Below are 71,535 nucleotides of genomic sequence, written 5' to 3'. Positions count from 1 at the left end.
CAAGGTCCAGTAAAGTCTACCAAGGTCCAGTTAGGTCTACCAAGGTAAAGTAAAGTCTACCAAGGTCCAGTTAGGTCTACCAAGGTCCAGTAAAGTCTTCCAAGGTCCTGTTAGGTCTACCATGGTCCAGTAAAGTCTACCAAGGTCCTGTTAGGTCTACCAAGGTCCAGTGAAGTCTTCCAAGGTCCAATAAAGTCTATCAAGGTCCAGTTAGGTCTATCAAGGTCCAGTAATGTCTACCAAGGTACAGTAAAGTCTAGCAAGGTCCAGTAAAGTCTACCAAGGTCCAGTAAAGTCTACCAAGGTACAGTAAAGTCTACCAAGGTACAGTAAAGTCTACCAAAGTCCAGTTAGGTCTACCAAGGTACAGTTAAGTCTACCAAGGTCCAGTAAAGTCTACCAAGGTAAAGTAAAGTCTACCAAGGTACAGTAAAGTCTTCCAAGGTACAGTAAAGTCTACCAAAGTCCAGTTAGGTCTACTAAGGTACAGTAAAGTCTACGAAGGTCCAGTTAGGTCTATCAAGGTACAGTAAAGTCTACCAAGGTCCACTAAAGTCTACCAAAGTCCAGTTAGGTCTACCAAGGTCCAGTAAAGTCTACCAAGGTACAGTAAAGTCTACCAAAGTCCAGTTAGGTCTACCAAGGTACAGTAAAGTCTACGAAGGTCCAGTTAGGTCTATCAAGGTACAGTAAAGTCTACCAAGGTACAGTAAAGTCTACCAAAGTCCAGTAAAGTCTACCAAGGTCCAGTAAAGTCTATCAAAGTCCAGTTAGGTCTACCAAGGTACAGTAAAGTCTACCAAGGTCTATTTTGGTCTACCAAGGTCCAGTAAAGTCTACCAAGGTCCAGTTAGGTCTACCAAGGTACAGTAAAATCTACCAAGGTCCAGTAAAGTCTACCAAGGTACAGTAAAGTCTACCAAGGTACAGTAAAATCAACCAAGGTCCATTTAGGTCTACCAATGTCCAGAAAGGTCTACCAAGGTACAGTAAAGTCTACCAAGGTCCAGTTAGGTCTACCAAGGTCCAGTTAGGTCTACCAAGGTCCAGTTAGGTCTACCAAGGTACATTAAAGTCCACCAAGGTCCAGTAAAGGCTACCAAGGTCCAGTAAAGTCTTCCAAGGTCCAATAAAGTCTATCAAGGTCCAGTTAGGTCTATCAAGGTCCAGTAAAGTCTACCAAGGTACAGTAAAGTCTAGCAAGGTCCAGTAAAGTCTACCAAGGTCCAGTAAAGTCTACCAAGGTACAGTAAAGTCTACCAAGATACAGTAAAGTCTACCAAAAACCAGTTAGGTCTACCAAGGTACAGTTAAGTCTACCAAGGTCCAGTAAAGTCTACCAAGGTAAAGTAAAGTCTACCAAGGTACAGTAAAGTCTACCAAGGTACAGTAAAGTCTACCAAAGTCCAGTTAGGTCTACCAAGGTACAGTAAAGTCTACGAAGGTCCAGTTAGGTCTATCAAGGTCCAGTAAAGTCTACCAAGGTCCACTAAAGTCTACCAAAGTCCAGTTAGGTCTACCAAGGTACAGTAAAGTCTACGAAGGTCCATTTAGGTCTATCAAGGTACAGTAAAGTCTACCAAGGTCCACTAAAGTCTACCAAAGTCCAGTTAGGTCTACCAAGGTCCAGTAAAGTCTACCAAGGTACAGTAAAGTCTACCAAGGTACAGTAAAGTCTACCAAAGTCCAGTTAGGTCTACCAAGGTACAGTAAAGTCTACGAAGGTCCAGTTAGGTCTATCAAGGTACAGTAAAGTCTACCAAGGTACAGTAAATTCTACCAAAGTCCAGTAAAGTCTACCAAGGTCCAGTAAAGTCTACCAAAGTCCAGTTAGGTCTACCAAGGTAAAGTAAAGTCTACCAAGGTCCAATAAAGTCTACCAAGGTACAGTAAAGTCTACCAAGGTCCAGTAAAGTCTACCAAGGTACAGTAAAGTCTACCAAGGTCCAGTTAGGTCTTCCAAGGTCCAGTAAAGTCTACCAAGGTCCAGTAAAGTCTACCAAGGTCCAATAAAGTCTTCCAAGGTCCAGTAAAGTCTACCAAGGTACAGTAAAGTCTTCCAAGGTCCAGTAAAGTCTACCAAGGTACATTAAAGTCCACCAAGGTCCAGTAAAGGCTACCAAGGTACAGTAAAGTCTTCCAAGGTCCAGTAAAGTCTACCAAGGTCCAGTAAAGTCTACCAAGGTCCAGTTAGGTCTACGGAGGTCCAGTAAAGTCTACCAAGGTACAGTAAAGTCTACCAAGGTACAGTAAAGTCTGCCAAGGTACAGTAAAGTCTACCAAGGTACAATAAAGTCTACCAAGGTCCACTTAGGTCTACCAAGGTCCAGTAAAGTCTACCAAGGTCCAGTTAGGTCTACCAAGGTACAGTTAGGTCTACCAAGGTACAGTAAAGTCTACCAACGTACAGTAAAGTCTGCCAAGGTACAATAAAGTCTACCAAGGTCCAGTTAGGTCTACCAAGGTCCAGTTAGGTCTACCAAGGTACAGTAAAGTCTACCAAGGTAGAGTTAGGTCTACCAAGGTTCAGTAAAGTCTACCAAGTTACAGTAAAGTCTACCAAGGTCCAGTAAAGTCTACCAAGGCACAGTAAAGTCTACCAAGGTCCAGTTAGGTCTACCAAGGTCCAGAAAAGTCTACCAAGGTCCAGTTAGGTCTACCAAGGTCCAGTAAAGTCTACCAAGGTCCAGTTAGGTCTACCAAGGTCCAGTAAAGTCTACCAAGGTACAGTAAAGTCTACCAAGGTCCAGTTAGGTCTACCAAGGTCCAGTAAAGTCTACCAAGGTACAGTAAAATATACCAAGGTCCAGTTAGGTCTACCAAGGTCCAGAAAAGTCTACCAAGGTACAGTAAAGTCTACCAAGGTACAGTAAAGTCTACCAAGGTCCAGTTAGGTCTACCAAGGTCCAGTAAAGTCTACCAAGGTCCAGTAAAGTCTACCAAGGTCCAGTTAGGTCTACCAAGGTCCAGTTAGGTCTACCAAGGTCCAGTAAAGTCTACCAAGGTACAGTAAAGTCTACCAAGGTACAGTAAAATCTACCAAGGTCCAGTTAGGTCTACCAAGGTACAGTAAAGTCTACCAAGGTCCTGTTAGGTGTACCAAGGTACAGTAAAGTCTACCAAGGTCCAGTTAGGTGTACCAAGGTACAGTAAAGTCTACCAAGGTCCAGTTAGGTGTACCAAGGTACAGTTAAAACTTCGAGCTAGGAAAACGGGGACAGTGCCATACAGTGCGTCTCGTAGAGGAGAGGCTCCTGTGCGGTCCTGGCGAGCTTCTGGCCTTTTGTTCGCGCTGTAACCCTAAAAAACCACTTATGTTCTCCGGGTCACTTTAAAAATCTTGACGCCTAACAGTAATCTTTTTTTTTACTTCGAGCTAGGAGGACGGGGACAGTGCCATACGGTGCGTCTCGTAGAGGAGAGGCTCCTGTATGGTCCTGGCGAGCTTCTGGCCTTTTGTTCGCGCTGTAACCCTAAAAAAACACTTATGTTCTTCGGGACACTTTGAAAATCTTGACCCCTAACAGTTACTTCTTAAAACTTCGAGCTAGGAGGACGGGGACAGTGCCATACAGTGCGTCTGGTAGAGGAGAGGGTCCTGTGCGGTCCTGGCGAGCTTCTGGCCTTTTGTTCGCGCTGTAACCCTAAAAAAACACTTATGTTCTTCGGGACACTTTGAAAATCTTGACCCCTAACAGTAATCTTTTTTTTTACTTCGAGCTAGGAGGACGGGGACAGTGCCGAGAGAAGAGGCTCCTAGAGGAGAGTGCCAGTCTCGTAGAGGAGAGGCTCCTGTATGGTCCTGGCGAGCTTCTGGCCTTTTGTTCGCGCTGTAACCCTAAAAAACCACTTATGTTCTTCGGGACACTTTTAAAATCTTTACCCCTAACAGTTACTTCTTAAAACTTTGAGCTAGGAGGACGGGGACAGTGCCATACAGTGCGTCTCGTAGAGGAGAGGCTCCTGTGCGGTCCTGGCGAGCTTCTGGCCTTTTGTTCGCGCTGTAACCCTAAAAAACCACTTATGTTCTCCGGGTCACTTTAACAATCTTGACGCCTAACAGTAATCTTTTTTTTTACTTCGAGCTAGGAGGACGGGGACAGTGCAATACGGTGCGTCTCGTAGAGGAGAGGCTCCTGTATGGTCCTGGCGAGCTTCTGGCCTTTTGTTCGCGCTGTAACCCTAAAAAAACACTTATGTTCTTCGGGACACTTTTAAAATCTTGACCCCTAACAGTTACTTCTTAAAACTTCGAGCTAGGAGGACGGGGACAGTGCCATACACTGCGTCTCGTAGAGAAGAGGCTCCTGTGCGGTCCTGGCGAGCTTCTGGCCTTTTGTTCGCGCTGTAACCCTAAAAAACCACTTATGTTTTCCAGGTCACTTTGAAAATTTTGACTCCTAACAGTTGCTTCTTAAAACTTTGAGCTAGGAGGACAGGGACAGTGCCATACGGTGCGTCTCGTAGAGGAGAGCCCCCTGTTTTGTCCGATCGAGCTTCTGGCCTTTTGTTCGCGCTGTAACCAGAAAAAACCACTTATGTTATTCGGGACACTTTGAAAATCTTGACCCCTAACAGTAATCTTTTTTTTTACTTCGAGCTAGGAGGACGGGGACAGTGCCGAGAGGAGAGGCTCCTAGAGGAGAGTGCCAGTCTTGTAGAGGAGAGGCTCCTGTATGGTCCGGGCGAGCTTCTTGGCCTTTTGTTCGCGCTGTAACCCTAAAAAACCACTTATGTTCTTCGGGACACTTTGAAAATCTTGACGCCTAACAGTTACTTCTTAAAACTTCGAGCTAGGAGGACGGGGGCAGTGCCATACAGTGCGTCTCGTAGAGGAGAGGCTCCTTTGCGGTCCTGGCGAGCTTCTGGCCTTTTGTTCGCGCTGTAACCCTAAAAAACCACTTATGTTTTCCGGGTCACTTTGAAAATCTTGACGCCTAACAGTTACTTCTTAAAACTTCGAGCTAGGAGGACAGGGACAGTGCCATACAGTGCGTCTGGTAGAGGAGAGGGTCCTGTGCGGTCCTGGCGAGCTTCTGGCCTTTTGTTCGCGCTGTAACCCTAAAAAACCACTTATGTTCTTCGGGACACTTTGAAAATCTTGACCCCTAACAGTAATCTTTGTTTACTTCGAGCTAGGAGGACGGGGACAAAGCCATACGGTGCGTCTCGTAGAGAAGGGCCCCCTGTATGGTCCTGGCGAGCTTCTGGCCTTTTGTTCGTGCTGTAACCCTAAAAAAACACTTATGTTCTTCGGGACACTTTGAAAATCTTGACCCCTAACAGTTACTTCTTAAAACTTCGAGCTAGGAGGACGGGGACAGTGCCATACAGTGCGTCTGGTAGAGGAGAGGGTCCTGTGCGGTCCTGGCGAGCTTCTGGCCTTTTGTTCGCGCTGTAACCCTAAAAAACCACTTATGTTCTTCGGGACACTTTGAAAATCTTGACCCCTAACAGTAATCTTTTTTTTTACTTCGAGCTAGGAGGACGGGGACAGTGCCGAGTGAAGAGGCTCCTAGAGGAGAGTGCCAGTCTCGTAGAGGAGAGGCTCCTGTATGGTCCTGGCGAGCTTCTGGCCTTTTGTTCGCGCTGTAACCCTAAAAAACCACTTATGTTCTTCTGGACACTTTTAAAATTTTGACCCCTAACAGTTACTTCTTAAAACTTCGAGCTAGGAGGACGGGGACAGTGCCATACAGTGCGTCTCGTAGAGGAGAGGCTCCTGTGCGGTCCGATCGAGCTTCTGGCCTTTTGTTCGCGCTGTAACCCTAAAAAACCACTCATGTTTTCCGGGTCACTTTAAAAATCTTGACCCCTAACAGTAATCTTTTTTTTTACTTCGAGCTAGGAGGATGGGGACAGTGCCATACGGTGCGTCTCGTAGAGGAAAGGCTCCTGTATGGTCCTGGCGAGTTTCTGGCCTTCTGTTCGCGCTGTAACCCTAAAAAACCACTTATGTTCTTCGGGACACTTTGAAAATCTTGAACCCTAACAGTAATCTTTTTTTTTACTTCGAGCTAGGAGGACGGGGACAGTGCCATACAGTGCGTCTCGTAGAGGAGAGGCTCCTGTGCGGTCTTGGCGAGCTACTGGCCTTTTGTTCGCGCTGTAACCCTAAAAAACCACTTATGTTTTCCGGGTCACTTTGAAAATCTTGACTCCTAACAGTAATCTTTTTTTTTACTTCGAGCTAGGAGGACGGGGACAGTGCCGAGAGGAGAGGCTCCTAGAGGAGAGTGCCAGTCTCGTAGAGAAGAGGCTCCTGTATGGTCCTGGCGAGCTTCTTGGCCTTTTGTTCGCGCTGTAACCCTAAAAAACCACTTATGTTCTTCGGGACACTTTTAAAATCTTGACCCCTAACAGTTACTTCTTAAAACTTCGAGCTAGGAGGACGGGGGCAGTGCCATACAGTGCGTCTCGTAGAGGAGAGGCTCCTGTGCGGTCCTGGCGAGCTTCTGGCCTTTTGTTTGCGCTGTAACCCAAAAAACCACTTATGTTCTCCAGGTCACTTTGAAAAACTTGACACCTAACAGTTTTTTTTTTTTTTACTTTGAGCTAGGAGGACGGGGACAGTGCCATACGGTGCGTCTCGTAGAGGAGAGCCCCCTGTGCGGTCCTGGCGAGCTTCTGGCCCTCTGTTCTCCCTTTAAGCCTAAAAAACCACTTATGTTCTCCGGGTCACTTTGAAAATCTTGACTCCTAACAGTTACTTCTTAAAACTTTGAGCTAGGAGGACGGGGACAGTGCCATACAGTGCGTCTCGTAGAGGAGAGGCTCCTGTGCGGTCCTGGCGAGCTTCTGGCCTTTTGTTTGCGCTGTAACCCTAAAAAACCACTTATGTTCTCCGAGTCACTTTGAAAATCTTGACGCCTAACAGTTACTTCTTAAAACTTCGAGCTAGGAGGACGGGGACAGTGCCATACAGTGCGTCTCAAAGAGCAGAGGCTCCTGTGCGGTCCTGGCGAGCTTCTGGCCTTTTGTTCTCCCTGTAAGCCTAAAAACCACTTATGTTCTCCGGGTCACTTTGAAAATCTCGACCCCTAACAGTAATCTTTTTTTTTACTTCGAGCTAGGAGGACGGGGACAGTACCATACGGTGCGTCTCAAAGAGCAGAGGCTCCTGTGCGGTCCTGGCGAGCTTCTGGCCTTTTGTTCTCCCTGTAAGCCTAAAAACCACTTATGTTCTCCGGGTCACTTTGAAAATCTCGACCCCTAACAGTAATCTTTTTTTTTACTTCGAGCTAGGAGGACGGGGACAGTACCATACGGTGCGTCTTGTAGAGCAGAGGCTCCTTTGCGGTCCTGGCGAGCTTCTGGCCTTTTGTTCGCACTGTACCCCTAAAAAACCTTTTATGTTCTCCGGGTCACTTTGAAAATCTTGACCCCTAACAGTAATCTTTTTTTTTACTTCGAGCTAGGAGGACAGGGACAGTGCCATATGGTGCGTCTCGTAGAGGAGAGGCTCTTGTACGGTCCGGGCGAGCTTCTGGCCTTTTGTTTGCGCTGTAACCCAAAAAACCACTTATGTTCTCCAGGTCACTTTGAAAAACTTGACACCTAACAGTTTTTTTTTTTTTTACTTTGAGCTAGGAGGACGGGGACAGTGCCATACGGTGCGTCTCGTAGAGGAGAGCCCCCTGTGCGGTCCTGGCGAGCTTCTGGCCCTCTGTTCTCCCTTTAAGCCTAAAAAACCACTTATGTTCTCCGGGTCACTTTGAAAATCTTGACTCCTAACAGTTGCTTCTTAAAACTTCGAGCTAGAAGGACGGGGACAGTTCCATACAATGCGTCTCGTAGAGGAGAGGCTCCTGTGCGGTCCTGGCGAGCTTCTGGCCCTCTGTTCTCCCTGTAAGCCTAAAAAACCACTTATGTTCTCCGGGTCACTTTGAAAATCTTGACCCCTAAGAGTAATCTTTTTTTTTAATTCGAGCTAGGAGGACGGGGACAGTGCCATACGATGCGTCTCGTAGAGGAGAGCCCTTTGTGCGGTCCGGACGAGCTTCTGGCCCTCTGTTCTCCCTGTAAGCCTAAAAAACCACTTATGTTCTTCTGGACACTTTTAAAATTTTGACCCCTAACAGTTACTTCTTAAAACTTCGAGCTAGGAGGACGGGGACAGTGCCATACAGTGCGTCTCGTAGAGGAGAGGCTCCTGTGCGGTCCGATCGAGCTTCTGGCCTTTTGTTCGCGCTGTAACCCTAAAAAACCACTCATGTTTTCCGGGTCACTTTAAAAATCTTGACCCCTAACAGTAATCTTTTTTTTTACTTCGAGCTAGGAGGATGGGGACAGTGCCATACGGTGCGTCTCGTAGAGGAAAGGCTCCTGTATGGTCCTGGCGAGTTTCTGGCCTTCTGTTCGCGCTGTAACCCTAAAAAACCACTTATGTTCTTCGGGACACTTTGAAAATCTTGAACCCTAACAGTAATCTTTTTTTTTACTTCGAGCTAGGAGGACGGGGACAGTGCCATACAGTGCGTCTCGTAGAGGAGAGGCTCCTGTGCGGTCTTGGCGAGCTACTGGCCTTTTGTTCGCGCTGTAACCCTAAAAAACCACTTATGTTTTCCGGGTCACTTTGAAAATCTTGACTCCTAACAGTAATCTTTTTTTTTACTTCGAGCTAGGAGGACGGGGACAGTGCCGAGAGGAGAGGCTCCTAGAGGAGAGTGCCAGTCTCGTAGAGAAGAGGCTCCTGTATGGTCCTGGCGAGCTTCTTGGCCTTTTGTTCGCGCTGTAACCCTAAAAAACCACTTATGTTCTTCGGGACACTTTTAAAATCTTGACCCCTAACAGTTACTTCTTAAAACTTCGAGCTAGGAGGACGGGGGCAGTGCCATACAGTGCGTCTCGTAGAGGAGAGGCTCCTGTGCGGTCCTGGCGAGCTTCTGGCCTTTTGTTTGCGCTGTAACCCAAAAAACCACTTATGTTCTCCAAGGTCACTTTGAAAAACTTGACACCTAACAGTTTTTTTTTTTTTTACTTTGAGCTAGGAGGACGGGGACAGTGCCATACGGTGCGTCTCGTAGAGGAGAGCCCCCTGTGCGGTCCTGGCGAGCTTCTGGCCCTCTGTTCTCCCTTTAAGCCTAAAAAACCACTTATGTTCTCCGGGTCACTTTGAAAATCTTGACTCCTAACAGTTACTTCTTAAAACTTTGAGCTAGGAGGACGGGGACAGTGCCATACAGTGCGTCTCGTAGAGGAGAGGCTCCTGTGCGGTCCTGGCGAGCTTCTGGCCTTTTGTTTGCGCTGTAACCCTAAAAAACCACTTATGTTCTCCGAGTCACTTTGAAAATCTTGACGCCTAACAGTTACTTCTTAAAACTTCGAGCTAGGAGGACGGGGACAGTGCCATACAGTGCGTCTCAAAGAGCAGAGGCTCCTGTGCGGTCCTGGCGAGCTTCTGGCCTTTTGTTCTCCCTGTAAGCCTAAAAACCACTTATGTTCTCCGGGTCACTTTGAAAATCTCGACCCCTAACAGTAATCTTTTTTTTTACTTCGAGCTAGGAGGACGGGGACAGTACCATACGGTGCGTCTCAAAGAGCAGAGGCTCCTGTGCGGTCCTGGCGAGCTTCTGGCCTTTTGTTCTCCCTGTAAGCCTAAAAACCACTTATGTTCTCCGGGTCACTTTGAAAATCTCGACCCCTAACAGTAATCTTTTTTTTTACTTCGAGCTAGGAGGACGGGGACAGTACCATACGGTGCGTCTTGTAGAGCAGAGGCTCCTTTGCGGTCCTGGCGAGCTTCTGGCCTTTTGTTCGCACTGTACCCCTAAAAAACCTTTTATGTTCTCCGGGTCACTTTGAAAATCTTGACCCCTAACAGTAATCTTTTTTTTTACTTCGAGCTAGGAGGACAGGGACAGTGCCATATGGTGCGTCTCGTAGAGGAGAGGCTCTTGTACGGTCCGGGCGAGCTTCTGGCCTTTTGTTTGCGCTGTAACCCAAAAAACCACTTATGTTCTCCAGGTCACTTTGAAAAACTTGACACCTAACAGTTTTTTTTTTTTTTACTTTGAGCTAGGAGGACGGGGACAGTGCCATACGGTGCGTCTCGTAGAGGAGAGCCCCCTGTGCGGTCCTGGCGAGCTTCTGGCCCTCTGTTCTCCCTTTAAGCCTAAAAAACCACTTATGTTCTCCGGGTCACTTTGAAAATCTTGACTCCTAACAGTTGCTTCTTAAAACTTCGAGCTAGAAGGACGGGGACAGTTCCATACAATGCGTCTCGTAGAGGAGAGGCTCCTGTGCGGTCCTGGCGAGCTTCTGGCCCTCTGTTCTCCCTGTAAGCCTAAAAAACCACTTATGTTCTCCGGGTCACTTTGAAAATCTTGACCCCTAAGAGTAATCTTTTTTTTTAATTCGAGCTAGGAGGACGGGGACAGTGCCATACGATGCGTCTCGTAGAGGAGAGCCCTTTGTGCGGTCCGGACGAGCTTCTGGCCCTCTGTTCTCCCTGTAAGCCTAAAAAACCACTTATGTTCTTCGGGACACTTTGAAAATCTTGACCCCTAACAGTAATCTTTTTTTTTACTTCGAGCTAGGAGGACGGGGACAGTGCCATACGGTGCGTCTCGTAGAGGAGATGCTCCTGTATGGTCCTGGCGAGCTTCTGGCCTTTTGTTCGCGCTGTAACCCTAAAAAAACACTTATGTTCTTCGGGACACTTTGAAAATCTTGACCCCTAACAGTTACTTCTTAAAACTTCGAGCTAGGAGGACGGGGACAGTGCCATACAGTGCGTCTGGTAGAGGAGAGGGTCCTGTGCGGTCCTGGCGAGCTTCTGGCCTTTTGTTCGCGCTGTAACCCTAAAAAACCACTTATGTTCTTCGGGACACTTTGAAAATCTTGACCCCTAACAGTAATCTTTTTTTTTACTTCGAGCTAGGAGGACGGGGACAGTGCCGAGTGAAGAGGCTCCTAGAGGAGAGTGCCAGTCTCGTAGAGAAGAGGCTCCTGTATGGTCCTGGCGAGCTTCTGACCTTTTGTTCGCGCTGTAACCATAAAAAACCACTTATGTTCTTCGAGACACTTTTAAAATTTTGACCCCTAACAGTTACTTCTTAAAACTTCGAGCTAGGAGGACGGGGACAGTGCCATACAGTGCGTCTCGTAGAGGAGAGGCTCCTGTGCGGTCCTGGCGAGCTTCTGGCCTTTTGTTCGCGCTGTAACCCTAAAAAACCACTTATGTTTTCCGGGTCACTTTAAAAATCTTGACCCCTAACAGTAATCTTTTTTTTCACTTCGAGCTAGGAGGATGGGGACAGTGCCATACGGTGCGTCTCGTAGAGGAGAGGCTCCTGTATGGTCCTGGCGAGCTTCTGGCCTTTTGTTCGCGCTGTAACCCTAAAAAACCACTTATGTTTTCCGGGTCACTTTGAAAATCTTGACTCCTAACAGTTACTTCTTAAAACTTCGAGCTAGGAGGACGGGGACAGTGCCATACGGTGCGTCTCGTAGAGGAGAGCCCCCTGTGTTGTCCGATCGAGCTTCTGACCTTTTGTTCGCGCTGTAACCCTAAAAACCACTTATGTTCTTCGGGACACTTTGAAAATCTTGACCCCTAACAGTAATCTTTTTTTTTACTTCGAGCTAGGAGGACGGGGACAGTGCCGAGAGGAGAGGCTCGTAGAGGAGAGTGCCAGTCTCGTAGAGAAGAGGCTCCTGTATGGTCCTGGCGAGCTTCTTGGCCTTTTGTTCGCGCTGTAACCCTAAAAAACCACTTATGTTCTCCGGGTCACTTTGAGAATCTTGACCCCTAACAGTAACCTTTTTTTTTACTTCGAGCTAGGAGGACAGGGACAGTGCCATACGGTGCGTCTCGTAGAGGAGAGCCCCCTGGGCGAGCTTCTGGCCTTTTGTTCGCTCTGTAACCCTAAAAAAACACTTATGTTCTCCGGGTCACTTTGAAAATCTTGACCCCTATTAGTTACTTCTTAAAACTTCAAACTAGGAGGACGGGGACAGTGCCATACGGTGCGTCTCGTAGAGGAGAGGCTCCTGTGTTGTCCGGGCGAGCTTCTGGCCCTCTGTTCTCCCTGTAAGCCTAAAAAACCACTTATGTTCTCTGGGTCACTTTGAAAATCTTGACCCTAACAGTATTTTTTTTTTTTACTTCGAGCAAGGAGCACGGGGACAGTGCCATACGATGCGTCTCCTAGAGGAGAGCCTCCTGTGCGGTCCGGGCGAGCTTCTGTTTTTTTGTTCGCGCTGTAACCCTAAAAAACCACTTATGTTCTCTGGGTCACTTTGAAAATCTTGATCCCTAACAATTACTTCTCATCACTTCGAGCTAGGAGGACAGGGACAGTGCCATACGGTGCGTCTCGTAGAGTAGAGCCCCCTGTGCGGTCTGGGCGAGCTTCTGGCATTTTGTTCGCGCTGTAACCCTAAAAAACCACTTATGTTCTTCGGGACACTTAGAAAATCTTGACCCCTAACAGTAATCTTTGTTTACTTCGAGCTAGGAGGACGGGGACAAAGCCATACGGTGCGTCTCGTAGAGGAGAGCCCCCTGTATGGTCCTGGCGAGCTTCTGGCCTTTTGTTCGCGCTGTAACCCTAAAAAAACACTTATGTTCTTCGGGACACTTTGAAAATCTTGACCCCTAACAGTTACTTCTTAAAACTTCGAGCTAGGAGGACGGGGACAGTGCCATACAGTGCGTCTCGTTGAGGAGAGGCTCCTGTGCGGTCCTGGCGAGCTACTGGCCTTGTGTTCGCGCTGTAACCCTAAAAAACCACTTATGTTTTCCGAGTCACTTTGAAAATCTTGACTCCTAACAGTTACTTCTTAAAACTTCGAGCTAGGAGGACGGGGACAGTGCCATACCGTGCGTCTCGTAGAGGAGAGCCCCCTGTGTTGTCCGATCGAGCTTCTGGCCTTTGTTCGCGCTGTAACCCTAAAAAACCACTTATGTTCTTCGGGACACTTTTAAAATCTTGACCCCTAACAGTTACTTCTTAAAACTTCGAGCTAGGAGGACGGGGGCAGTGCCATACAGTGCGTCTCGTAGAGGAGAGGCTCCTGTGCGGTCCTGGCGAGCTTCTGGCCTTTTGTTCGCGCTGTAACCCTAAAAAACCACTTATGTTCTCCGGGTCACTTTGAAAATCTTGACCCCTAACAGTTACTTCTTAAAACTTCGAGCTAGGAGGACGGGGACAGTGCCATACGGTGCGTCTCGTAGAGGAGAGCCCCCTGTGTTGTCCGATCGAGCTTCTGGCCTTTTGTTCGCGCTGTACCCCTAAAAAACCACTTATGTTCTTCGGGACACTTTGAAAATCTTGACCCCTAACAGTAATCTTTTTTTTTACTTCGAGCTAGGAGGACGGGGACAGTGCCGAGAGGAGAGGCTCCTAGAGGAGAGTGCCAGTCTCGTAGAGAAGAGGCTCCTGTATGGTCCTGGCAAGCTTCTTGGCCTTTTGTTCGCGCTGTAACCCTAAAAAACCACTTATGTTCTTCGGGACACTTTTAAAATCTTGACCCCTAACAGTTACTTCTTAAAACTTCGAGCTAGGAGGACGGGGGCAGTGCCATACAGTGCGTCTCGTAGAGGAGAGGCTCCTGTACGGTCCTGGCGAACTTCTGGCCTTTTGTTCGCGCTGTAACCCTAAAAAACCACTTATGTTCTCCGGGTCACTTTGAAAATCTTGACTGCTAACAGTTACTTCTTAAAACTTCGAGCTAGGAGGACGGGGACAGTGCCATACAGTGCGTCTCGTAGAGCAGAGGCTCCTGTGCGGTCCTGGCGAGCTTCTGGACTTTTGTTCTCCCTGTAAGCCTAAAAAACCTCTTATGTTCTCCGGGTCACTTTGAAAATCTCGACCCCTAACAGTAATCTTTTTTTTTACTTCGAGCTAGGAGGACGGGGACAGTACCTTACGGTGCGTCTTGTAGAGCAGAGGCTCCTGTGCGGTCCTGGCGAGCTTCTGGCCTTTTGTTCGCACTGTAACCCTAAAAAACCACTTATGTTCTCCGGGTCTCGTTTGAAAATCTTGACCCCTAACAGTAATCTTTTTTTTTACTTCGAGATAGGAGGATGGGGACAGTGCCGAGAGAAGAGGCTCCTAGAGGAGAGTGCCAGTCTCGTAGAGGAGAGGCTCCTGTATGGTCCTGGCGAGCTTCTGGCCTTTTGTTCGCGCTGTAACCCTAAAAAACCACTTATGTTCTTCGAGACACTTTAAAAATCTTGACCCCTAACAGTTACTTCTTAAAACTTCGAGCTAGGAGGACGGGGACAGTGCCATACAGTGCGTCTCGTAGAGGAGAGGCTCCTGTGCGGTCCTGGCGAGCTACTGGCCTTTTGTTCGCGCTGTAACCCTAAAAAACCACTTATGTTTTCCGGGTCACTTTGAAAATCTTGACTCCTAACAGTTACTTCTTAAAACTTCGAGCTAGGAGGACGGGGACAGTGCCATACGGTGCGTCTCGTAGAGGAGAGCCCCCTGTGTTGTCCGATCGAGCTTCTGGCCTTTTGTTCGCGCTGTAACCCTAAAAAACCACTTATGTGTTTCGGGACACTTTGAAAATCTTGACCCCTAACAGTAATCTTTTTTTTTACTTCGAGCTAGGAGGACGGGGACAGTGCCGAGAGGAGAGGCTCCTAGAGGAGAGTGCCAGTCTCGTAGAGAAGAGGCTCCTGTATGGTCCTGGCGAGCTTCTTGGCCTTTTGTTCGCGCTGTAACCCTAAAAAACACTTATGTTCTTCGGGACACTTTTAAAATCTTGACCCCTAACAGTTACTTCTTAAAACTTCGAGCTAGGAGGACGAGGGCAGTGCCATACAGTGCGTCTCGTAGAGGAGAGGCTCCTGTGCGGTCCTGGCGAGCTTCTGGCCTTTTGTTCGCGCTGTAACCCTAAAAAACCACTTATGTTCTCCGGGTCACTTTGAAAATCTCGACCCCTAACAGTAATCTTTTTTTTTACTTCAAGCTAGGAGGACGGGGACAGTACCATACGGTGCGTCTTGTAGAGCAGAGGCTCCTGTGCGGTCCTGGCGAGCTTCTGGCCTTTTGTTCGCACTGTAACCCTAAAAAAACACTTATGTTCTCCGGGTCACTTTGAAAATCTCGACCCCTAACAGTAATCTTTTTTTTTACTTCGAGCTAGGAGGACGGGGACAGTGTTATACGGTGCGTCTTGTAGAGCAGAGGCTCCTGTGCAGTCCTGGCGAGCTTCTGGCCTTTTGTTCGCACTGTAACCCTAAAAAACCACTTATGTTCTCCGGGTCACTTTGAAAATCTTGACCCCTACCAGTAATCTTTTTTTTTACTTCGAGCTTGGAGGATGGGGACAGTGCCATACGGTGCGTCTCGTAGAGGAGAGGCTCCTGTATGGTCCTGGCGAGCTTCTGGCCTTTTGTTCGCGCTGTAACCCTACAAAAACACTTATGTTCTTCGGGACACTTTGAAAATCTTGACCCCTAACAGTTTTTCTTAAAACTTCGAGCTAGGAGGACGGGGACAGTGCCATACAGTGCGTCTCGTAGAGGAGAGGCTCCTGTGCGGTCCTGGCGAGCTACTGGCCTTTTGTTCGCGCTGTAACCCTAAAAAACCACTTATGTTTTCCGGGTCACTTTGAAAATCTTGACTCCTAACAGTTACTTCTTAAAACTTCGAGCTAGGAGGACGGGGACAGTGCCATACGGTGCGTCTCGTAGAGGAGAGCCCCCTGTGTTGTCCGATCGAGCTTCTGGCCTTTTGTTCGCGCTGTAACCCTAAAAAACCACTTATGTTCTTCGGGACACTTTGAAAATCTTGACCCCTAACAGTAATCTTTTTTTTTACTTCGAGCTAGGAGGACGGGGACAGTGCCGAGAGGAGAGGCTCCTAGAGGAGAGTGCCAGTCTCGTAGAGAAGAGGCTCCTGTATGGTCCTGGCGAGCTTCTTGGCCTTTTGTTCGCGCTGTAACCCTAAAAAACCACTTATGTTCTTCGGGACACTTTTAAAATCTTGACCCCTAACAGTTACTTCTTAAAACTTCGAGCTAGGAGGACGGGGGCAGTGCCATACAGTGCGTCTCGTAGAGGAGAGGCTCCTGTGCGGTCCTGGCGAGCTTCTGGCCTTTTGTTCGCGCTGTAACCCTAAAAAACCACTTATGTTCTCCGGGTCACTTTGAAAATCTTGACGCCTAACAGTTACTTCTTAAAACTTCGAGCTAGGAGGACGGGGACAGTGCCATACGGTGCGTCTCGTAGAGCAGAGGCTCCTGTGCGGTCCTGGCGAGCTTCTGGCCTTTTGTTCTCCCTGTAAGCCTAAAAAACCACTTATGTTCTCCGGGTCACTTTGAAAATCTCGACCCCTAACAGTAATCTTTTTTTTTACTTCGAGCTAGGAGGACGGGGACAGTGCCATACAGTGCGTCTCGTAGAGCAGAGGCTCCTGTGCGGTCCTGGCGAGCTTCTGGCCTTTTGTTCTCCCTGTAAGCCTAAAAAACCACTTATGTTCTCCGGGTCACTTTGAAAATCTCGACCCCTAACAGTAATCTTTTTTTTTACTTCGAGCTAGGAGGACGGGGACAGTACCATACGGTGCGTCTTGTAGAGCAGAGGCTCCTGTGCGGTCCTGGCGAGCTTCTGGCCTTTTGTTCGCACTGTAACCCTAAAAAACCACTTTTGTTCTCCGGGTCACTTTGAAAATATTGACCCCTACCAGTAATCTTTTTTTTTACTTCGAGCTAGGAGGACGGGGACAGTGCCATACGGTGCGTCTTGTAGAGGAGAGGCTCTTGTACGGTCCGGGCGAGCTTCTGGCCTTTTGTTTGCACAGTAACCCAAAAAACCACTTATGTTCTCCCGGTCACTTTGAAAAACTTGACACCTAACAGTTTTTTTTTTTTTTACTTTGAGCTAGGAGGACGGGGACAGTGCCATACGGTGCGTCTCGTAGAGGAGAGCCCCCTGTGCGGTCCTGGCGAGCTTCTGGCCCTCTGTTCTCCCTTTAAGCCTAAAAAACCACTTATGTTCTCCGGGTCACTTTGAAAATCTTGACTCCTAACAGTTGCTTCTTAAAACTTCGAGCTAGAAGGACGGGGACAGTTCCATACGATGCGTCTCGTAGAGGAGAGGCTCCTGTGCGGTCCTGGCGAGCTTCTGGCCCTCTGTTCTCCCTGTAAGCCTAAAAAACCACTTATGTTCTCCGGGTCACTTTGAAAATCTTGACCCCTAAGAGTAATCTTTTTTTTTACTTCGAGCTAGGAGGACGGGGACAGTGCCATACGATGCGTCTCGTAGAGGAGAGCCCTTTGTGCGGTCCGGACGAGCTTCTGGCCCTCTGTTCTCCCTGTAACCCTAAAAAACCACTTATGGTCTCTGGGTCACTTTGAAAATCTTGACCCCTAACAGTAATCTTTTTTTTTACTTCGAGCTAGGAGGACGGGGACAGTGCCATACGGTGCGTCTCGTAGAGGAGAGCCCCCTGGGCGAGCTTCTGGCCTTTTGTTCGCGCTGTAACACTAAAAACCACTTATGTTCTCCGGGTCACTTTGAAAATCTTGACCCCTATTAGTTACTTCTTAAAACTTCGAGCTAGGAGGACGGGGACAGTGCCATACGATGCGTCTGGTAGAGGAGAGGCTCCTGTGCGGTCCGGGCGAGCTTCTGGCCTTTTGTTCGCGCTGTAACCCTAAAAAACCACTTATGTTCTCCGGGTCACTTTGAAAATCTTGACCCCTAACAGTAATCTTTTTTTACTTCGAGCTAGGAGGACGGGGACAGTGCCATACGGTGCGTCTCGTAGAGGAGAGCCCCCTGTGCGGTCCGGGCGAGCTTCTGGTTTTTTGTTCGCGCTGTAACCCTAAAAAACCACTTATGTTCTCCGGGTCACTTTGTATATCTTGACCCCTAACAGTAATCTTTTTTTTTACTTCGAGCTAGGAGGACGGGGACAGTGCCATACGGTGCGTCTCGTAGAGGAGAGCCTTCTGTGCGGTCCGGGCGAGCTTCTGGCCTTCTGTTCTCCCTGTAAGCCTAAAAAACCACTTATGTTCTCCGGGTCACTTCGAAAATCTTGACCCCTAACAGTAATCTTTTTTTACTTCGAGCTAGGAGGATGGGGACAGTGCCATACGGTGCGTCTCGTAGAGGAGAGGCTCCTGTGCGGTCCGGGCGAGCTTCTGGCCTTTTGTTCGCGCTGTAACCCTAAAAAACCACTTACGTATGTTCTCCGGGTCACTTTGAAAATCTTGACCCCTAACAGTTACTTCTCAAAACTTCGAGCTAGGAGGACGGGGACAGTGCCATACGGTGCGTCTCGTAGAGGAGAGCCCCCTGTGCGGTCCGGGCGAGCATCTGGCCTTTTGTTCGCGCTGTAACCCTAAAAAACCACTTATGTTCTCCGGGTCACTTTGAAAATCTTGACCCCTAACAGTAATCTTTTTTTTTACTTCGAGCTAGGAGGACGGGGACAGTGCCATACATGGCTGGATTACTGACTGGGCCAGTGGGGCCAGCGCCCAAGGACGGATTAAGGATAGTCTGGGCCCCTGGGCAAAGAGTTGCCCAGGTCAACACCCTCCCACCCCCACCTCGCGCGCTCCCCCCTTTCAAAAACTTAAATAAATTAATACATTAAACAACCTGTCAATAACTAACCCTAACACAAGAATCTATTTTATATAAGTTTCTTTCTACTCTTCTTTCTTGCAAAGTCATCCACTAATTCATCAAAATTAAGCTGTCTGACCAAATCTGATTCAATGGCCAGAAGTGACAGTGAGTTCAAGCGGTTTTGGCGCATCCTAATCCTGAGTTCATTCTTAATACGAGCCAGTTTGGAGAATGAACGCTCCCCTTCACAATTTGTGATAGGCACAGTCAAAAAAAGTCTAAGTGCTATGTAGACATTTGGAAAGGTTGACTGTAAATTCAAATTTATCATGGTTTTGAGCATTTTACTAGGACATTTTTCTTTTTCTGTTATGAATGATTTGTATTGTATCAATTCATCTGCCAGGCTCATGTTCAGATCTGAAGGATATGCTGCAGCGAGTGAGTTAGCCTTTAAAGTGAGCTCACTGTTGGACATATTGTCAGGCATGAAAAGAACATCAAATAGCTCAGTTAAGTGTGTGTATGCATTCAAACGGTGGTTGAGACAGGACACAAGTTTGTCAATGACAACATTGAAAGTTTCGATCCGAAACTTGTCCTTTCCGTTAAATGCTACACCTGGCTCTGCACTATCATCAGACATAATTTTGCGCTTCTTTGTACGCTGGAGGTCATGCCTGTACTCTTGGGAGACAGCAGTGGTGACATTTAAAGCTGCCCCTTCAAACACCTCAAAGTTATCTCTCTGTGCTGCCACAAAGTCTCGTAAAGACAAGAGAAGTTGTGTAGCTGTACATATGTCAATATCATGTTTCTGCAGCTGCAGGCTTGTGGCTTGGAACCTCTGTAGTATTGTGTCCCAGAAGTATGCCATGAAGGCCATCTCCAACGTGTCCAATTTGTCACAGAGTGCAGAGGCTTCACTTCGAGTTACACATTTCTCCTCCATATCTTTAGACATATCATTCAATGCCTCTCTCAGTTGTGCATAATATTTCCAAAGAGCCTTAGTTGACTCAGCTCGTGCGCTCCATCGAGTACCTGACAGTGATTTCAGTGTGAGTTTGATATCAGTATCACGGAAAACCTTTCCCCACCTGTGTGTAGATGATGCACAAAATGTGTACATTGCCTGTACAAAGTCAAAAAAATGTCCAGATTCTGGGCTACTGTCAACAGCATTGACACCAACTAAATTCAGTGAATGTGCTTGTGACGCTGCCTCGCCGAACCCTAGGTGTAGGGACACGAAGTCAGCGGGTAGCAATGACCGTGTGGCAAGGAAGCAGGGTAGACACAGCAGGTAGGTTTTTAGTGAGCGTTTTATTTACTGTGCGTGAAAACCAATACAAACAAAAAAAAACTGTACAAAACGGAAATCAAACGTGGTTTAAAAAAAAATCCTGACTTAAGCAGTTCAGGTTCTTTACATACTGACTAGACGCCAACCTCAATATCAGGTGGGTCCTCTCGCAGCCAGCCCCCCCTCCTCGTATACCTTTCCCCCTCACCTTTTAGCAGTTACACTCCTCCCCCTTTCTAATGGAATAAACCATTTCTCCTTTAACTAGGGGAAGAACAACTAAAACAATAAAAAAAAACAAATGTTACACCAAACAATAACAAACATACAAAACAAAACTTAAACAAATGATCGACATTAAATTTTAAGCAATTACACAATAATTAATTAATAAAAATATCCTTTTACTTTCCCCAGCCTTACCCATATCACCACCCCCCACCCTGAGGTAGCTGAGGGCCCTTCAGCTCTCCCCAGAGCACACCTACACTCCCGCTGGTACATGGATTAAGGTAAGTATAACAGGTAAGTATGATAGGTATGTAGGACAGGTAAGCATAAAAGGTAAGTATAACAGGTAAGTATAACTGGGGATGAAGACAACAGCTGTCTTCATCACACACCCCCCCCCCCCCCCCATAACATCGTCACTACTCGCCGTGACGAGACAGAAAGTCCACAGTGGTGTTCTGAGATCCCTTACGGTATCGCACCTCAAATTTAAACTGTTGCAGGGACAAATACCACTGTGTAATTCTGGCATTCGTGTCTCTCATGTTCGCCATCCACTGCAATGATCTGTGGTCAGTCTCTAAAACAAACTCAGTCCCTATCAGGTAGTACCTGAACGAATCTAATGCCCACTTTATAGCCAAAGCTTCCTTCTCCACAGTGGAGTAATTCAACTCCCTCGGAAACAACTTCCGACTAATGTAGAGAATGGGCTTAAGATCACCGTTCTTCTCCTGTCTCCTAATGGCCTTGGGTTTGTTCTTTTTAGAGACTTCACAGTAAGGGAGTTCCCTCAGCAATGCCACCTTATCCTGCACCATTTGTTTGGATTGCGCTCGAGTCATTACCAATACCTCTGCCTCAGTCTGCTTCTGAATTAGGAGATCTACCAGTATAGGAATATCTCTGCCCAAGATTACTGCATAAGGAGCCTTTTGCATGATGCCTACCTTAAGCAGGTAAGGTTGACCATTAACCTCCAAGCTAACCTCCGCTGTAGGATAAATCTGCTCATCCCCATGTATGCATTTAACTCTAAGCTCACCGGAATACTCAACCGGTATATCAGAAAGACACTCTGCCAATACCAGAGTCTGACTAGCACCTGTGTCAAGCAAAGCTTTACACGTCCTGCCTCCAACCTTGACTAATAGAACCACGTCCTTGCTGTCATTTTTAGATTTAAAACTTTCTGCCTTTTCAGGGGAATAGCACAGTTGGTTAATGTTACTACGCAGCTTAGGACAAGCATTAGCTTTATGACCAGTCTGGTTGCAATTGTAACACCTGATAACTTTGTCTATACTACGGTTAGCATTGCCAGGTTTAGCCTTAATGTCAGTACTATGCCAGCGACTCTGAGTAGATGATCTAAAAACCTGGGGTCTCAAACCACTGTCATAACAATCCACAAACTTACCCTGTTCGCCACTGGACCGAGGCTTGCTCTGCTCTCCCAGCTTGAAACTGCCTTCCGGCTGTCTAGCTGCAACATACGCTTCTGCTAGGGTGATGGCTTGGTCAGCTGAAGCAGGGCTGCGTTCAATAATCCAGCTGCGGAGTTCAGGATTTACCATCTTGAGGTATTGTTCTAAGATAATGGTGTCCCCAATCTGTTCTTTGGTCTTTTCTCGAGGAACCACCCACTTCTGGTACAGTCCCTTCAATCTGGTGTACAATTCCCTTGGCGTTTCATCAATTTCCACAGCAACGTCTCGGAAACGCTGTCTATAAGTCTCTTTGTTAATTTCGTACTTTCTCAGTACTGCACTTTTAATTTTTTGATAGTCACAAGCATCATCAGCGTCCATAGCGACATATGCACCTCTAGCTTTACCTTCCAGAAGAGGGATCAGATGAAAAGCCCAACTTCCTTCAGGCCACTGCGCCGCTTGTGCTAAACGTTCAAAAGTAGTCAGGAAATGTTCAATGTCATCTGTTTCCTTTAATACTGGCAGTCTGGGAGCAGGCCAAACCATCTGTGAAAGCTCTCCGTCATCTCGCACCAACCTGATGCTCTCCGACGCTAACTGTGAGCTCCGCAGAATCCTTGCCTGCGATTGACCACTCGGCTGCACCATCCCAGTGTATTTGGACGCCGCCGCAGGATGACTCCTCTGCATCTGCCCCTGCAATAGTCCAAACTGGTGTTGAAGAGACCGCCATCGCTGGTCCTGACGAGCCAACTCGCGCTGCATCAGCTCATCTTTGCCGCGCTGCTCCGTGATGAACCCCCGGAGTAGCTCACACACTTGCTCCAAGCTCGCCGGTGTGCTCCCCACGGTAGATTAATCCACTGCCGCCGAAGACTGGCTCGGTTCACTCGTGCTGTCCCTCTGCACTTCCGTGAGTGAAGTTGCTGCTTTTTTCGGAGGCATATTTTCAGCCGTACACCTCCAATGCCTCTGCCGCTTTTTGTTACAGTTATCTCAGCTCATGGGCGCAGCCATCTTTGTTTAGGGCCGCCGCACGTTCTGTACCATCGCTCTGTGTGGCTTACACTGACGCCGCCATCTTTGTTTTGCCCACCGTTTGTTACACATGCGCCATACGCCCACCGCCAAACACCGCCGTTGCCTCTTTTACGCCGTCTCCTTGGCGCTTAACAAACGCTATCAAGGTAAAACTCCGCTGCCACCATTTTGTGACGCTGCCTCGCCGAACCCTAGGTGTAGGGACACGAAGTCAGCGGGTAGCAATGACCGTGTGGCAAGGAAGCAGGGTAGACACAGCAGGTAGGTTTTTAGTGAGCGTTTTATTTACTGTGCGTGAAAACCAATACAAACAAAAAAAAACTGTACAAAACGGAAATCAAACGTGGTTTAAAAAAAAATCCTGACTAAAGCAGTTCAGGTTCTTTACATACTGACTAGACGCCAACCTCAATATCAGGTGGGTCCTCTCGCAGCCATCCCCCTCCTGGTATACCTTTCCCCCTCACCTTTTAGCAGTTACACTCCTCCCCCTTTCTAATGGAATAAACCATTTCTCCTTTAACTAGGGGAAGAACAACTAAAACAATAAAAAAAAAAAAAATGTTACACCAAACAATAACAAACATACAAAACAAAACTTAAACAAATGTCGACAATAAATTTTAAGCAATTACACAATAATTAATTAATAAAAATATCCTTTTACTTTCCCCAGCCTTACCCATATCACCACCCCCCCCACCCTGAGGTAGCTGAGGGCCCATCAGCTCTCCCCAGAGCACACGTACACTCCCGCTGGTACATGGATTAAGGTAAGTATAACAGGTAAGTATAACTGGGGATGAAGACAACAGCTGTCTTCATCACAGTGCTGCACAGGGGACATAACAAATCAAAGGGTTTCTTTGTTTAAGATGAGCTTGGACTCCATTGTACTTTCCCGACATGTTACTTGCATTATCATATGACTGGCCCCTACAGTTGGATAAGTCTAGGCCCAGATTCTCCACCATAGCAACGACACACTCTGCCAAACTGTCCCCACTATGGTTTTCAATAGGCTCAAAAGCTAGAAAAGCTTAACTACATGTCCGTCATTATTAACAAACCTAAAAATAAAAGTAAGTTGGTCCACATGAGCAAGGTCTGGAGTGGAGTCAACTATAACAGAGAAGTATTTTGGCTAGGGCCCAAAAGCATGGCTAGGGGCCCCAAAAGCATGGCTAGGGGCCCCAAAAGCATGGCTAGGGCCCCCAAGAGGCCCTGGGGTCAAAGTCCCTAATAGTCAGAGGATCCTTAAAATGGAGGGCCATCGGAAATAAAAATATATTGTATCATAAATGTTGATAGGCATCGCAAAATGTTTTGGGCCAGGGCCCCCCCGGGGCCCCCTGACCTCAAGGGCCCCTGGGTGCTTGCATGGCTGGATTACTGACCGGGCCAGTGGGGTTTGTTAATAATGACGGACATGTAGTTGAGCGTTTTCTAGCTTTTGAGCCTATTGAAAACCATAGTGGGGACAGTTTGGCAGAGTGTGTCGTTGCTATGGTGGAGAATCTGGGCCTAGACTTATCCAACTGTAGGGGCCAGTCATATGATAATGCAAGTAACATGTCGGGAAAGTACAATGGAGTCCAAGCTCATCTTAAACAAAGAAACCCTTTGATTTGTTATGTCCCCTGTGCAGCACATTCACTGAATTTAGTTGGTGTCAATGCTGTTGACAGTAGCCCAGAATCTGGACGTTTTTTTGACTTTGTACAGGCAATGTACACATTTTGTGCATCATCTACACACAGGTGGGGAAAGGTTTTCCGTGATACTGATATCAAACTCACACTGAAATCACTGTCAGGTACTCGATGGAGCGCACGAGCTGAGTCAACTAAGGCTCTTTGGAAATATTATGCACAACTGAGAGAGGCATTGAATGATATGTCTAAAGATATGGAGGAGAAATGTGTAACTCGAAGTGAAGCCTCTGCACTCTGTGACAAATTGGACACGTTGGAGATGGCCTTCATGGCATACTTCTGGGACACAATACTACAGAGGTTCCAAGCCACAAGCCTGCAGCTGCAGAAGCATGATATTGACATATGTACAGCTACACAACTTCTCTTGTCTTTACAAGACTTTGTGGCAGCACAGAGAGATAACTTTGAGGTGTTTGAAGGGGCAGCTTTAAATGTCAAGTCAAGTCAAGTCAACTTTATTTATATAGTGCTTTTTACAATAGATATCGTCTCAAAGCAACTTTACAAAATCCAGGACTAACAGATACAAAAAAACCCTGTTGAGTAAGCCGTGGCAAGGAAAAACTCCCTGAAAATTACAGGAAGAAACCTTGAGAGGAACCAGACTCAGCAGGGCCCATCCTTCTTGGGTGGCCTGGAGGATACTTTAAATAAATACACGATTTACACAGAGCATACGAACACAGAAATAAATTATCTAAAAGTTATAACTGGTAATAAATAGATAAATAGATAAATAATAATAGAGTTGTTCTTCGCTGTAGTCTTCAATAATGTCTGTAGTGATTTCTTGTCATTCTTGGTGCAATTACTCCAGACCCGTCACATCCGGCAGGAGCAGCATAGTTGTCACGGCAGTCTCGACTTTAATCCTTAGCCTCAGTGGGTAAACAGGTTTCCATCAGAATGCCTTTGGAGTAAAACAACAAAGAATGTAGTTAATAATGTACAATGCTAGTTGAGTAAAACAGTTTTACAGAGAGTTTTAGACTCCGGCAGCCCTAATTATTACAGCATAACTAAAAGGGAGAGCGAGCAGGTAACAAGGTCATGAAGGCTTTCACAGGACATCAGCGCCCACCTCTCCTACCCAAACCGGAGTGATCGGACAAGAGAGGCAGAACGACAGCAACCCAACATCCCTGATCACCACAAGTTTCTATGACCAAGAACCCCCAAGCTCTGCGCCTCTGTCTATATTAATCAAAAGCCTGAGAAAATAAATATGTTTTCAGTCTAGACTTAAACATTGAGACTGTGTCCGAATCCCGAATAGAGGCAGGAAGATTATTCCAAAGTTGTGGAGCTTTGTAAGAAAATGCTCTTCCACCAGCTGTGGTCTTTTTAATTTTAGGAACTATAAGTAACCCTGCATCTTGTGAATGAAGTGGACGCGCTGGGCTGTAGTGATTAATAAGTTCACTCAGATACTGTGGAGCCAGACCATGTAGCGCTTTATAGGTTAGCAAAAAAAGTATTTTGTAATCAATGCGGAATTTAACTGGCAGCCAGTGTAGAGATGATAGAACAGGACTGATATGATCAAATTTTTTAGTTCTAGTTAGCACTCGAGCTGCTGCATTTTGAACTAACTGGAGTTTGTTTATGGATCTACCAGAGCATCCAGTTAGAAGAGCATTACAATAATCTAACCGAGAAGTTATGAACGCATGGATCAGTTTTTCATTAACAGATAGTATATTTCTTATTTTAGAGATATTATGCAAATGATAGAAAGCAACTCTAGTAATATTATTAATGTGTGTATCAAAGGAAAGATCTGAATCTATTGTGACACCCAAGTTTTTTACATCTGGGCTGGGAGTAACAGAGAAAGTGTTTAGGTTTAGCACTAGGTTAGACAACTTGTCTCTTGCAGCTTTAGAGCCAACAAGTAAAACCTCAGTTTTATCTGAATTAAGTAAAAGAAAATTACACGACATCCAGTTTTTTATGTCGTTTACACAATCTTCTATCTTACTGATTGTGTCAGTATCATTTGGTTTGGCTGATATATACAGCTGTGTGTCATCTGCATAGCAGTGAAAGTTTATGCCATGTTTATGAATAATTTCACCTAGTGGAAGCATATAGAGTGTAAATAATTGTCACACTTGAGCCTTCTGTGTGCTCCTGTCTGCCACACCCACCTCTATTGGAGCAATCAGCCTCCAGCCAGCTCCCCTCTCTGGATTGGTTCTCTGGGGCTAATTAGCCCCAGCTGCAATATATTTAAGAGAGGAACTGGGAGAGGCTGGTGGGGATTATTGGATTTGTTTCATTGTAACTTTGCCTTACGGTTTGCTACTAGTTCCTGTCTTGGTGATTTGTTCTGATCCTGTCTGTTAGCCTGATCCTGTCTGTTAGCCTGATCCTGTCTGTTAGCCTGATCCTGTCTGTTAGCCTGATCCTGTCTGTTAGCCTGATCCTGTCTGTTAGCCTGATCCTGTCTGTTAGCGTGATCCTGTCTGTTAGCCTGTTTAGTCTGTTCAGTCCTGTTTAGTCTGTTTAGTCTGTTTAGTCTGTTTAGTCTTTGTTTAGCCTGTCCGTTAGCCTGTTTAGTCTGTTTCGCCGGTTTAGTCTTTGTTTAGCCTGTCCGTTAGCCTGTTTAGTCTGTTTAGTCTTTGTTTAGCCTGTCCGTTAGCCTGGTTAGTCTGTTTAGCCTGTTTAGTCTTTGTTTAGCCTGTCCGTTAGCCTGTTTAGTCTGTTTAGCCTGTTTAGTCTTTGTTTAGCCTGTCCGTTAGCCTGTTTAGTCTGTTTAGCCTGTTTGTTCACCCTGTTAGTCATGTAAGCCCTGTTAGCCTTGTTAATCCTGTTTAGTCTTGTTAAGTCTGTTTACCCTGTTTAGTTTGTTAGCATTAGCCTTTTGTTTGTTTAACCTCCATGTGTTAGCTCTGTTTGTTAGCTCTGTGTGTTAGCTTGTCTTGTCTTGTTGTACCTGTCTTTTGTTTATTAATAAATATAGTCTAGTTATTCTCATCTCTGCGTGTGTGTCCGCCCCTCCTGTCTGTCTTAGCCCACAAAGCGTTACAGAATAATCCCCCATAAAAGGACACAGCGAGATGTCTTTTGTTTCAATGTTCCCTGATTTTGACTCCATGGGGTTCCCTCTGACCTTCCCGCTAAGTAGGCCAGCTCCATATGATGGAAGCGACTCATTTGTCGGAGGCTTCCTTCTTCAGAGCCAGCTCTACCTGCAGAACCTTCTGGACCCCCAGCCAGCTGAAACAGACAAGGTACTGTTTATGATGTCAAGACTGAGGGGTGCTGCTCGTGATTGGGCTAGGCAGCTTTGGTCTGACAGGGGAGCCGAGCTGAAATCGGTTAAGGTGTTTGAGGGCCTCATGCGAGCTCAATATCCAGGAAAGAACCCTTACGGGTCTGGTGTAGGGACGTTTTCCCAACCTCCCAAGCCCATTGGAGACGCTACACGCAGCAAAGCGCCCACTGCAGCTCATACCCAGCATCCAGTGCCCACTGGGGAGGTTAAATTTTCCCCAGTGCCCACTGCGGATGTGGTCCAGGAGCCAGTGCCCGCTTATAAAGCTCGTGACTGTCCCAAGTCCACGTTAGGAGCCAGCCAATATTATTTAGGTCCTGTTTCCTGTTTCGACCCCAAGGGCTCCGGGGGTCCTTCTGTTTGTTCGCCGGCTCCAGTCCCGTGTACTCGGGTTCAGATGAGTCCAGTTTCTCCAGGGTCCAAACAGCTGACTTCTGACGCATTTCCAGGGTCCAAGCAGCTGATTTCGGATGCCTCTCCAGTGTTTTCGCAGCTGAGTCCAGTTTCTCCAGGGTCCAAACAGCTGACTTTTGACGCATATCCAGGGTCCAAGCAGCTGATTTCGGACGCCTCTCCAGTGTTTTCGCAGCCGAGTCCAGTCTCTCCAGGGTCCAAACAGCTGACTTCTGACGCATATCCAGGGTCCAAGCAGCTGATTTCGGACGCCTCCCCAGTGTCCTCGCAGCTGAGCAATGTTTCTCCAGTGTTTTCGCAGCTAACTTCGGACGCCTCTCCAGGGTCCACGCAGCTGAATGTTTCTCCAGTGTTTTCGCAAGTGACTTTGGACACCTCTCCAGGGTTCTCACAGCTGTTTCAAGAAGTTTCTCAAGGGTTTTTGCAGCTGATTCCGGACGCCTCTCCAGGGTCCTCACAGCTGAATCAAGGAGATTCTCAAACATTTGTGCAGCTGATTAATGACGTTTCTCCAGTGTTTTTGCAGCTGACTCCGGACGCCTCTTCTCAAGGGTCCACGCAGCTGACTCCGGACGCCTCTTCTCAAGGGTCCACGCAGCTGACTCCGGACGCCTCTTCTCAAGGGTCCACGCAGCTGACTCCGGACGCCTCTTCTCAAGGGTCCACGCAGCTGACTCCGGACGCCTCTTCTCAAGGGTCCACGCAGCTGACTCCGGACGCCTCTTCTCAAGGGTCCACGCAGCTGACTCCGGACGCCTCTTCTCAAGGGTCCACGCAGCTGACTCCGGACGCCTCCTCTCAAGGGTCCTCGCAGCTGGCTCCCGAAGCCTCTTCGCCAGGCTCACCGCAGCTGACTCCCGAAGCCTCTTCGCCAGGCTCACCGCAGCTGACTCCCGAAGCCTCTTCGCCAGGCTCACCGCAGCTGACTCCCGAAGCCTCTTCGCCAGGCTCATCGCAGCTGACTCCCGAAGCCTCTTCGCCAGGCTCCACGCAGCTGACTCCCGAAGCCTCTTCGCCAGGCTCACCGCAGCTGACTCCCGAAGCCTCTTCGCCAGGCTCACCGCAGCTGACTCCCGAAGCCTCTTCGCCAGGCTCACCGCAGCTGACTCCCGAAGCCTCTTCGCCAGGCTCACAGCAGCTGACTCCCGAAGCTTCTTCGCCAGGCTCACCGCAGCTGACTCCCGAAGCCTCTTCGCCAGGCTCACCGCAGCTGACTCCCGAAGCCTCTTCGCCAGGCTCACCGCAGCTGACTCCCGAAGCCTCTTCGCCAGGCTCACCGCAGTTGATTCCTGTTCCCGAGTTGGCGCATCCCGAGGGCGCTCCTGTTCCCGAGTTGGCGCATCCCGAGGGCGCTCCTGTTCCCGAGTTGGCGCATCCCGAGGGCGCTCCTGTTCCCGAGTTGGCGCATCCCGATGGCGCTCCTGTTCCCGAGTTGGCGCATCCCGATGGCGCTCCTGTTCCCGAGTTGGCGCATCCCGATGGCGCTCCTGTTCCCGAGTTGGCGCATCCCGATGGCGCTCCTGTTCCTGAGTTGGCGCATCCCGATGGCGCTCCTGTTCCTGAGTTGGCGCATCCCGATGGCGCTCCTGTTCCAGAGTTGGTGTCCTTCGAAGGTGCTCCTGTTTCCTCATCGGCACCCACCGGCGGCACTTCTGTTTCCTCGTTGGCGCTTCCTGACAGCGCTTCTGTCCTCAAGTCGGCGCCCTCTGATGGCGCTCCTGTTCCTGAGTTGGCGGCCCCCGATGGCGCTTCTGCTCCTGAGTTGGTACCCCCAGAGGGTGCTTCTGTTCCCGAGTTGGTGTCCTCCGATGGCACTTCAGTTCATGAGTTGGCGCCCTTAGATGGTGCTTCTGGCTCCTCGCCAGCGGCCCCCGATGGCGCTTCTGAACTCTTGTCGGCACCCCCTGACAGTGCTTCTGAACCCTCGTTGGCGCCCCCCGACGGCGCTTCTGGATTTCCGTCGGCACCCCGAGTTACCGCACTTATGTCATGCCTGCCTCGGAACGTTATGAATTACTTTAAATTCGCCCCGCAGGGTCCAGGACCCCCTTTTGTGTTTATATTTGGGCACGCCGGGAGTCGTGCCTACAGGGGGGGCTACTGTCACACTTGAGCCTTCTGTGTGCTCCTGTCTGCCACACCCACCTCTATTGGAGCAATCAGCCTCCAGCCAGCTCCCCTCTCTGGATTGGTTCTCTGGGGCTAATTAGCCCCAGCTGCAATATATTTAAGAGAGGAACTGGGAGAGGCTGGTGGGGATTATTGGATTTGTTTCATTGTAACTTTGCCTTACGGTTTGCTACTAGTTCCTGTCTTGGTGATTTGTTCTGATCCTGTCTGTTAGCCTGATCCTGTCTGTTAGCGTGTGTTTGTTAGCCTGTTTAGTCTGTTCAGTCCTGTTTAGTCTGTTTAGTCTGTTTAGTCTGTTTAGTCTTTGTTTAGCCTGTCCGTTAGCCTGTTTAGTCTGTTTCGCCGGTTTAGTCTTTGTTTAGCCTGTCCGTTAGCCTGTTTAGTCTGTTTAGTCTTTGTTTAGCCTGTCCGTTAGCCTGGTTAGTCTGTTTAGCCTGTTTAGTCTTTGTTTAGCCTGTCCGTTAGCCTGTTTAGTCTGTTTAGCCTGTTTAGTCTTTGTTTAGCCTGTCCGTTAGCCTGTTTAGTCTGTTTAGCCTGTTTGTTCACCCTGTTAGTCATGTAAGCCCTGTTAGCCTTGTTAATCCTGTTTAGTCTTGTTAAGTCTGTTTACCCTGTTTAGTTTGTTAGCATTAGCCTTTTGTTTGTTTAACCTCCATGTGTTAGCTCTGTTTGTTAGCTCTGTGTGTTAGCTTGTCTTGTCTTGTTGTACCTGTCTTTTGTTTATTAATAAATATAGTCTAGTTATTCTCATCTCTGCGTGTGTGTCCGCCCCTCCTGTCTGTCTTAGCCCACAAAGCGTTACAATAATAGCGGTCCAAGTACCGACCCCTGTGGAACACCACACTTTACTTTTGTAGTTTCCGAGCATTTATTATTTACATAAACAAATTGCGAGCGGTCAGTCAGATATGATTGAAACCAAGAGAGTGCAAGTCCTTTAACACCTACTGTATTTTCTAGCCTATCCAGTAAAATGTTATGATCGACCGTGTCAAACGCTGCGCTAAGATCTAATAGAACAAGAAAAGAGACACATCCATTATCAGAAGACTTTAACAACTCGTTAACTACTCTAATTAATGCGGTTTCGGTACTATGATTGGGTCTAAATCCTGATTGAAATTTTTCATGAATACAATTTTCATTCAAATAAGAACATAATTGTTTGGAAACTACTTTTTCTAATATTTTAGAGACAAAAGGAAGATTTGAAATTGGCCTATAATTAGCTAGTACATGTGGATCAAGATTAGGTTTTTTAATCAGGGGTTTAATAACGGCACTTTTAAACAATTTAGGTACATACCCAAGGTTAAGGGATGCATTGATTAATGTAAGCAGGGGCTCTACAATAGCTGGGAGTAAATCTTTAAGTAAACGAGTTGGAACAGGATCGAGTATACACGATGATGACTTAGATGATTTAATCAACACAGTTAGTTCATTTTGGGAGATTGGATTAAAGGAATTTAGTTGGATTAACTCGTTACTATTATCACCAATGCTGCTTGGAGTGAGTCCATACTTAACATTGGCAAGTGACACACTTTGACTCTGAAGTCGTATTTTTTCTATCTTGTCATTAAAGAATTTTAAAAAAGCATCGCTGGTACAGTCGGGTGGTATATTAGATTCAGTTTCATTGACGTTTTTAGTTAATTTGGACACTGTCTCAAAAAGGAATCTAGGATTGTTTTTATTTTTCTCTATTAGGGACGAATAATATAAAGATTTAGCTTTTATAAGTGCATGTTTATACTCAGTTAGAGCATCTTTCCAAGCAATCTTATACACCTCCAGTGTAGTGTGACGCCACTTGCGTTCTAATTTTCGTGCTGCTTGTTTAAGTGCGCATGTGTGGTCATTGTACCATGGAGCAAGTTTTTTCTCCCTAATCAGTTTAGTTTTGAGTGGGGCTACGTTATCTAAGGTTGTGCGCAGTACGGTTTCTAGGTTTTGAGTTGCCTGATCTAGTTCTTTAGGTTCTGATGCTGATATATTTGGTAATTCTGGTAGGCAGTTTATGAACGCTGCTGCAGTTGCAGATGTAATAGTACGCTTACATTTAAAACGATGTGGTTGCTGTATATTATTGGACAGGGACACTTCATAAATTAGTAGGGAGTGATCAGAAATTAAGTCATTCTGTGGTACAATTTCCAGGTTGTCTATGTTTATACCATAAGTAAGTATTAAATCTAAGGTATGTTTACAGTGGTGAGTGGGTCCTGTTACATTTTGGGTGATGCCTAAGGATTCTAAAATAGAATCAAACGCAATTTTGAGTGGATTACACTTATCCTCATAATGAATATTAAAGTCACCAACAATTAAAGCTTTCTTAGTTGATAAGACTAATTTAGAAAGAAAATCGGCAAATTCGTTAAGAAATTCTGAGTAAGGACCAGGAGGTCGATAAACAGTAACCAGTTTAAACATACTAGTTTTATCAGATGAACATTTATTGGCTATGTCAGAGATAAGAACTTCAAACGAGTTTGTTATGGGAGATGATTTTACAGTAAGACCTACGTGTATGTCTTTATCATAAATTGTGGCTATTCCTCCACCACGACCGCTAAGACGTGGTTTATGTTCATAACTGTAACCCGGAGGAGATGCTTCATTTAAACTTAGATACTCATCAGATCTAGCCCAGGTCTCGGTTAAACAAAGTGCACTAAGACAATTATCTGTAATTATTTCATTTGCAATTACTGTTTTGCATGCAAGTGACCTGATGTTTAGAAGTCCTAACTTTAGTTTAGCCTTACAAGGGTTTTCATGATGCTCATTTAGATTAATTTTAATTAAGTTATTATGACATACTTTTTGATTTTGTTTTGGCTTACACCTGCCACGGTAAACAGACACAGTCTCAATGGTTTGTGACCTAAGGATTCCGGGTGACGTCCGATGGCGACTCGCAGACAGTTGGTTAGGCCTGTTTGTCTGCTGCCTGGTCTTGGCTCTGGATAGTCATTTAACACTATCTGCCGCTACACTAACGCGGTGGTAAAGCCTGTCACCTATGCTGCAAGAAATGCGAGCAGCACCCTCCCACGTGGGGTGGACACCATCCCGCTTCAAAAGACCAGGCCTTCCCTCAAAGGTGGACCAGTTATCTACAAAATCAATGCAGTTTTCTGAGCACCATTTAGACATCCAGCGGTTCAGCGACAACAACCTGCTGTAGGTTTCGCCACTGGGTCGAATCGGTAAGGGGCCAGAGCACACTACTGCCTCAGACATTGACCTAGCTAACTCACACACCTCTTTAACATTATTCTTAGTAACCTCAGACTGCCGTAAGCGAACATCATTAGTGCCGACGTGGATAACAATCTTCGAAAATCTACGATTAGCATTAGCCAGCATTTTCAGATTTGCTCTGATGTCAGGCGCCCTGGCCCCCGGAATACAAGTGACTATGGTTGCTGGTGTCTCTATGGGGGTTGCAATACGCACGTGTCGGAGCTGAGAATCTCCTATAACCAGAGCACTTACATTAACAGGCTTCTCAGCGGGTGGGTCACTGAGTGGGGAAAACCTGTTGGACACGTGCAACTGAGATGGTCCACTGCTGTCTCCCAAGAGTACAGGCATGACCTCCAGCGTACAAAGAAGCGCAAAATTATGTCTGATGATAGTGCAGAGCCAGGTGTAGCATTTAACGGAAAGGACAAGTTTCGGATCGAAACTTTCAATGTTGTCATTGACAAACTTGTGTCCTGTCTCAACCACCGTTTGAATGCATACACACACTTAACTGAGCTATTTGATGTTCTTTTCATGCCTGACAATATGTCCAACAGTGAGCTCACTCACTCGCTGCAGCATATCCTTCAGATCTGAACATGAGCCTGGCAGATGAATTGATACAATACAAATCATTCATAACAGAAAAAGAAAAATGTCCTAGTAAAATGCTCAAAACCATGATAAATTTGAATTTACAGTCAACCTTTCCAAATGTCTACATAGCACTTAGACTTTTTTTGACTGTGCCTATCACAAATTGTGAAGGGGAGCGTTCATTCTCCAAACTGGCTCGTATTAAGAATGAACTCAGGATTAGGATGCGCCAAAACCGCTTGAACTCACTTTCACTTCTGGCCATTGAATCAGATTTGGTCAGACAGCTTAATTTTGATGAATTAGTGGATGACTTTGTAAGAAAGAAGAGTAGAAAGAAACTTATATAAAATAGATTCTTGTGTTAGGGTTAGTTATTGACAGGTTGTTTAATGTATTAATTTATTTATGTTTTTGGAAGGGGGTGGGGGTGGGGGGGTGTTGACCTGGGCAACTCTTTGCCCAGGGGCCCAGACTATCCTTAATCCGTCCTTGTGCATGAAGCTTGTCGTTAATGGCAACGCGTCAGTGCAGTAATACAGTTATGGTGTGAAAAGGCCATGCTGTTATCACGAATATCAGTACGGTTAGAACGCTTCTCAACCAATCAGATTGTAAGGTCGGAACTAACTTGTATAAATCCTAATAAACAAACAAGTTGTGGCTCAAGTGATTAATGATTCAAAGTTCCTACTTTACGATTTTAATGTAAAGTTGAATCCTTACTTTACTGTGCTTTTGTTTTTTTCTGAAGTTTGACGTTTTCTAAAAATAACAAAACCTGACTTGCTTTTTAAGAAAAAAAAAAAAAGCAGATTGAATATCATGTCAGATTCTAAGATGCTCTCATTAGATGGCAGCAGTTTCCACGCTGACTGAAGAAGCCCACAAAATACCGCACCGTCATACTGTTACAATGAAAGTTTGTTTGAGTGGTCAGCTGGAAAGTTCCTTTAATAAAGTCGTCTTTATTCATACGAAAACGATATGTTTTAAAATAAATGAAGATAAATGAATAAAATGAAGCGGTGGTTTTCTGTGCATATTAAATAAACAAGTCGGGCTGGTCACACCCTTTTGCCTCTCGCATTCTCTGAAAGTGGATGTATCAGATGGTCCGCCATGTTGAACAGTGTGGGTGTCACACACTCACTCATACACTGAGCTTTACTACTGGCTCGGCTCAGCTCGGCTCCACACAACACTGAAACCCGCCCGTCTGCTCGCCACATAAACACTAATACAATCTCAACTAACTTCTACTTTCACAAAGTTTAAGGAAACTTACTCAACAGCTTTTAAGATTCTTTATTTTATTATTACCCGGAATGCATACCGGGTATAATTCCCGGCAGAATACTGAATCAGGCTCGCAGAACAACTCGGTAAGTTCTGTACTGTTTTTCTAGCTGTTTCTGTGTTAAGTGTTCAGACTTCCACTGGTGATATCGCTTCAAAGCACCGAGCACTCCTTCTCACTAGTAAACTACACGCAACAGTTATTTCATTACAGAACCTTACAACAGTTTGTTTTGTTTTAAATGTATTTACAGGTACGAGTCTTACTTATGTGGCAAACAAACAGCATCTTTTAGATGGAACTTTAGATTAGCTTTAGATAGCCACTTTAGCCGCTGCGCCTAGCACAATAGCTAATGCTGGTTTTGGAGCTCCTAGATATGAATATGAAATGTTAAGCTTCTGTTTAAGTAAATGAATTATTTTATTACATAAAAGTGTTTTAATAGAGCAACAATGTAACTTCAACGCAATAGGATTACTATAAGAACTTTTCGATCAGATCGGGTATTCTTGTGTGTTAGCAAGTTAGCCAAGTAGCTAGCTTAAGTGTTTACTAATTCATCAGGTGAGTTTGAGTTTAGTAGTTTCCCCCATATTAGCACACGTAAACTGAATGTTTATTGTGGTTTTATTACTAATTTCACTCTAGTTTGCTAAATCTTAATGACTCAAGTCGTGCCTGCTACTTATACGCTAGTTAACTTAAGTGTGCTAGCCACCCAGTGTAACAAACGTTATGGACACGGTATTCCGGACCAGGGTTAGGCGATACAGCCATCCTTTCTTACGATATATGTTATTTCATATAATATGATTAATATATACCGTGTTACTTTTGTAGCAAGTGTTTCATTGTTGCTTGGAGTTCATTTAAAAACTTCAACACGACTGATCTGGTGTGCATTTTATTGACATCCTTGACAAAAACGTTTGGAGGTCTGTTTGAATTAAATCTTACTTTCCTCCACCATGCTGTCTCTTTTGTCACACACTCAAATTATATAAATAATTTCTGCCCAAAATATTTAGAAAGAGCAGCTCTGGTGTGTTTCATTTCCACATTTCAGCACAGATGTAACGATCAATGGCATAAATGGTGTAGCAAGCCCTTTGAATGATCAGCCAGAACACAGCTGTGACAGTACAAAGAGGTTTGCTTGTGATTGCAATGATCAAATTGACCATATTGCTCATGATTATATCACAGTAAAGTAATCAGTTCACAGTAAGTCTTAGTTCAATGTTTAACAAACCACTTTGGTTTGGCTCACTTATCTAAACTAGCAATACTGAAAAAAAGCATCAAAGAAAACTCTGTTACAAAATGGTTATAGCATAAGGAAATTGTCATATGCATCAGAAATGATGAATTCCCAATAAAATAAAATCTTATTTTGCTTAAACAGTTCAAAGTAATTTGTGCATTACTTTGTTCTCTGGCTATTGTCTTTGATCAAAAATCATTAGTGTTACATCTCTTTATTGTAACAGTAAATCTTTAGTTGAGGAGTGTCACTTAGATTTCTAAGAAATAGTTTGTCATCATGGTTGCATGGTGCCAATTAGAGTATTCATATTATGGACTTTAAGTATTACTGTGTGTTATCCATCTAAGAAATGAGTTTATTAATGTTTTTTTCGCTTGACTCACTTGAGCTATATGTTGATACTAGGTGTGAAAGTGGTTCCCCTAGCCGTTTTATTAATCCCACATCATCTTATATTACATTCAACATGGGGGCATACTGTAAATTTTTTCCCCAAATGTCAGCTGTTTTGGTGTCCTTCCATTATGAAGTTTCTAGTTCATTAACTGACTGGAAAAACAGCATACACTGGATCACACACACACACACCCTGCTCTTGCTTTTACTCCGATACCTTATCTTACTTAATCTGCAGTCTGTTGGTTTGGGTAGCATTCTGCACTTTGTGTTCCAGTTGTCACACCCACTACTAACAGTATTATCAGTTAGGTGTATACCTAATGTAATGTCTTCCTCCGCCTCTTCAGGTTTTCCTACATATGAGGTGTGGTTACAAATATTTTACTCAGACTTTCTTAGCCCCTCCTACTTACTGCTGCTTTGTTCAGATTGTACCCACATTCTAGTGTAGTTCTTTTATATTGCAGCCACAAAGACTTGTTGGCACTTGTCACACATATTTCGGTTGTCAAAGGTGGACTTTACCAGAGCATGTACAGTAGTGCTTATCTGAATTCAAAAGCATTAGCTTTACTGTCTTACCTTGGGGCACATTAAGTGCCCCAAACTGTAACAGGATTATTAAGTTAAAACATTTTAAATGGTTCATTTGGTTAAATAAATTAAAGTGCAACAGTATCATTTGCCCATGTAAAACAGGTGCTAATAAGAGCTTTTAGTGAAAAACAGCCTGGAAAAAGAAACATTCATTGTGAATGTGACAGCATTATAAAGTGACAATTTTAATACAGTCAGACAGGTATACTAATGCTTCCAATCTGGCTGGGATGCTATTCGTATTGTCACTAAGTTATTTTAAGTGTTACCTAAATGACATCTCATATGTTATAATTGTAAAGGTTAGGTACAGATTTGTGTATCGCTTATTCAATCTCTAGTATTAAAAATTTTATATAATAACCAGAATTATTGTACATTTTACATTTGCTACTCATAAATAATTTACAGAAGAGTTAACAATAGAGTTATTAATAACTCCATTAGTGATGTTGCATGTCTCAAATTTCCCATTGGGGATGAATAAAGTTCAGTTTGTCCATCTATTCCAACTTTAACATTTCGACATTCTAACATTAAAGCCTTAGATTGTTAAATATCCTTTCCCTTAACTTTTCCTTAGCACTATGTACTAGTGGAGATCCACACAGTTCTTTTGACTTCATGGCTTGGTTTTTGTCCTGACAAGGCCCTTATAGTTTTTTTGTTATATATGTATGTATGTATATAAAATTAATGCTTGGAAAAAAAACCTTTTCATTTCATCATTATAGTTACGTGTAGATTATTAGGTTAAATGTCAATAATATTCATTTAAAATTCAATACCCAACACAGTGTCATATCTAAATACTTTCTAAATCGATTGTATGTGTATTGTATTTGTTCTGTTGAATAACTATTTTTCTGGGTGATACTAATATGTGTGTACCAGCAAAGTTATTCTTCTCCTAGATCCAGATGGACAATCTATAAAAGCATTTATTTTATTCTGCTGTAATGACATATTGATCTTGTACCCTTCCAGGAAATGGTACACTTATATCTGAGATCAGCTACTGAGAACTTGATTTAACATGTCCTCATTTTGGTTGGTTGGCTAGCTTGTTCTCGCTCGCTGAATTCATTTTGCGTGTTTTTTTGAAACTCCAGCCACTAAGACACCTCGATTTTGGCAAGCGTCAGACCTGTCCTGTTCTTTAGTATGGAAGAGGCCACTATGTATTCTCCACCCTCACACAGACTGCCTGTGTGCTGGCTTCCTGGGCCCCCGGTCAAAGTGAGGGCTGCTGCAGCTTTGTCCCACCACTAATACAGTCGCTCTTCTCTTCCTCCTGTGTGCTTGACCTGCATCTGTGATTAAAGCAGCAGATGTTTCATTAAAGTCGCTCTGTATTCATGTATATGCACACTTGTGGCAGTGGGGGGAAGAATCAATAGTGAGGTTAAGGTGTATGAATGTTAATAACTTTGCTCACTTTTAAATAGTATAAATGTTAATAACTTTGCCCACTTTTAAATAATCTGTGGAAAGTGGCAACTTGCAACTAGCAGAAAATGTGTTCCATAAACTTTAGGAAGATGTTGTTGTGAGATAAAGTGCAGTATGGTGCAATAGGATTTGGGAAATGAGACATTTCCTCACATGCTGACTAGAGTATTATATTACCGTAAGATGTGTAACAGGAACCACGTCAGACACTGAGCCACCCTGCATGTTTTTTTTTTTCTTTAGTTTAGTAGTATAAGCATGTGTGTGGTAATGTTGCTCTACCTGGATATGATCCTAGTACATATTTTGTGTTTAAAAGTTCACATCTGTGACCTATTTCTCTGAATTCGAGGGATTATTTTTACACTGAGGAAATACTGTTGCTTTCAGGAAATGGGCCTGATACACTGAATATGCATTTTTGAAGCAGAGTGCCTACTTCAAGGTTATATGTTAGCCATAAAAATCGAATGTTCTTATTTGTAAAGATTATTTATTTGTAACTTATTAGTATAATCAGTAACCGAATACAATTCACACAAAGTTAAAACAATCTTCAGCCTGTACTTAACTGTGTAATTTGTGTTCCAGGTGATGGAGGAATTTGGCATGCTGACTCCCTGTTCTGTGTGGAAATGGTTTTAACAGGCACTGAGTAATACAGCGAATTGTTGCAGCAGGGAACGCAGATTTGGACTTGTTACAACATTTTTAAAAATCTGGACTTGGCTTTAAGAACCAGCAGAAGAGTGGAAACTACTTGGTTTTAAGAATAATATTAAACATAAACTTTGAAATTAGATTTTTGGATTAAAAAGGATATTAAAGAAAAGACCACACCATGCCGAGCTCAACAATTAGAAGGCAAATGAAAAATGTGGTGAATAACTATTCAGACGCAGAGAAAAAAGTCAGAGAGGCTACCTCTAATGATCCATGGGGCCCCTCCAGCTCGCTGATGTCGGAGATTTCCGACTTAACATATAACGTGGTGGCCTTTTCCGAGATCATGAGCATGATCTGGAAGAGGCTAAACGATCATGGCAAGAACTGGAGGCACGTTTACAAGGCACTGACACTGTTAGACTACCTAATCAAGACGGGCTCAGAACGGGTGGCGATGCAATGCAAGGAGAACATATTTGCCATCCAGACTCTAAAAGACTTCCAGTATATTGATCGGGATGGCAAAGACCAGGGCATCAACGTCAGGGAGAAGTCCAAGCAGCTGGTGGTGCTCCTGAAGGACGATGAGCGGCTGAAAGGCGAGCGATCACAAGCCCTTAAGACCAAGGAGCGTATGGCTCAGGTAGCCACAAGCGTGGGCAGCAACCACCAGCTCGGCTTTGGCCGTGGTTCCAGTCAGCCAAACCTGTCTACCAGCTACTCGGAGGAGTATGGCAGGTCTGAAGGCTCACCAGCATCATATCATGGATGTAAGTTAATCAGCTGTGCACCTGTTCTAATCTTTTTTTTTTAATGTTTTCTATTGAATGAACCAGATTCATACAGCTTTTCGTACATAATGTGTATGTATATTTGCATAAAATCGCAGTTGGAGTTATGTTGGACAGTTCGCTATACTAGTCATTTATGATTTACAGCAAGGATCCCATGCAACTCTTGACATCACACAATAAAATAGAACTTAATGCATAGTGGACTTTAAAGTTGGTCCCTCACAGAAACATGTGGTTTGGTTACTTGGGTTTTACCCTTGCCTATGAGGAGTTCAGCACATTCTCCAGATGTCTGCTTGATTTGAGGGTATTCTAGTTTTATTTTACCTTCCAAACATTCAGTAGATGGATTAGCTGCTTTAAATTGCACCCAGGTGAATAAGTAAATGTGGGAATGCAGTTTGTCCTGGGATGGATGCCTTGTGGTCAATGATTCTGCGTGGTGCCAGTCTCAGCATGGCCTGAGCAGAACTTGATGTCTAGTGCATACTATCTCATTTAAACCATATTTATTTATTGGTGACAAATGTTGAAAAAAATGATTGGTGACTAAGTTAAACTTATTCCAAGCTCTTGTGTAGTGTGTGCATTAATTTTTTTATAGTCGAATCTACATGCCAGCCCAGCGATGAACGATAGCCATTAAGATGAGGGGATGAGGATTTAAATTTATCAGTATATAAATGTTTGCCTTTGGGGAAGAAAAATTGGTTATAATATCTAACTCTCATTTTGTCACATTATATTGCAAAACCATTGTTGCTGCCAACAGGATGCTGTTTTATTTATGAAATGCTGAATAATAAATCAAAAACTGTTAGATTTAGTGATTCATGATCAGAATTTGGCCAAAATTAGGATTTGGACCTTGTTTTTGGGGTTGGGGGTTGCGTTTGTATGTCAAAAATAATGTGAGCCAGGTCTAAACAGAAAGTTTCAGTTAAAAATATTTTAATTATACTGAAAGATGAAATCAAGCTTTACACACAGCAGAGATGTATTTTACAGTCACAAAATACAGGTCCAAGTCAAGTTATGAGGCTGTGTAAAATATCAACTGTATATTTTACAGTAGGTCCTTGCGTTTAAATCCTTCACATTTGCTTTCAATTTTTACTCACAAAAATATGACGATCTCTAATTGCAACATCATTTTGCTTTTGTAAAGTGAAAACGAATGTTTGTTGGTTATATTCTTGTATAACATGCCAGCAAACTAATCAGTAGGTGTGTGAATTCTTTCAACCTGCAGATTATTATTATTTTAGTTCAGTCAACTATGTCAAGATGCTGTGACTCCCCCCTTATACTTGAGCAAGAGCAGGAACCTGGCTCGATTAAATCTAAATGAAATGGAACCCTAGTTAATGTCATTGCTAACACTTGTATTTGTATTATTTCATGTCAACATTGCTGCTGTGTTTGATTGTTAGGATTTTAACGTCATGTTTTACACTTTGGTTACATTCATGACAGGAACGGTAGTTACTCATTACACAAGGTTCATCAGTTCGAAAGGTTCATCAGTTCACACAAGGTTATATCGAACACAGGCATGGACAATTTTGTATCTCCAATTCACCTCACTTGCATGTCTTTTGACTGTGGGAGGAAACCGGAGCATCCGGAGTAAACCCATGCAGACACGGGGTGCTGCTGTGTAAAAGGTCAGTTTGGCCAGATTTGTGTAGGACATGCTTGAGCATTACATACACATGTTGTATGAGTTTAACTCATTTGGAGCTTTCTAATATATATAAGACCAACTTTCAGTTCCATAATTTCATTTAGAATGCCAAAGATCACATAATTTGATAGACATAAAATCATATTTTGCATTAGCAATGCCTCTCTCAAAGGAAAACCAGCAAACAAACTGGATACTCAAGATGTAGTATTCAAGATGGTATGAATACATTTAAAGAATTAGGTGAGTTCAAGGACAAAAAGGTCTGGAAGGCCATTGAGTTTCTCAAAGTTCCTTCTTTGATAGACCAGAAGTCGTCCAGCACCTGGTTCAGCATCTGGCAGCTTTGTCATGCCAAGTTGACCCTCCTACAGTCGAACGAAGCTTAAACAGGAATGGTCTTTTTGGAAGGGAAGCAGCCAAGAAACCAAAAAGGGCAACAGTGATATTGGCTAAGATATGCTAATGCTTAAAAATTTGTAGAGAAGAGGATTATGGACAGACAAATCCAAGTTTGAATTTTTTGGGTTCAGTCGTTAACAATATGTGAGACGTGAGCTTCAGTGCTTGCAGCCTTCAATGAAACATGGTGGAGGGTCTGTACTGGTTTGGGGCTGCATTTCTGCCAGTAGTGTTGGCAGTATTGTTAATAATAGGATCATGAATACTGAAAAGTACAAACAGGTTTTAATTTTTTCTGGAAAGTGCCTGATTGAGTGGTTTTATTTTTCAGCATGATAACGATCCCAAGTACACTGCTAATGCAGTGAAATCATATTTAAAGAGAAAAACAACTAATAAAACACTGTCATTGACTAGCCTCTGCAGAGTCCAGGCCTAAATATTATAGAGGCAGTATGGGATCACCTGGACAGAAAAGGAAATAAAAGATCTAAATTTAAAGAAGAACCCTGTAGAGTGCTGAACCATTATTCATGAGGCACTGGCTCATCATCACCGGATCTAACTTATAAACCAAAACCTCACAGCACTTTGTAAATCAAGAACAGCTGTTTCAGAGTCAAGGTTAAATAATAACATATCAATGAATAACATCTCTGCTGTTAAAGTGTGTGTAGTGTTCATTCCCAAAAGCTAGCCTGTAAACTAACATCTATGTGTTTAGGGGTCATTGATTTAGCTAGCCTGTCTGCTTAGTATATATAGAACAGTTTTAGCCACTGCATACTTTGCATTCTATTTCCCTATGCCTCATGCTGCTTACAGGAAGTCAGAATTCCCGAATTCCCAAAGCTAGTTTTGCTTGCTCTGTGATCCTGTACTAAATGGAGGACAAAGGATGTTTTTCCTCCCCTCCCCCTCCCACACACGAGTAAAGAATTTGATAATTTAACTATAGGGCCGGGTGATAAAACTATGTGCATATCAGATCTATTTATATACTAAATGAAGAATGGTTTTACCAGGTTTAGCAGGCAGTTTTCCTTTAGCATAGTTTTATTTTGCTTTGTGTTGCCAGTTTGGAGAAGCCATGTCAGATTTTTGAAGTGTTTTTGAGAGCTTGTAGTGGGAGTGACAAGGCGTGTTAATTCTCTTGGTGTGGTTTACATAAAAGTGGAGTCTTAAAGAGAAGCACAAGCAGCTGAGTCATTAATAGAGGAGGAAATGCAAAAAAACTGGATTGATAGCAGCTGAAAGTTTTGCATTCCTGTGGATGTTTCCGGGTATTGTTTGTCCAGGATTGTGAATAGGCTTTCTTTTAGGTGACATTCCTATTATTTTATGTGCAGTGCATACATAGAGTGGATTTAGAAAGTATATAGACTCATTGACTTTTTTTTTTGTTGCACACTTTGTGTTGTGGATTTGATTTGGAACAGATTTAATTGGCATTTTTACTCATCAATCTGGGTGAAACCCATTATCAATAATCACCTATAATGTCAAAACATGTTTATTTTAGAGTTTTATCAAAAATAAATATCTTATAGACCCAGGTTGGTATTTAAACTATGTTCAAACAAGTATTTCAAGAGTTCATTAAAAATCAAAAACCAAAATCTCTTATTTACTAATAAACACTTTCAGCTGTGGCACTTTAGATTTATCTGCAGGGTGGGACTGTAACTGGCTAAATGTTTAGAGGTAATAAGCTGAAAAGCAGAGTACAGCTTTGATCAGTCATTCAGTCCTTTATATGTCAGTGGTAGGTTTGTCTGTCTGTCATGGTAGATTTCTCTTTGCTACAATTAATGTGCTTCCAGATTCAAAAAGTTGGATATTAAGCAAAATCAGTGAAAGGAACTTGAGTTCTCTTTCTTGTCCTGTGGTGGTGCAAGTGTGCACAGTTGGCCAATTGATATAATGTGATGAAATTATAGGATGTGACGCTCCATACTCTTGTTGCCTTAATAACCTAACCTTTGCCCCTGTTCTCACAGAAATGGGCCTTTGCTTGGGGTTTTCCTACCAATCTTGAAATCCCTACAGACATGTAACCAGGAAACACTGTCCATCTGTCTCAGCACAGTGTCTTGATTGGTTCTTCTTTACCTCTTTTAGGTAAAAAATTTATCAGGAGTACTAAAGGATAAAGGCTTTATGGATTTGTGCCTCACATCTTATTGATCACTTCAGGTTTACTGTCAGACAGCTCCGAATAATGAGGGAGCCTTAAAAGGTTGGAGCCTAACCACAAATATTTCATAGGCTCTGCGTAAGCCTTAACAGTGCTATGAATAATTCCATAATTTCACTTAACTCTGGGGCAGAATTATTCGAGCGCAGATTTCAGTCAAGGACCAGAGTTTAGTTGCATGTAAAATGTAGGATTTGTAGTTTCTGAATAAGCTTTATTTATATAAAGGATATATGGCTGTTTTGAGATGGTGTTTCTTCACTGTGCAAACATGATTTGTGCTACTGCTTTACTAAAGCTTGTTTTTAATTGTTTGCACGTGGGCAGCTTTATTCTAATAAGTAAACTAGGAATTGGTTTTACTACAAGTGTTTAATCAGCACACATCATAGCCTGAGCTAATTAGTGTGCAGTAGATCTTGTAATTTACCAGCTGGCCATTACACTGTGTACACTGATTTTAAACGAAGTAACTGTCTTTGAACTATAAACAGTCCATTGATTATTACAGTTTACAGAGAAGTAGATTGACCTGGCATTTTTTTTTTATTTAGATTTTTTTTTTTACTTTTGGTTGTTTGGTAGACTTTGGTATGAGTGTCAATAATGTCGGAATGGTTAATGTCATACAATGGAAAATCAAAATAGCACACAAAATTAGCCTCTTAAATCATTAGTGTGATTTGTTATATGACATTAATTAGAAAATGCAAGTACTCAATAATGTGAAAATGCAGTTTACCTCATCAATATTTATTTAAGTTCAATCAGTGTGTATGCTGTCAGACCAGAGAATGTTCTCCTCAACATTGTCTTTCATCTTGCCACTCTGCCATAAAGGCTTAAATTATTGAGTGCTGTAGAGAAGATCAAAACAGGTTCTCCATTTTTTTGCACAGGATTTAAAAGCTTTTAGACTAACCGTTAAACTGGTATTTTTTTTTTACCTCCCTGACCAAGATACTCCTTTCCCATATGCCAAAATTGGCTAGATTCTAGGAATGTTCAACGTTCAAAATTATTAAATCCACTGTGGTCCTGGGAATACTCAAAGCCTTAGATATGGTCTTATATCATTATCCTGACCTGTTGCTTGTCACAGTTTATGGCAGAGATCCACAGAAAGTATCTTGGACTTTGTATCCTGACAGTGTAAATTGTGGACCCTTATGGTCCCAAGTATGACTTTTCAAACTACATCTAATTATTTAAAGCAGGTGGACCCCATTTAAGTTCTAGAACTTATAATAATTGAAACAATTAGCACCTGATCACAATTTGGAGTGCCTTTTAAGTGCCATTTAAAAAAAAAGAAAAAAAAAAAAAGAAATTATAGTTTTTGGTTTTTAATTATTTTTTATGAAAAAAATGAAATGCATCTTCTTAGTTATGAGTGATGATTTGTAGATTGGTAGGTAAAATCAGGCAGTTATGTAAATTCGAAAATAAACCTGAATACAAGCTCTAATGACTTTTTAAATCCACTGCACATTTCTGAGGAAAAGCTCAAGACTAACGTGCTCTAAGTTTTAATCATTTCTCAGTGATAAAGCAGACCCTGTGTAGTATGTATTTATATGCAAACCCCACTTCCTGAAGATTAAATTTAAAAATTAAATTAGTAGTTTTGCTGTATAGAAACATCTGTGATGCCTTTTAACCCTGTGACTTTGTTTCCTTTGTGATTATAATTGACTATAGCAAATGACTGCTTTGTGCACATTTAAATAGTGCTAGTTTGACTTCTCACATTAGACTGAACCACAAGCATTACAATGGGGAGGTCTTTTGTAAGCTTTGTATAGATCTTAGGAATTTCACCCAGAGCAACTTCACTTCCCAAGATAATCTGAACAAACAATTGTCTGTAGATAATAAAAATACAGGGAATAGTGAGCTCTTAAAGGAACCACCAAAAACATGTATGTTGTGAATTAGAATGTGGAATTTGGGCGCCCAAGTGGCGCAGTGGGATATTTCACTAGCACACCAGTGCCGAGATTCTGAACTCCTCTGTTCGAAACTCTGTGTTGCCACCGGTCGGCTGGGCACCATTTAGTGGGCACAATGGGCAGTGCCTGCAGCAGACACGGTTCTGCTAGGGCGGGATGACCAGACTATGTGGGTGGGGTCTTCAAACGCTCTGTAAGGACCCTGATTGGCAGATAGAGAGGCGCCTGTGCAGAGTGTATAGGTGAAAAAGGGTTCCGCAAAGGGCTGCACGCAGGTCGGAGGAGGCGTGAGCATCAATATACCCTCCTCAACTGCATTCAGGGATCCCCCAGCAGCGGAAGACAAATTGACTACGCTAAATTGGGAGAAAAATGGGAGAAAAATGCATAAATAAATAATAAAAAAAGAAGGTGGAATTTGAATTGCAGTAGTTCTGGTATCGACCCTGAGAAAAATGTGGACTGCACTAAAGTCAAACCCAATCCAGAAAACAAAATTGGTTGAAATCTATAGTTATAGTTGTCACATTTCCAGAATTGCCAAAAAGCTTGTTTATTACCATAATGAGCAGCTGAGGTAAAAAGAGCTAAGGAACATATTACTCAATATGAAGTGTGCTGTATGTACATTTTTGACCCAACAAACAGAAAGTTTACAGTGAGTTTTTCTGAAAACATGACTTTTTTTCATTAGTAAAAGAACTGCTGAACATAAAAAAAGGTTACATGTTTATCTATTGGATACATGTCCCTTACAAAAGTGTGCAAACTCTACTTAAGTTGTAGTTGTTTTGTTTCAGATAGTACCTATAGCACAATATTGAGCTGATAATTCCTGTACTTGCTCATCATTTCATGTTTTGCTTACTTTGTGACTTTTAACAGTCTTATTTCCATGCAGTACATTTTATTTTTCATACAAAATGATATAAATCAGTACTGCCCAGCAAGCATTATAGCATTTATAGCATCATTTTCAGTAACTGCCCAAGTATTTCAGGCATCTTGCCATGACTCAAATTCTTTTTACAGTGTGTTTCAAAGTGAGTCAGCAAGGAGAAACAGTTACTAATAATACCATTTTTCACGTCACTGCAGCGTAGATCATGCACCCATTTCATCACGGGTTTACGTGGCCTTTAGAGAGACAGCCCTAATATATGCTGTTTATGATACATGATGCTGATGTTTATGAATCTGTGTGTCTCTTTCAGCCACATCCCCCAACGCGTCATCAGAGCTGGAACAGGCTCGACCGCAGACCAGTGGAGAGGAGGAGTTACAGTTGCAGCTTGCACTGGCCATGAGCAGAGAGGCAGCAGAGCAGGTGTGTTTATAACCAAGGAGAAATACCATGAGACTCGGGGTTAATACAGTTTAATGTGCAAAATAATCCCAACAACAGGGCTGGAACGATCACATTTGTTAATATAGAAATATTACTACTATTAAATATATATCAAATATAGGCCAGATTGTATTATAGAATACAATAATAAAAATATTATAGACAAAATAATTTCATTCTTGCTTCTGATTACTGCCTGAGAAGTTTGGCATGTTGTCTTTGACCCCCTGAGAGTGCTCCTGCCATATCCGAAAACAAGCCAGTAGGTGTATTTGCTGCGCTTAAGTTTATTAGGTGCGTCACTGGAAAAGTTACATTTTTGTTACAAAATCGCATTTTATGGCGCACAGGTGGCATGGCGGGATATTCCGCTAGCACACCAGCGCTGAGATTCTGAACTCCTCGGTTTGAAACTCGGTGTTGCTACTGGTCGGCTGGGCACCATCTAGCGGGCATAATTGACAGTGCCTACAGCAGACACGTCTCTGCTAGGACAGGATGACCGGACTATGTGGGTGGGGTCTTCAAACGCTGTGTAATGCCTAGTTCACACTACACGATTTTTTGCCCTGATTTTCGCTCGGCGACTGGTCGGCGCTAGATTTTCCGTCTCGGGAGCAACTCGGCGTTCGCTCGGCGATCAAAACTCGGCTCTCAATCGCTAAGTGTGAACTACCCAACAACTCGATCCGGATCGAGATATCTAGCATGTCAGATATCTGATTGGGTGTTTCCCGACTGGCAATGAGTGCTATGTCGAACAGCCAATGAGAAAGCAAGATACAGCATGAGAAGAAATGCGGCGGAGGAGTGTAAATGGCTGTACAGGAGCTTAATATAGTTTATATCATAATACACAGGTGTTGCACACAAGTTTTACAGTATTTCTGACCTTATCGTTCTCTACAAAACACCAATGTTGCATTGCAAAAATATTTATTAACCTCCAACTCACTACACAACAACCCAAGCCAAATCCACTAAGATTCATTTATTTTTTATTTTTGTTTTTACGTGCACAAACTTTGATCGCTCGCTACTTGTGCATTTTTGGACGTGGTATCATTAAACCTTTCGTCACATCTTGCGTGTGTTTTCGTAACAAAACGATATTTGTGAGAGCAGAGAAGCTTGCCTGAGATTCCAGTTGGTGATAGATGGTGTAGTGTGAAACCCCCTATCACCGATCAGTCGTGTAGTGTGAAATATACACCGACTGAAAGACTCCCGAGTGCAAAAGATTCAGTCGTGTAGTGTGAACTGTACAGCGACCCGGCAATTCAGAAAGTCGTGTAGTGTGAACTTGGCATAAGGACCCTGATTGGCAGATACAGGTGCCTGTGCAGAATGCATGGGTGAAAAAGGGTTCTGCTAAGGGCTGCACGTGGGTCGGAGGAGGCATGAGCAGCAATCAACTGCAATCAAATTGGGAGAAAATGCATAAATAAAATAGAAAAAAAATGCATTTTATTTTCCAGTTTTTTGTTCCCGGACAAGAAAATCATAGTTCAAACAATGCTCTCAGCTGTTGGAAATAAATCTCAATGACCTTTTTAACTGACACTTGATTTGAACTCAGAGTAAAGCTACAGTGAAAATTCAGACTGATTTGAAACTCGCCTTAGTGTCCATGCACCAGCTAGGTCTTTAAATACATAAAAAAAATTAAACAGTTCCATTCTAATCTGAACAAAGTTGCATTTAAATGATTTATATTATTTAAATCATGCTATTTACGTTAAAATCACAGACACTGTTTTATCAGTAAGTCGAGTTTATTTTATTTAAAAATGATTGGAATGTTTTGCATCGTCTTACTATAAACACGAATGTTCTCGGAAAGATTTTATATTTACACACTGCACCTTTTATGATTAGCATGTTTAGTTAGACTTTGTAACGAACTGTTTGCTACCAGCTACAGTAGAAAATCTACATTTTGAATGTTGAACTGGTTCCGCCCATGTAGTTTGTTCCATGACGTTCATGGCGTCACACTGTTAACAAAGCATAAAGACTTGCTAAGAGACTCAGTGATGCATTCTAAATTTTGCTGGCCTGCTATAAGCTTATTGGTAGGTTATCTGTTAACGGTCTTTTAATGACATTTGACTACCGGCTTAAAGAAATTAGCAAAAATTGCATTCCTACTGTTGAGTTCTATGTAAGATAAATTGAATAAATCAACATTTGCTTTAAAAGTATGGTACTTAAGGAACTTATGAGACATTTGGGTGTTTAGAGACTAATAACATCCTACATTAAAAATATTTTTACAGCATTGTGAAGTCCTTAAACAGTGATCTATTTACTTTATTGCAATATAAATTTCTGTATGTGGGCAGAACTTAAATATTTAATGTAGTGTTGAAAGGTAGAGAACCGTATCTTCCTGTGCAAGTCATTTTTTCTTTTTACAAATAATTACAGACTCGATTGCTGAAATTTTACAGGCCAAGCTAATGTTATTTCCACTGCTAAAACACTGCTGTTCAGTCAGACTGCAAATTCCAGTGGAAGCAATACAACCCCATGATTACCGGGGAATTGAAATCATGATTACACATGCTTGTAGAATGATAGTATTGGCCAGTGGATTGAATGGGAAGTACTATGTTTCCATTAACCCTGAAGGCACAGAGAGGTTTATCTGTAGTTAGTGCTTTAAGAGCAGTGTGCAGGAACTGGGTCTGTGCCTGGACATCTGGCATGAATTTCCACATAAAAATACAAGCCTGGCTCTGCTGGTGGCTTACTCAGAGTAGGGGCTGCTTTGAGCCGGATGTGTGCTGTAGGAAGGTTCTGCAGTCTGTGCTGCATTTTTTTCCAGTGGGACCTCCAGACATTGGCCTTTGGCTGGCATCTCACTTGGCACCTTTACCCTACAATAGATGCACTTTCACTTTTTCTTCTTTCACCACTGCATAATTCATATAAATTCATAATTTATGATGCTTTATAAATGTAATCATAACTAAAAAGCTAGAAGTACTAAACATAATCCACTATACACAGTATTGTACATCAAAATACCTTATTTTTTCAACTTGAGGTATAACAGCTACACCTTCAAACCCTGCATTCTGACTGACATTCCAGTTTATAGATTCATTTATATTCTATAAAAAGTCATGCACGTTTTTAATGTGCATTTTTATGGGTGTGTTTGGTGTGCACTACTGGTCTGCAGCAGTAGATTGGGAGGAAAAGGGAAAAATGCAGAAATAGAATAAACCGTAAGATTTTCTCCAGGATTGCCCACTGTCTGTGTAAGAATGTCTTCTTTCCTTTGTTTCACTATACTGAGGTGCAGATTAAGGTGGGGTCATTGGTTGTGTGTCTATCAGGTTAGGATGTTTTAAATATTGTATAATGAGTACAATAATTCTTATTCAATTCATGTTTAATTTACCTTTTTAAAAACTCATTTACATTTTAAAATCTCTTAAAATAATGGATAAAGGAACTAATATTATTGTCGTGTGTGTGTGTGTTCAGGAGGAGAGGATGCGCCGTGGGGATGACTTACGGCTCCAGATGGCACTGGAAGAGAGCCGTAAAGACACAGTGAAAGGGGGAAAAAAGAAAAAAGAGGTAGATGCAGAGTTCCGGTACTCACTTAGCTATTGATGACTCATCAGTCACTCTTATGGCTGGCTAATGCATTTCCTCTCATCATTGTCAGGATGTATCATATTACCTCAATCTTTTCCACTGTATTTTTTACAGTACATGCTCAGCTAAACATAAGAATGCTTTGGTTTATTCACTCAATTAATGCATTTTTCTCCTTCTGTTTTTTGTGGACTTGCACAATGTCCTGTGAGTATTTGTACTAACACTTAGTTATGTAGTACATAACCCTTTTAAGCTTTTTTCAAACAAAGCTATAAGCTACAAGTTTTGTGTATGTGTTGGTTAGCTTCCACAGTCCTCTCTGATGGATTTGATGGATGCAGTCCCTAAAGGCCATGTTGATCCCTGGGGAACTGGCGGAGGAGCAGCAGCAGCAGCAGCAGCACCAGCGCCTGCCTCAGACCCCTGGAAAAGCTATGGTAAGGCCGGTTTACACAGTGCAGTGACTCTAGCAAGATATGCTAACCAGTCCGTGCTCCCAAATTAACGTTGCCAGGCAGTACAGGTTATAATACAGTAGTTATTAATGAGGGTTAGCAAAATAATTACTACCATTTTGTAAGCCACTGTGTAAGAGGAAACCACAAATAATCCACTGTGGACAAATACAAACTGTCATATACCTAATTTACTTTAAATTAGGTCTTGTGCTAAAGTCCCAAATTTAAGGCGCAGCAGCTGACCTGCTGGGCAATCTCATCAGGACAACAATGAAACCCCCCTTAGTAGTACAAAAGACTGACAGGATGACCTAATAAAAGCTGGGAAACTGGCTGGCATCCTGTAACTTATAGGGATGAAAAAACAGGGTGATGAGGTGTCTCTTTTCCCTATGAGCAGGCGTGCTGCCCTCTGGCTGTAAATAAGCTAATGAGGACGTATACCCGTGTACAAGCTGTTACAGTGGTCAAAGAGTGTGTAGAACCATATCCAAGTCTTGGGGTAATAGAAATGATTACATTTTGGCAATTGACCTAAGCCAGTAAAAGCTACTCCTGACAGCAGAATGATCAAACATGAGGTCTGGATCAAATATTACCCCAAGATTCTTTACCCAGTGCTTTTTAAAAAATGTTGCCAGACTGGTAGTAGTGCATTTTTGTGTGTGAAAAACAAAGAGGCTCAGTATGCAGACTTGCAGGTAGAACATCCATGAGCCCATAAAGAGCTTTTCTTTTCCTGCTATCCTATCTCAGCCATCTTGTCCCTGAACTGTAAGAAAAGTGTTAAACAACAGGGTTTGGATTTGGTCAGCCACCGGAAAGGTCTTTTTAGGCATTTTCAGCTGCAATCATTTACCACACTGTTTAAATAATCTTATTATAATTAATTAATTATGGTTATAATGTAAGTGACAATTAATTGTTACATATAATGTTTTACATCTTAGTAATTTATTACGTTAGTAATTTGAGACCAATCTAGGCTAGTAATAAATGGTGTCTGTTATTAGGAAAAATGTAACCAGCACAAATCCCTGCTCTTGAGAGGTATTATGAGAGGTATTATGAGAGGTATTATGAGAGGTATTATGATAGGAATTAAAACAAGTTATTTTTCCTAATAAAGTCTGTTCATGTATGCAGGTAGTGCTGCAAAACCAGCCGCTCCTGTGGATCCCTGGGGTCTGTCCACACCTGCTGCCACAGCCACTCCTGTGAAGAGTGGTGACCCCTGGGGGTCAGGCCCCACTCCTGCAGTTGCTGATCCTTGGGGCTCGGGACCTGCTGCTCGCCCCAAAGCTGCTAGCCCAGGTGAAGAATCGCACATGTTTCTTTCATCTTAAAATTATCATTCTGACCTGAAGCCAAGTTTTATTTTTGGAGGTGCCAAACCTTTTTTTCATTATTATTCTATCTCACATCTGTTTGCACTGCACTTATAGGTTCTCCTTTTACCAACAGGTACGTTTGATCTCTTCTCGTCATCAAACGGTACCTCTAGGGAAGATCTAGATGACTTCGACAGTCTCCGCTCTTTAGGAATGTCAGGTAGATTGTTCATTTCCTGTATTTGTGTATTTGCTTTGTTCTTCAGGCTGTAATCTTTTTACACTGGCTTTACACTGGCTCGGGCACAATATCCAAATCAGTTTATTTTTAGTTAGAGCTGGCAATGTTCCACTACACAAAACAAAGGTACTGTTAATGATATGAAGTGGGTGGAGCCCATATTGAGTTCAATATGTGTTTGGTCCCTGTCAATGTTTTTGCTTCTACAGAGGAAAAACAACTAAGTTTTTGAATGCCCATCATGGCCAAATGTATTTGGACAGCTGATGATGAGCTTGTTAGATGTTTCAAAATCAATGCGTGTCAATGCGATGTGATGCACCTATGCAGAATTCGATTTACTATAAATACATTGTTTAAGTATACAAGATGTAATCATTATTATTATTAACCTTTATTTAACCAGGGAAGTCACATTGAGATTAAAATCTCTTTTACAAGTGAGCCCTGGCCAAGACAGCAGCAAATCACACAAAAATTACACCATCAACAACATAGGGAGGATATACAGGGGTTGGACAAAATAACTGAAACACCTGGTTTTAGACCACAATAATTTATTAGTATGGTGTAGGGACTCCTTTTGCGGCCAATACAGCGTCAATTCGTCTTGGAAATGACATATGCAAGTCCTGCACAGTGGTCAGAGGGATTTTAAGCCATTCTTCTTGCAGGATAGTGGCCAGGTCACTACGTGATGCTGGTGGAGGAAAACGTTTCCTGACTCGCTTCTCCAAAACACCCCAAAGTGGCTCAATAATATTTAGATCTGGTGACTGTGCAGGCCATGGGAGATGTTCAACTTCACTTTCATGTTCATCAAACCAATCTTTCACCGGTCTTGCTGTGTGTATTGGTGCATTGTCGTCCTGATACACGGCACCGCCATTGGATGCACATGGTCCTCCAGAATGGTTCGGTAGTCCTTGGCAGTGACGCGCCCATCTAGCACAAGTATTGGGCCAAGGGAATGCCATGATATGGCAGCCCAAACCATCACTGATCCACCCCCATGCTTCACTCTGGGCATGCAACAGTCTGGGTGGTACGCTTCTTTGGGGCTTCTCCACACCGTAACTCTCCCGGATGTGGGGAAAACAGTAAAGGTGGACTCATCAGAGAACAATACATGTTTCACATTGTCCACAGCCCAAGATTTGCGCTCCTTGCACCATTGAAACCGACGTTTGGCATTGGCACGAGTGACCAAAGGTTTGGCTATAGCAGCCCGGCCGTGTATATTGACCCTGTGGAGCTCCCGACGGACAGTTCTGGTGGAAACAGGAGAGTTTAGGTGCACATTTAATTCTGCCGTGATTTGGGCAGCCGTGGTTTTATGTTTTTTGGATACAATCCGGGTTAGCACCCGAACATCCCTTTCAGACAGCTTCCTCTTGCGTCCACAGTTAATCCTGTTGGATGTGGTTTGTCCTTCTTGGTGGTATGCTGACATTACCCTGGATACCGTGGCTCTTGATACATCACAAAGACTTGCTGTCTTGGTCACAGATGTGCCAGCAAGACGTGCACCAACAATTTGTCCTCTTTTGAACTCTGGTATGTCACCCATAATGTTGTGTGCATTGCAATATTTTGAGCAAAACTGTGCTCTTACCCTGCTAATTGAACCTTCACACTCTGCTCTTACTGGTGCAATGTGCAATTAATGAAGATTGACCACCAGACTGGTCCAATTTAGCCATGAAACCTACCACACTAAAATGACAGGTGTTTCAGTTATTTTGTCCAACCCCTGTATATACCTGTATACATTTAACAAGAACAAACATATGTATAAAAATTTTTTGACTTTCTTTAAATTCAGTCAAAGAAATAAACTGCTTCAATTTAAAATGTTTCTGTAAATCATTCCAAACAAAAGGTGCACTGTAACTGAATGCTGTCTTTCCAAATTCCGACCAAACTACTGGAACTTCCCATTGTATATAGCTACTTGTTTCAAAGACTTGTTTGATGATAAAAATTTAGACAAGTATGGTGGGAGCTGACCAATAATTGCTTTATACACAAAAATGACAAAATGTACTCTCCGTCGTACTGAAAGTGGAAGCCAACCAGTCATTTCATAGAGTTTGCAGTGATGAGTTGAATAACTCGCACGTGTTATAAACCTTAATGCAGAATGATAAACCGAATCTAGGGAGTTCAATGTTGTCTTTGAGGTATGTCTGTATAAAATATCTCCATAGTCTAGAATTGGTAAAAAAGTAGCTTCAACTAATTTCTTAATTTCAATTTTAGCTTTAACTTTTTTTATCATTAGTTCAACATGCAACTTAAAAGACAGATTATCATCCAACATAAAACCTAAATATTTATAAGATGAAATTAATTCTATTGGTTTACCAGACAGTGTGTATATCTGGAAGGATGATGCATTCTGAAACAAATTTCTTTTTGAAAACAACATGTATTTTGTTTTTTGATCATTAAGAACTAGTCTTAGAGAATTAAGATTATGCTGAACAGTCACAAATGCTTTCTGTAGATTTGAAAGAGCCTCTGCAGGTGATGAGGCTGAACTATAGATAATAGTGTCATCTGCATAAATATGAATATTAGCATTGCACACATTATCGCCAAGGCTGTTGATATAAATGGTAAACAACAGTGGTCCCAAAATAGACCCCTGTGGCACCCCATTTCTAACAACCAGCTTTTCAGAAAAAGCCCCTTCACGAAGTACTCGCTGAGATCTGCTACTTAAGTAATTTCTAAACCAACCAATCACATCGTCAGACAAACCAATACTAGTCAGTTTTGACAATAAGATTTCATGATTGACGGTATCAAAAGCTTTTGATAAATCTATGAATAGCGCAGCACACAATTTTCTGCTATCAAGAGCATGTATTATGTCATTAAGTACTTTAGTAGTAGCTGTTATCGTACTATGGTTTTTCAGGAAGCCAGACTGAAAAATGGACAGAATATTATTACTACATAAATACTGCTTTAGTTGGTCTGCAACCAGGGATTCAAGAATTTTTGCCAATACTGGTAATTTAGAAATTGGGCGATAATGATCTAATTTAGAGGGATCACCCCCTTTCAGCAATGGCAGGACTATAGCAGATTTCCCAGCGTCAGGTACAATATTCTGCTCCAATGATAAATTTAAAATAGAAGTAAGTGGCTCAACAATAATATCAGCTGCAATTTTTAAGAATATTGGCTCAATCTCATCAGACCCTGCAGACTTCCTAACGTTTAACTTTTTAAGGGTTGACAAAACCTCATTTTTCCCAACTGGTCTAAAATGAAATTTAGGCCCGTCCTTTACTCCTGTACATGTTTTATCTGATATGTTCTTATTTGACACACAGTTAAAATTGGACCCAGATGAAATGAAATGCTCATTAAAACAATTCACCATTTCCTTTCTATCAGTAACTTGTTGATTGTTTACAATTAATTGCTGAAGAACAGAGAAGGATGATGGGATGAAAGACAATGACTTTATTGTTTTCCAGAATTTAATAGGATTATTCAGATTTCTTGTTGTTTCATCAAGATAAAATTTTGATTTGGCTTTGCGAACAGATATTGTACATCTGTTTCTCAACAATCGAAAAGCCAACCAATCTACTGCCAAATGAGATTTTCTTGCTTTAACCCAAGCCAAATTTCTTTCATGAATAAGTTCTGACAATTCTTCTGAAAACCAAGGATTGTCCCGTCCCTTCACTCAAACTCCTCATGGGAGCATGCTTGTTCACAATCTCCAGTAAAAGAGTTTGAAAATAAGTCCATGCTATTTCAACATCAGGTATAAGGAATACCTTTTTAAAATCACATAAAAACACATCATGTAAAAAACCCCGAGTATCAAAAACCTTAAAACTTCTCTTCTTAATAATCCGGGGTTTAAATTTTGGCATTTTACTATTCCTGACAGCAGCTACTGCACAGTGATCACTTACATCATTTGGGAATATTCCAACATGAGAAAATGTATGAGGTGCGTTTGTTAAAATAAGATCAATTAAGGAAGATTTACTTGGCGTTTTAAAATTTGGCCTTGTGGAAGCATTTACTATTTGGGTTAAATTTACTGAATCACAATATGCTTTAATATCGTCAGAAGCTGAGGTCATCCAGTTCCAATTTAAATCACCCATTAAGATGATCTCCTTAGAAGACAAATCATCTAAAACAGTTGAAAGGGAAGAGAGAGCCTCTTTATCAGCTGAAGGTGGTCTGTAACACCCAACAAGAGTCAGATGACTATCCTTTCCATATTCTAAGTCGATTGCTAATAATTCAAATTGTTTTGGAATAGACAATGATTTTATAACAGTAGCACTGAGTTCTGACTTTATATAAATTGCTATACCACCTCCCTTACTTTTTCGATCTACACGAAAAACATTATACCCACAGACTGAAATGACACTATCTGTGATTGACTTTTTAAGCCAAGTCTCAGACAAAACCATGATGTCTGCCCTGGATGTCTTGGCCCAGATTTTCACATAATCCAGTTTTGGTATCAAGCTGCGAACATTCATATGCATAAATCCAAGACCAGACCTATTAGAAAAGTCCAGAGGAGTCAGTTGGCAGTTCAACTCTGGTCCAGGGTTTGGGTTAACATTCCCAGCCATCAAAAGCAACAATAATATTAAACCTCGCTTCTTGACAGCTCGATGATGATTTCCAGCAGATTTCTGAGCCAAGTTTGAGCAATCAACAAAATGCTCTTGGATAGTCAATAAGTAAACCAAAGTGGAGTTCATCATGAGTTACATAAGGACCAAATATTTAGTGGTGAATAATGTATATCAGATCTAGCTCCAGAGGAAGGAAAAAATTGGATGAGAATAGAGAATGTGGTCAGAATTCTAAGACATGACACTGTTTAAGAGTACTATTTTGTAGCTAGGCATTAATTTGTGTCCAGCCAGAACCTGGATGACCAATCTTGTGTCTGACCAAGTCAGGCTACATTACATCAAGGTTTATGGTGGGTAAAACATCCAGGCAACCCATTGTGGATGGGGGTCCCTGCTGAGTCTGGTTCTTCTCAAGGTTTCTTCCTTGCCACTGTTGCCCATAGCTTGCTCAACAGAAGTTTTTGGTCTATTGGTCCTGGATTCTGTAAAGTTGTTTTGAGATTATGTCTATTGTAAAAAGCGCTATACAAATAAATTTGACATGACTTGTCATAGAGCATGCCTGTGCCAAAGAAGACGGGGAAATATAGTTGCCAGTGTGAATGTAGCACAAAACCCATGTATTAAGTACACAACTTATGTCATTTTGTTAATGTAACTTTTTCCAAATGACATGGTGAACAATAAAATGAGTCATTTTTCCTCACAGGAGGTGCCAAAGGAAGCTCATCAATGCCCCTACAGACTAGCAAGTCTGTTAGCCCTGACTTGTTTGACATGCAGCCAAGTGCCCCAACCAGAAAAACTCCAGAATCATTCTTGGGTCCTAATGCAGCTCTGGTAAACCTGGACTCACTGATCACTAAACCACCTCAGCCAGCTCCTGTCTGTAATCCCTTCCTTGCTGGAGGTACGGATGATTTTTACTTTCTATTTCTCTATAGTTTGGATAAACAGCACTGGGTGAATTCTGACACTTTAAAATGAAATGTAGTTATTTTCTGTTGAGATTCTCAGCTCACTATGTTTTCGTCTAATATGTTTTCTTAGGAGCAGCCCCACCTCTTGCCCCTGCAGCTCAGGTCAACCCGTTCCAGGTGAACCAACCACAGCCACCTACCCTCAACCAGATGAGAGTCAGCCCCATGATGGGCCTCACAGCTCAAGGCTTTGGTAACCTGGCACCAGTAAGCAATGAGCCCATGCCTCTGTCGTCTCTGCCTCCTACTGGCACAATCAACATGGCACCCGTGGGTGGCATGGCCCCTCTTGCTCCAATGGGTCAAATGATGCCAGCTATGGGGTTGCCAGGCTCTATGTCTATGCCCCAGCCACTAATGAGTGGAGGGCTGCAGCCTACAGGCACCACAGCCCAGGCTGCTGGCACCACCAACCCCTTCCTGTTGTGAGGAACATTAACTGCCTCTTTTATCCCCCTCCTAATGGTATGGACAGCTTAGTCTGTTGTGTTCCCCAGACCAATGTGCTATTTTAAGACTGTTTGGAGTAGCAGTGGTGTTTACAGTTTTTACATTGGCAGAAGATGTGGTCTTCAGCCCAATGGAGGTAGGTACCATAGAGTGAGTGGTATTGGTATTGGTATTTTTCTAAATTCCCTCAGATGGACTGCCAACAGGTGAATACTGTGTCTCTAGGTGTGACTTTGGCAACAATTTTTAGTCTACAGTAGCTTTCTGACAAACAGGCTCACATTTAAGGGGGTCCCGTTTTTGTAATTTCATTTCTGTCTACGTTTTTACTTGTTGGAGGCTTAAAACCGCTTTCTCTCATTAATTTTTCTAATTTGTAGTCTTTTAAAGCTGTATAGTCGCAAAAGCTAACCCTTTTTAATCAAAGCAGCCTATTTGTTCTACGCAGTGCATATACACTATGTGTATTTTACAGTAAGTAAAGGTAGACACAATAGAGGACACTATCAGTTTACATGTCAATAATTGTGATGTTCTAAGCAGGGATTTTGCACATGCTCATCTTTTATTTGTTTTTCGACTGTTGGCTCACTGTTAGTCCTTGATCAAACGTTAAGGACTTGGGTTACATACCAGGAGTAAAAAACCTGCAGCAGTCTGTCTTGGTTGTACTAAATCCGATGCAGTCAGAGCTGAACTTCATACTGAAGTGTAGTGGGTTTTTCACGATGTGTAATGGAGAACTGACTACATAGCAAGATATGGCTCTACTTTTATAAATATATAAATATGGTGTAGCGAGCAAGCACCTGCTGTTACACAATGGTTAAATAAGTGGTTATTAGTTACAGATTCTACTCTTTCCACAGCTAATCATCCCATCTTTATGATGTCTGATAGAGCTATTTATCACTAGTCATTAGTATTTACTGCCTAGTATTTCTGTACAGTGTTTATCAACACTGAGATATTTCTTTTTATTATTACTTTTTGGCTTATGTATGTAGAAATATTTTAATTCTGATTGGAACAAAGGGAATTGGGAGATTTAGAAAAGGTGTTACAAAACTGTTTCATGGTCAGTATAACTAATCCATGCTACCCAGTGCAACCAATTCATATCCGTATAAACAGTGAAATAGTAGCCATTACAGCAAAAACCCTGATGTGCTAAACTAGGTGAGAAATATAAATGTGGGCTTTAATTAGGTCTAAGGAAGATCTATTTGAGAAGGCCAAAGTGTTTTTGTTTGTTTAAAATTTGCATTGGGGCTTTAAGTGTGTCCATTGTGTTCTACTGTACATCAGACTGTCTGTTTTCATTAAAGTATCACCATGTAGCAAGTTAGCAAAGGAAAGTCTAGTGACAGGAGGGATTTTATTTACCTAAAAATACTAGTCTCAGCCCTTTACACATGCAGCCTTATATTTACACACAGCACCCTAATACTTCAGTACATATCAGTGGTTTTTTATCTATAACGTTATACACTAGTCTGCTTTTGACTTAGATATTTTCTATATGTTTTTAATATACTGTCACATTGATGACAAATTGGTAAGTCTAATTATTTAAACTGTAAACTGATGTATGGTTTTTAACTACGGCAATATATATTACCACCCAACACGCGCACACAGTTTTTCCGGCTTTAACTTGCTTGTGACGTGTAAAAGAGGTGCTGTAAGACTTTTATAACCCATTAATTTAGATGTATTTTTTTGCTTTTTAAATATTCTTTTCATGGGTTTGCTTTGAGTCTGATAGACGAACATGCTGTTTTAAATTGCGCTCCTCAGTTGCGACCTCTGCCGGACATGTTGTGGTTGTACTGCCTGAATGCAGATGCGTGTTACAGAGACAGAGTTCAACTCGATGGTTAAAGCAGGTGCCGAATCTGCCCATTCAGACTTTTACATGAAAGTACACCGTTTTGTTTTCACATTCTCTTTGAAAGTATGCAAACTATTTTTTCCATGTATTGCTGTTACTGATTACTCTCAACTCTATGCATTTATTGTGGCGGACTAACCTTGTGAACAGGCAAAACACCTTTACTTTTTCATGTAATTTTGTCTGTATGTCTAACAAACTGTCATTACTGGGAGCAGGCTGCTTGATGAATGTGCTCAACCTGTTGGCATTATAATTGTATAATATAATTTATCATTTGTTCTATTGTAACATATTGTTCTGTACCTTATTTCTGTGTATTGCTTCTGTAGAAAATTCACATAAACAGTGTGACGTTTTAAAGCCCTCTAAACCGCAGCGAGTGTTAATGGACCTGCAGCTGCAACTGTAAAAGAAACAAACTGTATCACTGACATTCGATTACAATCTGTTAACGCTATTAAAACACGTCAAACATTTTGTATGTGAGTTTCCTATGATTTCTATGTTTGTCATGAAATACTCACTATGCCAATATGGTTTTAAAGGATTCAACTTCACATTTTGTAAGTTTTCAGTATCATGTAAACTGCATCAATTATTATTATTATTTTTGCATTTTTCGCAATTTTCCTCCCAATCTAGTTGTATCCAACTACCCGATTTCATTGCACTTCCTCTCTACTGATGCTGATCTCTACTTCTGATTAAGGAGAGCGAGACTGACACATGCCCCTTCCGACACGTGTGCAGTAGCCGACTGCATCTTTTCACCTGCGGATCAGCGTTGTGTACGGAGAGCCACACCCTGATTAACGCATTTTTCCTCGACTCTGTGCCGACTTCATTAATCAGTCAGCAGAGATCATAATTGCATCAGTTATGAGGTCCCTATCCGGCTTCCCACCCTGTATGAGCAGCCAAGCATTGTTCATACAGCTGCCCAGCCCACCGACGTGTTCGAAATGTTAAGGTGGTTAAGGTACTGTACTAGCAATTGAAAGGTTGCTGGTTCAAGCCCCACTACTGCCAGGTTGCCACTGTTGGGCCTTTGAGCAAGGCCCTTAACCCTCAATTGCTTAGACAATATATTGTTACAGTACTGAAAGTCGTTTTGGATAAAAGTGTCTGCTAAATGCTGAGAATGTAAATGTGGTGAATTTCATTAAGTTTTCAAGAAATTCCATATTTTCTCATTTTTTAACGAACAAAGATTTTCTTTTTAACGAACAAGACTTTTCCAAAGCCTTTAAATCAGAGATGGATGCCCTTTTGTTTCAATTGTGTTTTATATGAATCAAAATTAATTGGGTATCTTGAAGCATTTCTTTCCAAACAAAAATATATAGCCTATGCCTACCAACTATGTATGTCCACATTGCTTCAAAATAATCATGCATGTGCTGTTTGTGCATATTCTGCATGTTTTAAAGAGTTGAGAGGAAACCAGACAGAACGATTATTTAAAACTCCTTACAAAGAACCCAGAACTCAAAGACTTTATACACATATTATACATTGTGTAGAATTTATTATTGTTGTAGGCTGTGGTCTGCAAGAGAAGCAGAAAACCATTTGGAATTCTGTTTACTCAACCCCCACATCCAAACAAATCCAGACAGCTGCACATTCCTAGCATGCCATTAAAAAAAGATTGCTTAATTTATTTTATAGAATAAGGACAAAAAACACCCATGTGGCTACAACAAGCACTTTTAATGTATCTGTACTTTAGAATAGGCCTAGTCAGGTTGTTCTGCCATTTCTATTCCCACTCAGTAAGTGTAACAACATAACACACCATACAGAACAGGGCAGTTAGCAAACTCCTCAGCTGTGCCATGATGTTGCATTAGTAATTGTTTAAAACATGTTTCAGGAAACTTTTCCATGACAAATGCTTATCACAAAGTAAAAAATACAAATATTAACAATTGTCCATCAAAAGCATTTTAAATATATCAACCAAGTTACATCTGTGAATGATCATAAAGTATGCAACTGCTATCTCATTCCGTAGAGCTGCTCTGTTCCTGCCAGTCGTGGAGCTGGTGTTTGTTCTGTGGGTGTAACTTCATAGCCCAGCTTTTTCATGTCCTTGGTGACGATGTTGAACTGTAGAGTCACAGAACCTTGAGAGCGCACCCTGGTTACTGCAAATATCAAAATATAGCATCACCAAAAGCTACATTAGAATGCAAAGTCGGTTGTCTGTTGCTTAAAAAAAAAAGATACAGTATGACCATACCTTCCCTGCCCTCTCCCTGGGCAACGACCTTGGGATCTGTAAACTCTGGACGTCTGCCCATCAACCAGCTGTGGAAAAAAAATACTTTAGACCACTACTATTCTCATATATTTGTAAATGTAAGTAGTATGTCTTACAGCTACTTTGAATTTAGTAAACCTGACTCGTACGTGTCTGTGGGCTATAAATTCTTTTTATCTACTACCTTGTTAATCTCTGCAGTCTTGATGTAGACTCAGGAACAAACATGGAAATTGTCCTTGTGTGTCTGCAACAACAGTTTATTATGGTTACACACAGAGCAGATAGAATACTGTGACCTACTTTATAAATTCCTGATACATAGCTGCAATATTTACTTGTGATTACACTTTATTAGATATACAGAACCTTGTCCATTCCCTAAGCAAAAAAAAAAAATTTATATATATATTTACACACACACATACACGTATCCAATTCGGTTAACATCACTATTTCTTTGTGTTCTTCTATGTTCACCCTAAATACTAGAGATGCATGAGTACCGATACTGGTATCGGGTATTTGCCCGATACCGCACTCATTAACTTGTACTCATACTCGCAAACGAGGCTCCGATACTAAACATCCGATACCGTGTGCCTAGTGCACTTTGCTGCGTTATGCCTAGTTCACACTACACGATTTTTGCCCTGATTTTCGCTCGGCGACTGGTCGGCGCTAGATTTGCCGGCTCGGGAGCAACTCGGCGTTTGCTCGGCGATCAAAACTCGGCTCTCCATCGCTAAGTGTGAACTATCCAACAACTCGATCCGACCGGCTCACCGACCAGATCGAGTTTTCTAGCACGTCAGATATCTGATCTCAGCTGTGCGACTGGGAATGAGTGACATGTCGAACAGCCAATGAGAACGCAGGATACGGTGTGAGGGGAAACGCAGGAGAGGAGTGTAAACAGGTGGGACAGGGGGATAATATAGTTTATATCAGAATACACCGGCACACACACATTTTACAGTATTTCTGACCTGATCGTTCTCTACAAAACATAACAACAAAACACCAACATTGCAAAAATATTTATTAACCTCCAACTCACTACAGAACAATCCATGCTATTCGTGTTGCCAAATCCACTCAGACTCATTTATTCTTCCTCCTTGATTTCATCACGTCAGCGCACAAACACTTTGATCACTCGCTACTTGTTGACGTGCATTTTTGGACGTGGTATCATTAAACTTCTCGTCACTTCTCACGTGTGTTTTTGTTTAAAAAAAAAAAATGGTATTCTAAATAGGCATTGGTATCGGTATCGGTATCAGCAAGTACAAAAATACATGTACTTGTACTCGTACTCGGTTGGGAAAAAATGGTATCGATGCATCCCTACTAAATACAATGTGCTTACTCTAAGTAAGCACCTATTTTAAGCCATGTGCCCATTTACTCCACATATATTCACACTGGTTCCTTGGCAAAACCACATATTGTGTAGTTTTGTCATTGTTTTTGTAAATTCTCATTCTGCATTATGGAATCTACAATTAAAAACTACTACAATACATACAAAACCAACCTGGATCACCTGGTAAGCAGTTCTGAAAGGCTCCTCCAACAACCATGCAGACCCAGCTTTGCAAAGAAGCTACAGTTCTTACACCACTTCTTGTGTGCAACTTTTTTAAAACTGTCCCCATATCAACAACAATGGAAGTCGAGAAATGAGGAAAGTGGTTTCTCATAGTGACCACTATAGCCCAATGGGTTAAACCATTTCACGGTTCCTTCCACTGATAATCTAAATGACTGTCTTGCTAAGTCACATAATTCTAATTTATTTTAAATGAAGGGCGAGATTTTAATGAAAGGTTTTTCTGTATTACGCATTACACGTATTCTATTAGAAAGATTTTTCTGAGCTAGGCAGTGAGGCTGTAGTTTCATATTTTCTCCACTTTACTATAAATGAACTAAACACTAAGGTTTACTTAGTGCTGTTGTGATGGTTAATGCTCTGGGTTTCCGTTTGATTAGGTCAAAAATTCAGAAAGACCCGTTTTAAATAATTTTTTTAATTTTAGATTTTTTAGGCTTTGTAGTCATTTTATGCTATACTGCTAAACCCTACAGATATGAAGATACACTATATGGCCAACATTATGTGGACACCCTTCTTAATTAGGTCCATGGGTTTTGTAGCCACATCCACAGGTGTATGTAATCAATTCGATCAACTTTATTATTTTAACTCTGGAGAAACAATTTGGGTAATGCACTTAACTGAAGTCCATAAAGACATGGTTCGACTGGTTTGAAAAAACCTCTGTGCCATTAACCTCTCTAAACACCTTTGGGATGAATTGGAACATTTATAGCCAGCCAGGTCTTCTCTTCAAACATCAGTACCAACTTTACAATACAGTAATTTCTCACCTTTCGTCATTAATTCGTCATGAATTGTAGCTAATACAATAAATCGTTCAATAGTTTAACATTTTTAAAATACATTTTTATACTTTGTACCTGATAGGTGAAAATATTAAGTCACAAATTCAACATTAACTGTAAATAACATGTAAGCAAACAAGTTTAATTAAACTGCCATGAACCAGCGTCGACATGAGTACTAAACGTCATGTAAATAAGAGAGTTAAACATTTGAGCTTTTAAATGATTTTATACATTATTTTCTATATTTTAATTTATTTCATGTAATTTTATGGGCTTTAATATTTTTTGCTGACCAGCATAAAGTTACATAAACTGATGTAAAGATAAAACACGTAAAGACGAAAATGACGGATGTGGAAACGATGTTAAGTGAAGGTATTTTTGAACAGATACATATTTTCAGAGGCACTCCAAAATCTTGGGGACAATTTGAGTACGGGGTGTCATAGCCACAAAGAAGCTAATCTTACATTAATGCCCATGATTTTGAAATAAAGTGTAACTCTGACATAATAGAAATGCAGACACGATAAAGGCCATTATTACAGTAACAGTTAAAGAACAAGACTGTGTAGTTCTAATTCTATGATAAACTACTTACTTTCCTGGAGTAATGGGAACATGCACGGCCCCATACCCTCGTACCACATCATTTCCAAATGTGTCTGGTCCATACACACTGACAACAATCTGAGGCCCTAAAACATGCAAACATTATATAAATACATGCCTTTGTATTTATTCCTAACTGCAGTACAATACAAGACAGACCTTATCTATTTACCTTGTCAAAGACAGGAATTTGTGATTGTGCTCCATGAATTGTTGATCTGATTAGGCATGGGTATCAAAAAATCTCAAGGATTGCAAGGATTAATGATTGCTGTATAACCATTCCATTCATGTTCCATTATACTTACAATTTAATTAAACAAGTATTCTGGTCTTTGTGTAGTGTTTATATAAGTCAGGTATTAAGATCAATGAACTATGTAGGGGTTGAATAATTAAATACAGTAATTAGGACCCCTTGGATAATACCAGGTAGCAATGTTTTTGAAGCCGGAACAGAGAAATATGGCCTCTGAGGTCTATGAGGGAAAAGTTGTGAGGAACACTAGGTCAAAACATTGCATTGTGGTAGACTTACAACCAAATGGGTTGGTGCTTTTAAAAGTGATGTCCACAGGAAAGTTCCACACCAGAGTCTGAGAGGAATCCCTTCCTTTTGATGTTATTTGAGATATTCCCTCCTCCAATCCCTGTAGATGAAGACATTATTACCATAGAATATCCTAAATACATGCTGGATTATGTGCATTCTTCCTCAATCTAATCATCTGCAACTTCAACCTATCTATTCTAAATTAGGTTCCAGTGAAACAAAAAATTTATTAATAGATATATTACAAATATTTAATTAACATTAAATATGTTCAATACAGTGCATGCTGGCTTTGACCATCACTGGACCTACAGGCAGCTCTCGCCACAGTTGATAACAAGGTACATGCATCTGCCATCAGAAAGAGGCTGCACAAGTTTGATTCTCGTGGGAGGTGTGGAAGGAGGAAACCCTTGCTGTAAAAAAAACATCAGGGCAAGACTTAAGTTTACCAGAGAAAATCTAGACAAAGAGCAGGACTTCTGGAACAATGTGCTTTGGACAGATGAATCCAAAGTTGAATTATTTGGGCATAGTAACAGAAGACACAAACCAAACACAGCATTTGAGCACAAGAACCTCATACCAACTGTGAAGCATGGAGGTGGAAATGTCATGGTTTGGGGTTGCTTTGCAGCAGCAGGGTCTGGCAAGCTCTCCTTTATAGAATCCACAATGAATTCTTCACTGTATCAGAGGGTGCTTGAGGAAAATGTAAGACCATCTGTCCAAAAACTATAGCTGAAGCGGAGGTGGACCATGCAACATGACAACGACCCAAAACATTCCAGTAAATCCACCAAGGAATGGCTCAAAAGAAAGAAATGGAGAATTCTGAAATTGCCAAGTCAAGGCCCGGATCTTAATCCTATTGAGATGCTGTGGGGTGATTTGAATCAGGCTGTGCATGCAAGAAACCCCTCAAACCTCACACAGCTGAAGAAATTCTGCATGGAGGAGTGGGAAAAACTTTCTTCCAGTCGATGTCAGAGACTGGTAGATGGTTATAGGAAACGTGTAATTGAGGTTATTTCAGCCAAAGGGGGAAATACCAGCTATTAGGGCATAGGGTGTCCTAACTTTTTCCTCACAATAAATTTCCATTTTTGTTTATTACATTTTACAACTTGTGTTTAAAAGTAATTTTTCAGGTTTTTTTTGTTTAGTTATATAAGCTCCATCGCTCGAAGCTTAAATGTTCCTATGTTTAAATATGTTCAAAAAGACATAGGTTCTCATGGGGTGTCCTAACTTTTTCACATGACTGTATGTATACATCATTCTCACAGGAGTCATGTCACACAAGTCGCCCTCTTGCTGTGAGGCGATAGTGCTATCGTGCCATCGTGCCTCCCAAATAGAACTAATTTATAGCCAACGCTAATAAAGCGTTCATTTTTGGTAATGATTCATGTACGTTTGTTTGTTTATTAGGATTTTAACGTCATGTTTTACACTTTGGTTACATTCATGACAGGAACGGTAGTTACTCGTTACACAAGATTCATCATTTCACACAAGGTTATATCGAACACAGTCATGGACAATTTAGTGTCTCCAATTCACCTCACTTGCATGTCTTTGGACTGTGAAACCGGAGCACCCGGAGGAAACCCACGCGGACACGGGGAGAACATGCAAACTCCACACAGACAAGACCCGGACTTCCTCACCTGGGGATCGAACCCAGGACCTTCTTGCTGTGAGGCGACAGTGCTACCCACTGAGCCACCATGCCGCCGATTCATGTAAGCTGTACTCATGTTCTGTAGCTTGCACCAATGCAAGCACCTATTAAAATACAAGCCGACTGTAAAAAAAACTTTTAATTTACTCACTGCTGTAGGGGCCCAGTCGTGTCCGTACACAAAGCAATACTTGCAGTATAAATCATCATATTCTGGGAACTGAAAAACAAACAAACAATAATTCAAATAGTTTACATGAATATTTAGCCAACAATCAACTAGCAGTTAAATGAGGGTTGGTACAGGTCAACGCTTGTAACCAAGTTTGGACTTTTCTCTCTTTAACCAGACCACAATCAGCCAATAAATCATAAGTCATGCTAATCAGCTGATGATTTAAACCAGCTGTAATAAATGAGGTACAGTGTTTAAGTTTAGATTCCTGCAGCCCTCCAGGACTGAAGTCTAATTTTCCTGATCTAATCACAATAACTTACATAAGCCGATTCGATCTGTCCATTAACCATCAGCAGAAATACAGACGGGTTGTTTGAAGTCATGTTTACAGCATTAAGAAAAGAACGAACGCCGAAATAAGCAATAAATCTTCGCCCTACATTAACGTAGGCTCAATTAGCCTCATAACCACGTCAATTTCACTGCTCGTTGCTACCATATTTGTTGATGCTAAGGACGCTTTTACTACGGCTACATGCAAGGTCCAAATCTAAGAAAAGCAGATTGATTATTTGTCACCACCACCAGGGGGCGGTAGAACACAGTTAACGCAGATTCCAGTTCTGCTCCTGCACAGGTACACGAGGATTCATATTGATTTGACCCAAGTTAGCTGCCAAGGCATTTCTGGAGTAAATTTGGTGCACTACAATGATTGCAAATGTCTGTTTTAACAAGTTTGTGGTTTCTCTGACCGGTGTCTAGCACGCACTGCATATATGCTGAAAAAACAAGCACGGCTTGGCAGTAGCTGGTTTCTTCTGCCAACTACAAATATATTGTTAGGCCAGGTAGTGCTGGTTTCACGCTGGGTTAGTTGGTACTTCTGCAGTGCTTTATGCAGGATTCAATAACACTCTAGTGAGGCTGATAGTTTCCCTTGAAGATAAAAATCCTGCTTGGAAAAAAACACGTTACATTTGAACAAATTTATGTTGTTTTCTGTTGGTCAGTAATTAGCATTTGTTGTGTTTTTAACAAGTGTTTTGCTGTTTTTTGCTGATTACTAACCAGTGTACATTGTGTTTTAACGCACTTCTTTGATATTTCTTTCCTTAAAGCAGCAACTGATCAGAATTTGACAGCAATTGACTATTCTACAGCTTAAATCAGCTGACAAGATACAATTTATTCTGTATTTATCCTTTTTTCATTTGACAGGAAGAACAATGTAATGTTTACCTAGCTCCGATTAACTTTTTTTTAACAATACATGAACAATGTATATAATTAATTGTTTCGTTTTTTTTATTAAGTAATACATTGTTAATACAATAATAAATAGTTTTTGTTTTGCTGGTATGTTTTTAAAAGGTGAGAGGAAATCAGAGTAATGAGGAAAGTCAAATTAACACAAGGAAAATATGCTGACTGAAACTAGAAGGTAAGATTTTGTAAGCATTTGTCACTGAAACATACACGCTAAATGTTGGTATTTAATTACTGATTTGCTTTAATATTAGTCTTACTGACTTAAGCAATGATACCCTGATTGTCACAAAATGCAAAAAAAAAAAACATTCTATATGGAGCTGGTTGCTGTGCTGTGTTGTTTTAAACATATTTTTTTTTCTGGTTGAACTGTTTGCTGACAAATAGTTGTTGTGTTCTGAACACAAAATCAGCATTGTCAGCTTGAACTGACCAGTAGTTAAAATCAGAAAGCACTTTAGACCTCCTCACTTTAGACTTATGCTCTTTTTTCAGCAGAGTAGTCAAAACTGTCAAACTGTGCTTGACAATGTGTCAAATAAATAGCTTTCAATGGATGTGTTAGTGTTCTGACATTTACATTTTCGGCATTTAGCAGATGCTCTTATCCAGAGCGACTTACAAAAGTGCTTCTATAGTAAACATTACCTTACTCTAGTTTAAGTAGACAAGAGTCCAAGAATACAAATCTGCTGAAACCCTGTTAGAACAAAAGGTGTTTTTTGCAAGAAATAAAGAGCATTAGTAAGTACATGTCAGCTTAAGTGCTTAGTAAAGAGGTGGGTTTTTAATCATCTTTTGAAGACAGCGAGAAACTCAGATTTTCAGACATTCAGCTTGTTACATCACTTGGATGCCAGTACAGAGAAGAGCCTTGATGCTTGTCTTCCTCAAATTCCGGGTGGAGGATCAAGTCGAGCGAGACTAGTG

At 42.3% G+C, this 71,535-nt stretch overlaps 2 protein-coding genes across 4 annotated transcripts; one reads left to right on the top strand and one right to left on the bottom strand.

Annotated features, from left to right (window-relative positions):
* The first annotated feature begins 35,146 nt into the window (after positions 1 to 35,146).
* On the top strand, positions 35,147 to 62,099 carry epn2 (epsin 2). 3 transcript variants are annotated; one of them, XM_063012923.1, is made up of 9 exons: positions 35,147 to 35,331; positions 39,556 to 40,400; positions 47,877 to 47,989; positions 51,509 to 51,604; positions 51,942 to 52,065; positions 53,233 to 53,400; positions 53,551 to 53,637; positions 59,005 to 59,205; positions 59,346 to 62,099. In XM_063012923.1, the coding sequence occupies exons 2-9, from the start codon at positions 39,806 to 39,808 to the stop codon at positions 59,702 to 59,704; spliced, it is 1,743 nt and encodes a 580-aa protein (XP_062868993.1). In that variant the 5' UTR covers positions 35,147 to 35,331; positions 39,556 to 39,805; the 3' UTR covers positions 59,705 to 62,099. The 3 variants fall into 3 exon arrangements, with proteins under 3 accessions (XP_062868993.1, XP_062868977.1, XP_062868985.1); XM_063012907.1 differs by having other exon boundaries at positions 51,933 to 52,065; XM_063012915.1 differs by lacking the exon at positions 35,147 to 35,331 and adding an exon at positions 35,745 to 35,813 and having other exon boundaries at positions 51,933 to 52,065.
* A 1,031-nt stretch (positions 62,100 to 63,130) lies between these two features.
* b9d1 (B9 protein domain 1) lies at positions 63,131 to 69,840 on the bottom strand. Its single transcript, XM_062990438.1, has 7 exons — positions 69,654 to 69,840; positions 69,307 to 69,375; positions 67,454 to 67,565; positions 66,905 to 67,001; positions 64,073 to 64,135; positions 63,868 to 63,935; positions 63,131 to 63,772 (listed from the first exon to the last, which is right to left on the bottom strand). The coding sequence occupies exons 1-7, from the start codon at positions 69,714 to 69,716 to the stop codon at positions 63,624 to 63,626; spliced, it is 621 nt and encodes a 206-aa protein (XP_062846508.1). The 5' UTR covers positions 69,717 to 69,840; the 3' UTR covers positions 63,131 to 63,623.
* Between the last annotated feature and the right edge of the window lie 1,695 nt (positions 69,841 to 71,535).

This window comes from Trichomycterus rosablanca, chromosome 2 (genome assembly GCF_030014385.1).
Source record: "Trichomycterus rosablanca isolate fTriRos1 chromosome 2, fTriRos1.hap1, whole genome shotgun sequence".
Taxonomy (NCBI): domain Eukaryota; kingdom Metazoa; phylum Chordata; class Actinopteri; order Siluriformes; family Trichomycteridae; genus Trichomycterus; species Trichomycterus rosablanca.
Note: the sequence above shows the minus strand (reverse complement) of the source record. Positions and strands in the feature narration are given on the sequence as shown.

Bases quoted from the DNA above. Each gene is read 5' to 3' on its own strand.
- epn2 (XM_063012907.1), top strand. From the start codon at position 39,806: ATGCCGAGCTCAACAATTAGAAGGCAAATGAAAAATGTGGTGAATAAC. The intron at 40,401-47,876 runs GTAAGTTAATCA...TGTCTCTTTCAG, and splicing joins ACCAGCATCATATCATGGAT to CCACATCCCCCAACGCGTCA. The intron at 53,638-59,004 runs GTAGATTGTTCA...TTTTCCTCACAG, and splicing joins CCGCTCTTTAGGAATGTCAG to GAGGTGCCAAAGGAAGCTCA.
- b9d1 (XM_062990438.1), bottom strand. From the start codon at position 69,716: ATGACTTCAAACAACCCGTCTGTATTTCTGCTGATGGTTAATGGACAG. The intron at 67,566-69,306 runs GTGAGTAAATTA...CTTCATCTACAG, and splicing joins ACGACTGGGCCCCTACAGCA to GGATTGGAGGAGGGAATATC. The intron at 63,936-64,072 runs GTAGTAGATAAA...TTTTTTCCACAG, and splicing joins AGACTGCAGAGATTAACAAG to CTGGTTGATGGGCAGACGTC.